The sequence below is a fragment of the Monodelphis domestica genome, chromosome 2 (genome assembly GCF_027887165.1).
Source record: "Monodelphis domestica isolate mMonDom1 chromosome 2, mMonDom1.pri, whole genome shotgun sequence".
NCBI classification, from domain to species: Eukaryota; Metazoa; Chordata; class Mammalia; order Didelphimorphia; family Didelphidae; genus Monodelphis; species Monodelphis domestica.
Genome location: NC_077228.1, coordinates 211,342,978 through 211,414,075, shown reverse-complemented (window position 1 = coordinate 211,414,075; position 71,098 = coordinate 211,342,978). Strand labels below are relative to the sequence as shown.

Genomic DNA, 71,098 nt, shown 5'->3' with positions numbered 1-71,098 from the left:
CAAAATGAGCTGGGGAACAAAATGGAAAACCCCAAATGGGATCATGAAGAGTGAGATGTGATTGAAAATGAATGAATAGCAACAGAAAATTTAGTTCAAACTAAATGGTCTATAAAATCCACTTAACTAAGCATGTGGAATGTTTATATCTCCATTTAATAAAAGCAGACATATGAGCGAGGGTGCCATGGTCAACTCCTTCATTTGGAGGAAATTTGGCTTCCTACAAAGGACATCCCACTCTCTGTCCATAGTGAGTGAGGCACCCAGAGTCTTGATATTTTCTTCCCACTTCCCAGTCGATTGGTCTTTGTACTCCCGACCCACATGGGATACTGCTGGCCTATGGAATAAAATACAAACTCCTCAACTTTTTTCCAGGACCCACCCCTCAATTCTTGTTTCCCATCACCCCACTTCACCTGTTTCAGGCATAATGAACCACCAGTTGTTTCCCAGTTGTGTCCTGCTGCCTTCTTCTTCCTTTGTATAAAATATTCCCCCTTCATATCTCCTATGGAGAATCTTCAATCAAGGTCCATCTCAAATGCCCCATCCTTGAGGCAGTCTTTCTTGATCACTCCATCTGAAAAATATTTGTCCTCTCTGAAATTTTCTTTTGGCATTTTATCTGGAGAATATATCCTTTGTCTTATCATTGCCTATGTTGTGCCATATTTGTGTGTATTGTGACCTTTCACCCTTATTAGATTACAGATTTTGAGGGTGAGAGCTGTTTCATCTTTTTCTTTCTAGTACTTAGTGTATAATGATCACTTCATAAACATTGTTAAATTGAGTGAATGGTTCAAACCACTCTTGTTTTATTTTTAACTCTTGCCTTCTGCCTTAAAATGGATACTAATTAACCATTCCCAGGCAGAAGAATGATATGGACTAGTCAGTGGAGGTTAAGTGACTTGCCCAGAGTCACACAGCTATATGATAATTAAAAACTATGAGGCTGATTGTCTGGAGATAGAGGAATTCACTTCAGACATCCAGGAAGTATCTGAGACAAGATTTGAACCTAGGTCCTCCTGACTCCAGGCTGGTATTCTCTCCACTGTGCTACCTATCTGCTCCTAAATCATTGGTTCTTAAAGTGTAGACTGGTGACCTCTAGGGGTCCCTGAGACCCTTATAGTCAAAATTTTTTCATAATGCTAATACACTTAATGTTTTTAATGTGATAAATATTGAATGAGTTAGCCCACATAATCAAAAGTTGTTTTTTTTTGTGGGAGGGAATGAAAGAGAATAGTGAGTGGACAAATTAAGATAATTGTAGATTAATATAAAGTTAAGCCAAGTGGCTCAGTAGATAAGAGTGTTGGGTCTGGAGCCAGGAAAGACTTATCTACCTGAGTTCAGAAGCTGGCTTCAGACCCTTTTTAGCTGTGTGATCTTGGGCAAGTCACTTCACCCTGGGTGTCTGGTTTTCCTCATCTGTCAAATTAACTGGAAAAGGAAATAGCAAACCGCTCCTGTATCTCTGCCAAGAAAACTCCAAATGGGGGTCATGAAAGTTGGACATGATTGAAAGGACTCAAGAACAATCAAATATTAATATGAAATATGTAAATATAGAACCTTCTGTTATTTCTTCTGTTTCTCAGAATGTCAGAGCAGGAAGGGATCGTGTAGTCCAAGTCCCTTCTTATTGCAGAAAACTGAAGCCCCCAAGTGGAGGGAATAAGGAAATAAACATGTGCCAGGCTCTGTGCTAAGCACTTCACAAATGTTATCTCATTTGAGCCTCCCAACAGCTCGAGGAGTTGGTGGTGGTATCTGGTACTCTATTTTACAGTTAAAGAAAGTGAGGGTTAAGTGACTTGCCCAGGGTCACATAGAGCTAGTAAGTATCTGAGGCCAGGTTTGAACTCACACTGATGGGTGAATCTAACTAACTCTAGGCGCAGTGCTCTCGGCATGCCTTGTGGTGCCAGCCTGTAGTAGGGCTAGAGTAGGTGGCCCACTGATGGAATGACTAAGTGCACAGACTTAATTGTGCACATTGTGCAGCAGTGGAGAAGAGCTTTGTAAGAAAGCTTTAAGCCATATTCTCTGTGAAGAAGCCAGGCTAGGACCACTTGGTTGAACTGAGAGTTCCCTGACCCATTCCTCCTCATAGTCATTATTTCTTGCTTGAGGTGAAAGGGGTCCTTGCAAGTTGATGCATGGAGGAGGGGAGAGAAAGGGACTGGGCTGGGAAGATCAATAATGTGCCCTTATATGGATAGGGGCTACGAGTGGGGGTGACATGTAATCCCCTTGGTGAGTGTTCTTCAGATCATCGATTTTGAGTTGGAAGGGACCTTGGAGATCTTTGACTACTGGCTCTCCTCATTTATACAGTTGAGGAAATTGAGGCCCAGGGAGGTTTAGTGACTTGCCCATTAAACAAGGTGGTAAGTAGTGAGGTTAGCTTTCAAACTCAGATCTTTTCCCTCCAAATCCAACTTTTTTCAGACAGAGTACCACCTTGGGACTGTCCCTGGAAAGGAATGGGGGGAGTTGTTCTCCAGCCAGGCCTCATTCCCCCTTAGGCCCAGCTAGAGGTTAACTGGAAAACTTAAAAGCTATATTAGGAGGAATAGATTCCTAGAACTAGACATGCCTTCTTCCCCTCCCCTTCCCTGGGATATGTGCTGCTGGGGCTAAAATTAGGAGACATTCAGAGAATGATACATGACTTCAGGAGAAAAGGAAGAAACTGCTATGGTGCCCAAATTTCATTTTCCCAGCCTGGTTTCTCCTCTTTGCTCCCTCTTTGCTTTTGTGGGACCTCTTGTGACCCCCCCCCCCCAAAAGGAATGAGGAAACCAAGGGGAATGAGAGGCAGCTCATTTATACTATTTAATGTCTCAAATACATAGAAAGAACCCTTGAGCAGGGAACCATCTATATTGGGCTGAACTTGACTATCTTCCCTGGATCACGTAGATTGGAGGTAGAAGGAGAGGGACCTTTTAGGGGGAGGGATCATCCAATTCTATCTCCTGAGATGGACAGAGGTTAAATGACTTGTCCAAGGTCCCAGGTCATAAGTGGCAAAACCAAGTCCAAAGCATTCTCACTACTATACCCTATTGGATTCCCAGTAGTAGAGGAATCAAAAGGCTCATGTCCACTCCCTGTTGCTCAGCATTGAAGTAGTTGTGACACTGGGTAAAGTCACTCAACTCCCTCAGGTTTTGTGTGTGTGTGTGTGTGTGTGTGTGTGTGTGTGTGTGTGTGTGTGTGTTTTCCCCTGTAAAATGGGAGTTATAATTTCTATACCAAACAGGGTCATTATGTGGACCTCACAAGGTAATGGTTGTGAAAGTCCCTTCCTGGAAATGGAAAAATGGCCTTATTCCTTGACTGGGTGTTGCCAGTCCTTCCAGTGGAAGTATCTGTGCTATCTGATGATAAGACCAAGGTCCAGAAAGCCTCACACCTCATGAGCTAGCAAGTAACAGAGCCTGGGCTTGAACCCAGGCCCTACGTCTCCACATGTGGCTGCCCTTTTGTGCATCTGACAAAAGCATGTTCTTAGTTTTACCAGAATCAGTCACTTCAGGGATCCCTCCAAAGCAGCAGGAGCAAAGGCAGGGATTCAGCAAAGGGGAAGAGGAGACACTGAGATGGTGTGGTGTGGCCACCCTTGGAGTCATATGAGACCCTGGGCAGTCTCTGAACCTCTTGAGTCTCCATTTTTTCACCTGTGAAATGGGCATCAGAATATTCATAGGTTCTCATTTTGTGAGCATTAGGTGAAAAGAATTCCCTCTAGAGCATTGCCCATGGTATTCTGGAAGAACCTAGAAGTCAGGAAGTTGATCCAAGGTAAGGGAGGACCCTGGGTAGGTCACAGCTAGAAAATGTCCGAGACTGGATTTGAACCCAGGACCTCCCATCTCTAGGCCTGGCTCTCAATCCACTGAACTACCCAACTGCCTGAGCTCTTTAAAATCAGAGCCACAGATCTTTATTTAGAAGGGGAGAGGTATGTGGTGGGGGGATGGGGGGTGTGCAAAGCCTCTGAGGGTGCTCCAGGATCTGACAGGAGTCCTGACTCTGGGTTGGGATTGGCCTAGACACTTTTTCTCTCTACAGATGTGCACACCTAGCAACACGCCTGCCACACCACCCAATTTCCCAGATGCCTTGGCCATGTTCTCCAAGCTGCGGGCCTCGGAAACCCTGCAGAGCAGTAACAGTCCCATGACAGCGATGGCGTGCTCCCCTCCTGCAAACTTCAGCCCCTTTTGGGCCTCGTCTCCACCCAGCCACCAGGCCGCCTGGATCCCGCCCTCCTCTCCCACAGCTCACAGCCTCCACCACCTCCACCACCCTCAGCCCACGTGGCCCCCTGGGGCACAACAGGGGGCTTCCCAGCAGAAAGCTGTGGCTGCCATGGATGGTCAGAGATAAGACTTTGTGCTGCTGGGGCCCGGGCTGGGGATGCAGGGGCTAGAAGTGCTTGGGTAGGGGTGGGAGCAGAGGACAGGTTAGGGAAGGGTGGGGTGGGATGGGGTGGGGTGTTTCCTGAAGATTGCACTGGAAAATTTTATAATTTTTTTTTAACTTCCTGAGCCACCGAGGCCTTGGGGGGGGTGGGGGGGAAGTCTCTTCAGGAAAGTCAATAATTGGTCTTTTCTCTTTTTAATATATAACTATAATATATATAAATATACAGATATATCTAATGTATAGGAGACTGGGGCCAGCCTTGGAGAGAGAAGGGAGAAGACAGAAAACTTCTCTGCCCCTCTCCACCTGAGTGCTTGACTAATAACAGATCTCTGGGTAACAAATTGTTCTGGTCACTGGGGGGGGGGGGTGCCAACCTCTAGAGCAACTGTGACGGTGGAGGAGAGGGGAGGGGAGCAACCCCATTCTCATGCTGAGGCTGTGAATCTGGATGGTGGCTGCAGCAGCAGCCAGTGAAGAAACCAGACTCTCTTTGGGACTCTGTAGGAATAGTGGCAACAGAAAAATGGATTTGAGGGGCTGTGAGGACTTCTGTGTACCCTCCAATCTGAAGTGCTGATCCCAGCTACCACTGTTCCAGATTATCTTCTCTTCCACCCCCAATCACTGCTGCTTAGACCCTGGAGGCAGTACGGATCTCTCAGGGGCTCCACCCTGGTGGGGTGGAGATGGGTGGGGTGGCCCACCCCCAGATAAGATTTATTGCCTCCCCCTTCCAGGGCTGGGGCCCCCGAACTGTGTTGTACTGGAGGGATGGGGGTGGGGAGGACCTGAGCCTCTCCTACCAGAGCCACAAGTTGGTGGGAGGTGGCTGGCTTGGATGGGACAAGTTTGCAACCAAGGACTTGTGGTTTAGTTCCCAAATCAGAATCTTGCTCATGCCAGGTTGAAAGTTTTTTTTTTTATTAATTTAAAATTTTTTTAAAAAAATGAATTTTCTAACCTCTTGTGTCTGTGGTTGCTATTCTTTCCTAACTTAGAAACAAACCCAGCAGAAACAAACCCAGGGGGCAGCTGGGTAGCTCAGTGGATTGAGAGTCTGTCCTAGAGATGGGAGGTCCTGGGTTCAAATTTGACCGCAGACACTTCCCAGCTGTGTGACCCTGGGCAAGTCACTTAACCCCCATTGCCTAGCCCTGACCCACTCTTCTGCATTGGAACCAATATACAGTATTGATTTCAAGATGGAAGGTGAGGGTTTAAAAAAATAAAATAAACCCGTCCTGTTTCAACACCCTAAACTGGGCCTTGAATCATGGATTTGTATTGCTAATTTTTAAGGGCAGCTAGGTGACACAATGAATGGAGGGCCAGGCCTGGAGTCGGGAAGACCTGAGGCCAAACTTAGTTTCACTAGCTGTGTGATCCTGGTCAAGCCTTATTTGTCTGTTTCACATATTTAAAAATGAGCTGAAGATGGGAACGGCAAACCACTCCAATATCTGCCAAGAAATTGAGTCAGGAAGAGTTGAACATAACTGAAGAATAGAGCTGAAAAGGACCTTGGAAACCAGTTTTGCTTAGAAGGAAGTGACTTGTCCAGAGTCACACAGTTAATTCATCTAACTGGCTTTAATGAATTTCCTCTTAGAAGTGCCCCCCCCCCCCCCCCCCGGAGGGAGGGAAAGGGGATGGAATAGTAAGGTTGAGGCCTGAGCTGTTTATCTTAACCCTTCCCTCCCATCTTGCTCTTTGTCCCTGTCCTTAGACTGGAGGGAGGAGAAGTTGCTGATGATCAAGGGTTGGGGTGTAGAAATACCTTGAAGCCATTTGATCCTTGATTAGGTTCCCCTCCTTATACCTGCTCAAAATCCCCATCCCCAATCCCCACTCTTCAGCCTTCCCTACCATCTAGCTTTGGCATTAGCCAAGCTCTGAGGCAGCACTTTTCCCCTAGAAAACAGACTTAATTCCTTTTTTAAACCCTTATCTTCTGTCTTAAAACCAATTTTATGTATTGCTTTTAAGGCAGAACTGAAAGCTTGGCAGAGGGGATTGACTTACTCAGGGTCACAGGAAGGGTCAGTTTAGATTCGAACCCAGGACCTCACATCTCTAAGCCTGGCCCTATTTAGCTACCTTATGTCTCCCTGCCCAGTTTCTGAGAGTTGTCAATAAAATCAAAGCTCTTTTTTCATCCTCCTGGCCCTTGTCCCAGGAATGGCACGTGCACATTATGGGATAAGACATGGGGTCCTTAAGGGAGGGGGCTGTATGTATCCGGCGTACTGTTAATGGTGTTAAGGACATCTTAGAATGAGTTACAGCCACTCTCACCAAATTCGAGTACTCCGGTTGTCCCCAGGGTTGCTGAGTCCTAACCTATATTTCCTAGAGAAGAGGAAATCTTGATTAGTTGATAAGGTGGATAAGGAGGAACTTAATGAACATTTATTAGGCACCTCCTATATGCCAGGCACTAATAGATGCTATATGTATGTGTGTGGGGACAGCTAGGTGTCTCAGTGGATCGAGACAGGAGGTCCTGGGGAGATACTTTCTAGCTGTGTGTGACCTTGGGCAAGTCACTTTATCTTTTTGGCCTCCATTTCCTCACCTGTAAAATGAGCTGGAGAAAGAAATGGCCAACCTACACCACTATTTTTGGCAAGAAAATCCTAAATGGGGTCATGAACAATTGGACATGACCAAAGTGACAACAGAAAGAAACAAAGGGCCTTGAGAACTAAGGAGTTGCTGCTGTGGACTAAAATATTGACTTCTCTGTAATGCCTGTTCTACCTTCTTTGGAGTCTGTGATCATTATAGCTTTGAGCCTTTTCTCCTATTCAAACCTTGTGAAGCATCGTACTAAGTGGTTGTTTAACTTGGTGTTTTTAAGAGTCCATCAGAAGCTAAAATAGGTGGAACAATGATATTTGTATAATGCTTTCAAGTTTGTAGGGTGCTTTGCAAATTTCATTTTATCAAAAAGTAACCCTGTGAGGCAAGAGCTAGTCTCATTTTACAGATGAGGAAACTGAGGCAGACAATGGGACAACCGATGGTTACATAGCTATGAAGAGACTTGAACTCACTTGGGTCTTACCAACAGGTACCACCTAATCTGCCACTAAAATGAATTCCAGCCCTGAAGCAAAATTCTGGGCAAGGAGAAACTTGCTGGAAAATGAACGAGGGGCCCAGGGAAGGACTGATGGGAAAAAGCTGTCAGGTGGGTGAAGTCATTAGTTTTTTCCCACTGCCACCATAGCTTTCTCACCTGCCATGATTCTTCAGAGGAGGGGCAACCCCTCTGTAACTGGAATAGAAAGCGGAGGCCTCCTCCCACACACTTGTCACAAACTATACTCCCCTTTCAGTTTTGTTTGCTAAGATGTCCCAGCATGGCCAGACACTACTGAGCAGGTACCTTCATACAGTTTGGAAGCTTTTTGACTCGAGTTCAAATCCTTCCAAGATTTACAGCCTGAATGACCAGAGTTAAATCACTTAACCTCTGACTTATCTTTGAAATGAAGGATTGGGCCTCTAAGACTAGATCTAAGTAACCGAACCCTGGGCCTCTTCCCACACAGGCAACTTCTCTCTTCCCCCATTGGAAGGGGGAGTCCCTTTTGGGTGAGAAAGTTGTGTCCTCTCTGGGAGGACTAACCAGGTCAGATGTGGATAGCTGAACCATCTCCAGAGAAGGGTACTTTGGGGTTAAGCAAGGTAGAAGGCTGTGGCCTGAATCCCTAAGATTCTAGTGACTTACGAATCTGCTGAGGCTTGGGAGTGGCTATCACTCCAAGTGAGTGGTGGTGTGGGAGAAACTGTCTCCTGCTTCCCCCGTAGAACTTCAGTTTGGGCTTCAGAAAGGAGAGCCCGATCTGGCTCCATCCTTGGGAGAAACTGAGGGAAATGAAAATGGACTGAGTGCTTGCTTGTATCCCTCATGCCACTCACTGAGAACAAACCCAGCCTGTTAAGCAAGACCTTCCCAGGGCCATCAGGGAGGAAGGATCCGGACACCCCTCGCAGCAGAGCCCACTTCCCAGAAGATCCAGCAATATCAGTGTAACTAGATACTTCCCCTCCATGTTGGCACCCATTGTGGAGCACCCCTCATTTCTTTCCAACACCCACACTGGGTGGTAGAGGGGAGGGAAGACTTCTAGTAACCATCACCATCTTTTCTTTTAGAGAACACTGATGTCCCCTGACCTTGCACCCCAAGTGGGAGGTCAAGTAGGCCCACCAGCATGGGTGGGGGAGCCCCTGAATTGGGCACCTGTCTCAGCAGAGAACTGCAAGGAGATCAGAAAACCCCTTTCACTGCTGCTTCTCTTCCCTGAATAAAGGTCACTGAGGCAGTGGGCCCAGTCTCCAGAGGGTCAGATCACTTGACTGCCATTCAGCTCTTCCTTACTGCTCCCTGGTCCTCCACCCTTGGCTGTCTTGTCCAATGCTCCATCCAGGATTACCCCACTACGGCTTGCCATTACACCTAGTTTGCTAAGTGGATATTTTAATTTTTTTTTAAAGTGCTCACTTAGGCAGCACATATACTGAAATATCTTAATTTCTTTATTACATTTAAATTCCCAGGTATCTCCCTCCTCCCCCTCCCCCCAATAACCAAGGCATCATTTTGGGGAAAAGTCAGATAACCATGTAGATTACATCCCTTTTGAGTTTTTGTTATTATTCTTGTCACTTGACTCTAACCTATTATCCTAAAGAGATTATTCCAAATCTCTTTTTTTGTTTTAAACCCTTGCCTTTTATGTTAGAGTCAATACTAACTATTACTTCCAAAATAGAAGAACCTGAAGGGCTTGGTCATTAGAGTTAAGTGACTTGTCCAGGGTCACGCAGCTTGGAAGTATCCAAGGTCAAATTTGAACCCAGATCCTCCCAACCCTAGGCCTGGTTCTCTATCTACTGACCCACCTAGTTGACTCACAAACTTCTTCTCAAGTCCACAAGGCTATTCTCACTCACTACACAGATAATGATAATGTTAACAAGCACTTCTAAGTGCTTTTTATATATACATACATACATATATATATATCACTTTGAAGTTTGTAAAGTACTTTACATCCATTAGGGTAGCTAGGTGGCACAGTGGATTGAGAGCCAGGCCTAGAGTTGGGAGGATCTGAGTTCAAATCTCTAGTCTCAAATATTTTTCTAGCTGTGTGACCCTGGACAAGTCACTTAATTTTACTGTTTGCCTCTGATTCCTCATCTGTAAAACAAGCCAGAGAAGGAAACAACAAAGCATTCCAGTATCTTTGCCAAAACAAAAACATGAGGTCACGAAGAGTCCAACATAACTGAAAACTTACCGAAACAATAAATTACATATATTAGATCATTTTGCAAAAATCCCAGGAAGTACTATTTTATAGATAAGGAAACAGGTTCAGTGACCTTTCCAGAGTCGCACAACTAGTGTCTGCATCAAAATTTGAACTCAGATCTTCCTGACCACAAGACAAGAACTTTCTTACATCCCTTATTGTACCTCAGAAGCCCATATCTTGGGCAGCTAGATAGTACCAGACCTGGAGTCAGGAGGACCTGGGTTTAAATCTGGCCTCACACTTTCTAGCTGTGTTACCCTGGGCAAGTCAATTTGCCTAGCCCTTGCCCTTCTGTTACTGAGACAGAAAGCAAGAGGTTTTTTTTTAAGTTCATGCCTTCTACACCACCATGACAATGCCATGTTGTAGGATTTAAATTAATATCTAATACTTCAAGTATTTTTATAAAGTTTATTATCTGACAAAATAGAACCATGTGACTAAGTTTTCTACTTGCTCAAAAATCCCTGATCCACCAAAGCTGCCACAGGAAGGAAAAGCGACTGAGAGATGGACCTCCACCCAATTTATATCCTGTCTACATCAGCATGTAACAACAGGAAGTGAGTGGGGTTCTGGGAATTGTAGTTTTGCTGGAAATCGTAAATTTTTTTTGCCTAGGAATCTTAGTTTTTAGGGTAACAGATTCTAATTACACAACATGTTCTCAACTGCCATCTGTCTCGACCCCTATCTCAACACCTCTCATTTCTAACTTTATCTTCTCTGATGAAGGAAAGGTCCTTCTTCCTCCCAAAGGCCAGCCTCTCTATTTATTCTCCCAACCCTCTCCTCAGAGCTCTTGTCTGGGATCATCTCCTCCCTCCTCTAGGATCTTGTCCTTTGTTGACTTAAGTCAGGTGGTGGAAGGAGCCTTGTTGGATGCAGCATCTGAGAATCTGGGTTTGGATTCTGGTTCTGTTTACCTTCTCGTAAGATCCTAGTCAAGTTAAATATCTTTACTGGCCTCAGTTTTCTCATCTGCAAAATGAAGAGGTTTGGACTAATTGCCCTCTTAGATTCCTTCCAGCTCTAAATGAGTAATTATAGGCTCAGATCTACTCCCATCCTTAAAACCAACCAGAAAACCTCTCTGTTCTGCTACTGACCTCTATCTTTCCCTTTCACTATCAGACATTTAGAAATCAACAGATGAATAAGCATTTATTAAGTTTTTACTATGTTCCAGGCAAAGGCCTGGATATATAGACTAAACCAACAGAATAGATATAAGCAGAATAAAAGCAAAATAAATGGTATTTAAATATAAATAAATATGAGGTAGGGTCAGCTAGGTGGCCTAGTGGATAAAGGGTCCTGGAGTCAGGAGAACAGGAGTTCAAATCTGGCCTCAGACACATATTTACTGTGTGAACCTGGGCAAGTCACTTGACCCTGTTTGCCAGTTTCCTCATCTGTAAATGGGCTGAGAAGGAAATAGCAAATCATTTCAATATCTTTTTTCTTAACTCTCTGTCTTAGTAACAATTCTAAGACAGAAGGGCAAGGACTAGGCCAGTGATGGCAAACCTTTTAGAGACAGAGTGCTGAGCATGCCCTGCCCCCTCCCCCTTACTGCACACAAGGGAGGGAGAAAGCACTCCCACCATTGGGCTGCTGAGCAGATGGGTGGGTCATATGAAGCATGTCCTCAATGAGTGTAGAGAAGGGGAAGGGAGTGGCTTGGGCACTCTGCTCCCCTTCAGCTCTGTTGCCTATGAGCTACCCACAGTACCCTCTGTGTGCTCCCATTGGCTGCTGGGAAAGGAGTGGGGATGGGAAAAAATTTCATCAGGCACAATGGAGAGGGGGAGGGGAGCAGCTCTGCCTGAGTCCCTCTGCCTTTCTACTAACAAACTAGGGGTTGGCGGGGGTGGGGGGGTGGCTGTGTGCCCACAAAGAGCGCTCTATGTGCCATCTTTGGCACCTGTGCCATAGGTTCACCATCACTGGGCTAGGCAAACAGGATTAAAAAGTGACTTGCCCAGGGTCACACTGCTAGGAAGTGTCTGAAGCCATGTTTGAACCCAGGTCTTCCTGACTCCAGGTCTGGTGCTCTATCCACTGAGCCACCTAGCTGCCCTCCAGTATTTTTTCTAAGAAAACCCCAAATGGTATCAGGAAGAGTCAGAAATGACTAAATGACTGAATAGTAACAACAACAAATTAAATGAATAAATAAAATAAAGTAGTTAGGGAAGACCAAGTCTTTGGAAGGATAAACAAGAAAGGCTTCCTGTAATAGGTGGTACTTGAGCTGCCTCTTATAGGGAGGGATTTTGCCAATCAGAGGTGAGAAGGGAGTATATGGGGGACAGCTAGTGAAAAGGCCCTGAGGGAAGTTGGAATGTCCTATTTGAGGAATAGGAGTAGGTCAGTTTATCTGAGCCATACCTAGAGGATCCAAAGGGAAGTAACCTATGAGTCTTCTGGAAAGCTAGGTTGGGTTCAGGTTGTGAAAAGCTTTAAAAACCAAAATGAGATAAAAACAAAAAAAGAAGAGGGCTGATCTCAGGGGTAACTTGGAGCCACTGAAGTTTACTGAATGGGTTGTGGAGAGGGAAGGGCTGTTCTATGACCAGACTTTAGGAGAATCACTTTGGCAACTGTGTGAAGGATAGATTGGAGTGGGGAAAGAATTAAGACATGGAGACTGTCTAAGAGTCTGTGGCAATAGTCCAGATGAGCGATGCTGGAGACCTGGTGTGGTAGCTGAGTAGTGAGGACGCCTGAGATGCTGTGGAGGTAAAAACAAAAAGATTTGACAACTGATTGGCCAAGTGAGCTGGTGAGAAGGCAAGGATTACACCAAGGTTATGAACTTGAGACACTAAGGTGATTATGGGACTCTGCAGAAATTTTGTTGTTTGGTTATTTTAGTCCTGTCTGACTATCACTTCATTTAGGGTTTTCTTGGCAGAGATACCAGAGTGATTGTTTGCCATTTCCTTCTCCAGCTCATTTGACAATTGAGGCCAACAAGATGAAGTGACTTGCCCAGGGTCACAAAGCTAGGAAGTGTCTGAGGCCAGATTTGAACTCAAGATGAGTCTTCCCAACTCTAGGCCCAGTGCCCTATCCACTGCACCACCTAGCTGAAATAGCAAAGTCCAAAAGAGAGATGGGTATGAGGGAAAAGGTAATGAGTTTTGTTTTCAACGTATTGAGATTGAGATTTCTATATGGGAATTCTAGTTTGAAAAATCTAAGTGACATTTGGTAATGTGAGATTGGAGCACAGGAGAAAGACTAGCAATAAATATATAGACGTAGAAATTATCTACATAGATAACCCCCATTGCCTAGCCATTACCCTACTTCTGCCTTGGAACCAATATACAATATTCATTCTATGATGGAACACAAGGGTTTAAAAAAAAAATCAGACAGAATCTTCTAGGCTCCCCAGATCAATTTCAAAATCCACTCACTTCTCAATCTTTTAAAATTAAATTAAATTTTTGATTTTTTAATTAAAATTAAAAAAAAAATTTTAAATTATATTCTATATATAGTACTTTAAAAATTTCCATTTTAAAATTAAAAACCCTTACCTTCTGCCTTGGAACCAATACTGTGTATTGGTTCCAAGGCAGAAGAGTGGTAAGGGCTAGGCAATGGGGGTTAAGTGACTTGTCTAGGTTCACACAGCTACAAAATGTCTGAGTTCAAATTCAAACCCAGGACCTCCTGTCTCTAGGCCTGGTGCTCTATCCACTGAACCACCTAGCTGCTTCTACCATGTTGAATTTTTAAAAAACCCTTACCCTTTGTCTTAGAATCAATATAGTATATTGGTTCCAAGACAGAAGAGTGTGCTGTAAGGGGGGGCAGCTGGATGACTCAGTGGATTGAGAGCCAGGCCTAGAGATGAGAGGTTCTGGTTTGAAATCTAGCCTCAAATACTTCCTACCTGTGTGACCTTGGGCAAGTCACTTAACCCCCATTGCCTAACCCTTACTGCTCTTCTGCTTTAGAACCAATATGTAGTATTGATTCTAAGACCGAAAGTAAGGGTTAAAAAAAAAAAGCTATAAGGACTGGGTGCACAGGGTCACACAGCTGGGAAGTATCTGAAACCAAATTTGAACCCAAGATCTTCCATCTCTAGACTGGGCACTCAATCGACTGAGCTGCCTAGCTGCTCCCTCCTTATTTCTTTTGTGGTTTTATCACCCTCCCATTCACCCACGTTGATAAACTGAGTCATTCTTCCTTCTTCTGCACTTTTTCCACCCTTAGTCAGTAGTCAAGCCTTGCTGATAACACTTCCATGTTTCCCATATCTGTCCCCTTCTCTTGGTTTACAGGGTTATTCCCTTAATTTAGATGCTCATGTCTCACCTAAAATATTGCCAGAGTCTTGGAGTGGATCTTCCTGTATTCCATGTCTCCCCTTTCTAATCTAGCCCCAAATAGCTGCCAAAATTCTCTTCCTAAGGAATTAGTCTGACAGTGTCGTTATCCTGTTCCAAGACCTTCCATGGCTCCTCAATGTCTCTAGGAAAAAATATAAACTCCTCAGCTTGGAATTTGAGGCCTTTTGATACCTGTCTTCTAACTAACCATCACAAATTATGCCAACCAAACAATTGAGCTCCAAGAAGTTTCCTAGCGTCCACATCCAGCCTCCTATTGTCAAGTGTCATCATTTTATTGGCGTAGGACATCCCTGTGACCAGAATTAGTCTGTCTCTGCAGTCGTTGTGTTCCCTTAATGCTTAATTCAGGAACCACTTTAGTTGAAAAGAAAGACAATAGCTAGAATTAATGTAGTGTTTTATTAAGGCTTACTTATTTTTAAGTACTTTTATTTATTTTATTTTATTATTATATTATATATATATAATATATATTATAAAATAAAATAATATTTTATTATTTAACTTACTTTTATTAAGGTTTATTAAGGCTTGATTTTCAAACCAACCTTGGGATGTGCTTCCACTTTACAGATGAGAAAAATGAGGCAAGAGATTAAGTGATTTACCCACAGTCACACAGCTATTGTCTTGAGATTAGGTGTGAACTCAGTTTTCCCTGATTCCAAACCTCTCCATTTCCTCTATGCATGAATAAAGAAATAAATGAATGGGTGAAAAAGCACTCATTAAATACTTTCTGGAGCTAGTAGGTGGTGTAGTATTGAGCCTGGAAGCCAGCCCTACCTGAGTGCAAATTCAATCTCAGACACTTCTTATGTGACCCTGAACAAGTCATTTTACTCTGTTTGCTTCAGTTTTCTCATCTGCAAAATAAGCTGCAGAAGGGGGTGGCAAACCACTCCAGTATCTTTGCCAAAAAAACTCCAAAAGGAGTCATGAAGAGATAGATACAACTACCAGCAACTGAATCTACTCTGTGCTTAAGCACCTATAACTAAGCACTGGGGATACAAACACAAAATGAGACCATCTGCCCTCAGGAAGCTTACTTTCTAACCGGGAGAGACAATATAGAGTGGTGGCCAGGGGTTGGTGTTTTGGCTGGGGAGTCCCAGGGATGGTGAGTGGAGCCATTGGGAACCTCCTTGCCTCATTGGCATGATCTCTGCAAAGACAAGGGTAGTGTTGATTTGATTACACCTTAGAGCAAGAGAGGGCAACTAGGTGGTATAGTAGATACAGCACTGGGCTTGGAATCAGGAACACACAGCTTTCTTAGTTAAAATCTGGCCTCAGATTCTTATTGTTTGACCCTGGGCAAGTCACTTCACCTTTACCTATGTTTCCTCATCAAATGAGCTGGAGAAGGAAATGGCCAACCACTCCAGGATCTCTACTAAGAAAATCCCAAGAGGGGTCATGAAGAACTGGAGAAGACTAACAAGGAAGCAAGAGCTAGATAAGGTAGGTTATCCTCTATAGGTGGCAGAGCAGGAGAGAACTGGTATAAAAAGGGTCTACTAAGCCTTCCCTGATGTTCCCAGTCGGTGGTTTCCTTTCCTTCCCCAAATTATCTTGTATTGCACATGGATGCAGTCTCCCTATGGTAAATTCCTTGAGGGCCTTTTGCTTAGTCTTGGATATCCCCATCCCATCACCTAACAGGGTACCTTGGGCATTTAATAGTTTGTCACACCCTATATACTCTCAGCCCCTGCCATGGGAATAACTCTTCTGGGAATTCCCTCTCCATTCAGTCTAATAGAACTCAAGTTGACCCTTCATCATCATCCCCTACCTCACCCAGGCACTTCTTCAATCCTGGTAGGGAAGGTCTGTTAAGTCTAGAGAAGACCCAAGAGAGTCAAGGGATGTGCATGTGAGACCGGTTCTGTGCACCCCTGCTCACTGCCGTCCTAGTGGAGGTGCTTCCAGGAGGAGTTAAAGTTGAAGGGAAGGAGTGTCTGGACAGGAATATTGACATCCCTAGTGTTCCTTTCAGACCCAGCACTCATTTTCTAGGTCAAGGGAACAAACAGTGAGGAGTGCAAGGATCTGCAAATTTGTGCCACTCCAGAGGAATTTGAGATGAGTGGTTCGGAATGCCAGGCCTTCTAATTCTCTGAATTTCCTCATTCTGGACATAACTCTGCTCTGCTCAGGAGGAAAGCCAGCTTATGCCTCAGGGAGAAGAGAAGGAGAAGATAAACACAGGAAGGGCAGGCTAAATGCTTAGCCTAAGGCACCCCCACTGACAGAGATCTAGGTATCAGTGAGATACCTAGGAGCAGAGTATTTATGAATAAAGAGTGGGAGCAGCCTCCTAAGGGGCAGGGCAGCTTTTGGAATTTGGAAATGGATGCATGCCACAAGAGACCCCATGTTGTTGTTGTTCAGTTGTTTCCATTGTCCAACTTTGGGACTCCATTTAGAGTTTTCTTGGCAAAGTTGCATTTCCTTCTCCAGCTCATTTTTAAAAATGAGTAAACTGAGGCAAACAGTTAAATGTCTTGACTTGCCTAGGGTCACCCAGCTAAAATAAGTTTCTGAGGCCAGATTTGAGCTCATGAAGATGAATCTTCCTGATTCCAAGCTGAGCACTTTATTCACTTTGCCACCTAGCTGTCTAAACAACTCCATGCTGATGGTCAAGAAAGTAGCCGGTAGGGGGCAACTACGTGGCTCAGTAGGATGAGAGCCGGGCCCAGAGACATGAGGTCCTAGATTCAAATCTGGCCTGAGACATCTCCCAGCTGTCTGACGCTGGGCAAGTCACTTAACCCCAGTTGCCTAGCCCTTCCTCCCCTCCCCCCACTTCTGCCTTGGAATTAATACATACTATTGGTTCTAAGACAGAAGGTAAGGGTTTAAAAAAGAAAAAGAAAGCCAACATCTGGTAGTGCCCTCTTTCTCCTTTCACTCAGAGCAGCATCCCACCCACAGGTAGTGCAACATTGGGACTTCCCTGGTCTCCCCACCCCAATCCCCAACTCATCTTGGCTTCCCCCTCATCTAAGAGAAAGCTCGTACTTACCCTGGACATGGAGGGTTAGAACCAGAGCAGACAGTTTATTTACCAGGGATGAGATGATCTCGAAGGTCTTTTCCAACTCTAAAACTGCAACTATGGTCCATAGATTTCCAGATGAGGAATCCTGAGCACATTGGAAGAACTTTCACACCACAAACCAGGCAAATTCCAATCATGTGAGGTCATTATACAGCATGATTTAGGCCACTATAATCTAGAAAGGTGCAAATTGGGTCAGGCCTGTACCCGTACCTCATCCTCACCTTTCAGAGGAGCCTCACCCCACATTTGGCTGGGGATGATCTCAGGGTTGGAGAGTCTCAGAAAAAGACTCTCCATTCAGAACCATGAGACAAGGAGAACAGCAAGGAACTACCATCTTGCCCTTTGTTCTGTGCACACCCACTCCCTCCCCTCCCACTCCCCCAGTGGGTGAACACAAACTCTCAGCCTTCTTCTTTGCAAACATTTATTGGCAAGTTCTACGCATGAAGGTATATTTTCCCGAGGTCCAGGGTATCCCTGTTTGGTCTTCAGCCAGGATAAAGTGGAGGACATCCATGTACACCTCAATAGACATCCTCTAGTCTATTAGGGGAGGTTATTGGGGTTAATAGTTGTGGGGCTTGGTGGGTGGGTGGCATTAAGTTGTGTGAGGCGACCCTGAGAAGAAACAGGTCTGCCCTTCGTTTGCTGGGCTAGAGAGAAAAGAAAAAAAACGGGTTAAGACTGCTGGCACCTTCCCTATGGTACCTAGTTAATTTCTGAGAGGGGACATAGTCCAGAAGAATTATACTAGAAACACATGCTAAGGAATTTTTCCCTGCTTGGTAGGGCCAAAGGGGCAGGAACTTGGGTTTGCTTCATCTCACCAGGATCATAATGGCCACAGAAATAAGTGCAGGGTTGGTTGTAGGGCAAACTTCAAGTTTAGGGTACAGAGTGGCTATAGTGGTGCAAGTTTTAAGTTCTGAGCTCCTACTCCTAAATTAAGCAAAAAAAAAAAAAGTTCAAAGGGCCCCTTTATATCTTTTGAAATGCAAAATAAATGGGCCTCCCAACACTTCTTGTAAGGATTCCTTTTGGGACATAACTTACACTGGTTGGTACAGGAATTCACATACTACTGTTGTTTAAAACTCTAGTGGAAGTGAAGATGACAGGGCTAAGGTTAAGATTCCTCCTTAGATATACATTCCCTAGGGCAGGGGTCCCCAAACTTTTTACACAGGGGGCCAGTTCACTGTCCCTCATACTGTTGGAGGGCTGAACTATAAAAAAAAACAAACTATGAACAAATCTGCATATGGCTGTCTGGGATAGTGGAGGCTGCAGCACTGGCTGTGATGGGTCTGTCACACTTGCACAGGCCCATCACTGCCACCACTATACTGGGCAGCAGTATACACAGTGCGGAATCCCCTCCTCCAGATCTCTGCTCACCATGCTGACGTCTTCCATTGTGCAGCCACATAATCCTTTGTGCAGTGCCTTGTTCTCATTCAGTTACTCTCAGAACAAGCCGCCAAGCAAAGGATTATGTCACAGTAAGGTAGTACTGTACGGGAGCGAAGCCATGCTTTGCCATGCTGCCACACACAGTGCTCCTCTCACTGATCACCAATGAAAGAGGTGCCACTTCCGGAAGTGTGGTGGGGGCAGAATGAATGGCCATAGGGGGGCCACATGTGGCCCACAGGCCATAGTTTGGGGACCCCTGCCCTAGGGTTTTAGGCAAGGTCTGAACAACCTAAAACTATATTAGAGGCTCTATAAATAGGAGGATGACTGACCACTGGCCTTTTCCAAGGGCATCAGGCAGTGCCACAGAGCAGGCCTGCTCAGCCCCTAAATTCTAGCCACAGGGCATCTTCCCTTCTCTAGCCCCAAATTTTCAATTTATCTAGAAGGGAATTAACCTACCCTAGGGCACACAGCTAACTGGTATCAAAGTAGGCATAGGGAGCCTATTTCCCAGTCCAGTATTCTTTTCACTATACCCCATATTTCTGGTAGAGCTTCCTTTAAGATATACCTGGGCCCCTTCCCACCTTCAGTCTTGAAGTCCCAGGAGATATATATCAATTCCATAATCCTAGAACTTTAGAAAGGGACCTCGGGAACCATCTTTTTTTTCTATTTTTTATTCAAAGATATTTCATTTTCCCAATTACATGTAATAACAATTTTCAACATACATCTTCTGAAATGACTATAAGATCTAAATTGTCTCATAAAAAATATAAGTGAATAAAAATAAAATGTATAATCCAGTGGAATTGCATGTCAACTCTGGGAGGGGGAAGGGAGGAAGAGAAGGAGACAACAAGAATCATGTAACCATGTGAAAAAACAATTTAAATTAAATAAATAAATTGTCTCTCTCCCTTCCCTCCTTTGTCCCAGAGATGGGAGGCAATTTGATCTGGGTTATACATGTATTATCATGCAAAACATGATTCCATATTGGTCATTGTTGTAAAAGAATACTCATAGAAAACCCAGCCCCCAGAATAAAACTGTAAATAAACTAATGTGAAAAATCACATGCTTTGATCTGCATCTGACTCCAACAGCTCTTTGGAGGTGGATAGCATTCTTTGTCATAAATAATCTCAGGAACGATCTTAAGCAGTCATAACTGAGTGAGAATTTCCCTTTAAAATACAACTGAATAATTATCTTTTTGTTAATGCTTACAGCCAGAGGAGCCCATCACCTTGCAAGCCATCTCATTCCACTTTGGTATGGCCCCTTAGGAAGTTTTTCCTTCCCCTTAGGAAGTTTTTCCTTCCATCAAGCCTCCTTTTGCCCCTTCCCATTACTCTTAGTTCTGCTCTCTGGACAGTACTGTTCTTGAAAGCTCTTGGGAAACATGGGGAGGAAACCACTCTATGGATAGGGAGATTTGTCTGCCTGTTTTGAGACCTGTGGAAGAGATTGTGACCACCCTCCCCCTATGATCACACTGGCCACCACAGCTTAAAGAAGTACCAACCAGCCTCCCAGAAAAAATGTAGGCAAAACCCTACATCAACCACAGAATCCAGGACTAGGGGATACCTCAGCCCAATCTTGACCTTCTATCCCATTCTTCCCAGACCTTGAACTCTTTCTTTCTCCAGGGTCCATAGCCCTTTCTCCCTCCCTGAAGTGTCAGAGTCCATGGACCTCTGACACTTCCTTGCTGTGTGACCCTGGGCAAGTGGCTTAACCCCCATTGCCTAGCCTTTTCCACTCTTCTCTGCCTTGGAACCAATGTACAGTATTGATTTTTGGAAATGGGAGAGAGAAGGAATCCAGGAGAAGCAGCCAAATAATTACCTGCCAAGGAAGGCACCAACTGAGCACTCTGTGGTCTTGAAGGGGATTGCCTATTGTGCCCAACTGGACAGATGGACTTTGGTTTGTTCTTTAAAGGACCTAGATACGACAAAAGGGTATGAGGAAGAAGAGCAGTAGGTAAAAAGGGTAAGTTCCAAGCAGAAAGATGGGCATGGTTATCTTCAGGGATCATGGGGCAAAGGGACCCACTGCCTTGTTTCTTGTTAGATAGAAAGCCCAAGAGCAAAGAATGTGGCTCTTAGGATCACCAGTTTAGAGCTGAAAGGAATCTTAGAGATCTAGTCCAATTACTTCCTCTTGTTTAGTCATCTGTTGGTCATATCAGACTTATTGTGACCCCATTTGGAGTTTTTATTGGCAAAGACACTGGAGTGTTTTGCCATTTCCTTTTCCAGCTCATTTTGCAGATGAGGAAATTGAGGCAAAACAAGATTAAGTGACTTACACACAGGCCAGATTTTAACTCCTATCTTCCAGCACTCTATGCATCATATCACCTAGCTGCCCATCCTTGTATATAGCTCATTTATATAGCCTATATTTATTTTCTTGTCTCTTCCATTAGATTGTAATCTCCTTAAGGGCAGGGACTATCTTTTGCTTCCTTGGTGCTTAACATAGTGCCTGGCACACAGTAGGTGCTTTATAAAAGTGTATTGATTGATTGCCCAGAGATCTAATGCCCTGCAGTACTAACAAACTTGCCTAGTAAAAGTCATCCTAGAACCAGTTATTCTTCACTCTACAATATAGGGATACAGGGGATTCTGCACATACTCACCCTCCTTGCTTGGGATTCCAGGCAGCTTTGTCTCTAACCGTCCCTTGTAGATGTGTCCATCCAGGCCTAAGATGTCCACCTCATGCTGCAAGGATATACCTCTGTCACTATGGTGGCACCCAAGACCTTTCACCTTCAAACTACCAACTTGCATCAGTTACCCATATGTACATCAGGAGTTCTTAATTTTTTGTTTTATGGACAAAAAAGCCTGTAGACTCCTGTTCAGAATGTTTTCAAACAAAACAAAATATACAGGACTACAAAAGAAATCTGTTTTCTTGATATATAATTATATTTTTAAAGCATTTTTAATCCTTATCTTCTGTCTTACAACCCATATAGAAGAGTGGTAAAGGCTAGGGAATTAGGGTTAAATAATTTGCCCAGGGTTACACAGATAGGAAGTGTTTTAGGCCAAATCTGAACTCGGGACCTCCTATTTTCAGGTCTGGCTCTCTACCCACTAAGATACTTGGCTGTCCCCCACCCAATTTTTAAAAGTAAATTCATGGACTCCATGTTAAGAACTCCTTGCCTGGAAGAAGGGTGGGGGGACTTTAGAGGCCTCCCTTTAACTCTCTCCCAGCCCTTCCCACCTACTGCCTGAATGCATTGCTTTTCAATGAGAAGTGAGAACTTCCTATGAGTGACAGCTGGGAAACACAGGTGCAAGGTGTGGAAAAAATGAAAGAGAAAAAACATTTTCCCACACCTTAAGATCTATGGTTCTAAAGCAGTGAGTCCTGCCTTCTTTGCCCCCGATCTTGGGCAGTTCTGCCCAGCCAATGCCCCCATACCTTCAAGGAGGTCTGTAAGTCTTCTGTTGGATAGATACACTGAGCCAGGTGCTGTAGTCGGGTGTAGCGGCGGTAGGGGAAGGTAAGTGTATGGCTGCCACCGCATCGACGTGGCACTGACATGAAGGAGTAATCCGGTATGTCTTGAATCCTACGAGAGACAATAGCCATGGGGGACCCAAGGGAACCATGACCAAGGTGATGAAGCAGGATGGTAGAAGATGAGCTGAACTGATCTCTTTGAAGAGTCAGAGGCTGATGGATACTCTATGCCCCCTCCCCAGGTAGAAAGGAGAAGGGGGAGGCTCATGGGTTGGCAGAAGATACAAAAAAGTATAGCATAAAAAGGGCCAAGTCCTAGACCGGAAAACTGGTAAAGAGGCATTGGGAACTGAGGACAGACACACAGTGTTGGTTTTTTTTGCCTTTGTGTATCTCCAGCACTTAGCACAATTGTCTAGCACATAGTAGGTGCTTCATGTTAAGTGACTCATATGTATATTCCCAAACAAAAAGTGTAGATCGACATTAGTCCAGTGCGTGTGTGTATACACACATACATACATACACACAAACACACACACAGAATATGAGAAAAATGAGCAAAGAAAGCTGACTGCATTCCATCCATTTCATCTTCTCTGTTATCTTGGATAAATACACAGATTTTAACCTTTTCTCTTTCATTCCCGGCCCCCCCCCCCCAGCCTTGGGGTAGGGAATAGAACCCTATGGGATCAGAGGTCAAGAAAGAACCTTGAGGTAATCAGAATGGCAAGAGTTGCCCCAGGACTTTGTCTCGTATCTTACGAAGGACCCTCCTCCTGAACCCAGCACCTTACATTGCAGGGCTGGGGGTGAGGTGGGACCCCGCCTTTCCATCCTACCGTTTATAGTATGAGGAGCTCAGGCACTGAGCCTGGATCAGCTCCCTGATCATCTGGCTGCTGGCCTTGGCTGAGCCTCCAAAATGAATCTGCACCTTCTCTATGTCCATCAGCATCTTGGAGTGCATAGAATGCAGGCGGCCTACACTCCTTTCCAGTTGTCCCAGCTCCATTCGTTGGAAGGCAGTGCCCAGCTTCATGCTGGAGGGGTGGGAGAGTAGAAGGAGGGTTTGTTAGCCTTTGTCCTAAAGCAAACTAGGCTTGGTAGTTCAATCCCTTCCCCCTATCCCTACCCCTAACTTGGAATCTGACCGGCTGTTCTGAGCCCACAGTAGGTTTGTGTTCTTGCATGCACTTCTTCCTTGGGTCAGCTCCCTATAATTTCACCAAGACCCCACCCCTATTCTAAATAATGCAGGGTTTCCTTAGAAGCCCTCTATTAAAATCTATTGAATTCTTTTCTTGATTGGAAACCTACTGTATGCCTGGCACTGTGCTTGACAGTATGGGGGGGAGACAAAATACAAGTAGCATCCACCTTCAAAATCAACATGGTAGGGGCAACTAGGTGGCTAGAAATCCAGGCCTGAAGTTGGGAAGTCCTTGATTCAGGCCTCAGACACTTTCTAGCTGGCTGTGTGACCCTGAGCAAGTCACTTAACCCCCATTGCCTAGCCTTTACCACTTGGAAGGAATACACAGGATTGATTCTAAGACAGAAGGTAAGGGATTAAAAAAATCGGAAAGGCAAAAGATTTTAGTCCCAGTTGCATGATCCTGGGCAAAGCTTTTGAACATTCATACTTCTTCATCTGTAAAGGGAGGAGAATGGTTCACTTTTCTCCACTACTTTAAAAAAAAAAAGCTTTAGTCTTAGAGTCAATATTGTGTATTTTGTATGATCAAAGAAAGCTGACTGCATTCCATCCATTTCATCTTCCCTTTTATTTTGGATAAATTCACAGATTTCTTTCTATGTATTCTTTCTGAAAGAATGCTTTCTCCCTTCTCACCTGGTGGTCTTCAAGATTTGGCTCAAATTCCATCTTCAAGACAGGCCTGTTCTAAGAGGTGTTTCCTGGTCTCTTAAGCTGAAAGGGCCTTCTCTATAGATTACTTTGTATTTATACCCTGTATCTTGTGTATGTGTGTGTGTGTGTAGTCACTTGTATGTTGTCTTCCCTATTAGAATATAAGCTTCTTGAGTGGAGGGACCATGCTTTGGATTTCTTTGTACCCCTACTTGCTTAGCACAGTGCCTGACCCATATTAAGAGAAATGCTTATTAATCAATTAATTTCTTTCAATAAATGCTTATTGACTTGCCCTCTAACCTCTCCAATACCCAACTCAAGATAACTCTTATCCTCCCAGATGACGGGTTTTATTCCATGCTCTGTAATTCAAGGTGAGTTGTCCAAAGGTTTAGATGAGTAGGAGAATCCTCAGGTAGGACTCAGCAGTAGCAGAGAATAGACCATAAAAAGGGAGATCAGGGCTAGGACCTGTAGCTGGAACCCTAGGGAGGCCCTGGATTAGGGGAGCTTTTATGTTCCTTAATGATTCAATCATTTCTGGTGCTCCAAGCCTTCTCCCCACAAAGCCAGGAATCCTTGACTTAACTCAAATACTTCACCCTCTAGAAATGACTCTACGTCTGACATCCCCATCCAAAGCCCTTTCCCCAGCCAGAGCCATTCCATACGTGCGGCTTTGCTGCCGGACTTGCTCCAATTCATAGATGGTGTACGGACGGTTAGAACGATGTGCTGGCAGTCCTGGGCCACTAGGCACTGAGGGGATGAGTCTATCCAGAGGGAGGGAAGCAACGTGAAAAATCCTAATTACCCAAAGTTTCTGCCATTGGTTCCCACACACAATCCTTACAGACTACTGCTAACCACTAGATCAGTCAGAGATGGAGTGCCAGGCCCCACCCCCACCCAACCTCCTAGACTTAGTGCTGTGCTGCCCTCCCCCCCACTGAGTGCCACACCTATCCCCCCTTACCCCACATAGGGGAGGGAGAAAGCATTCCCATTGGGTTGCTGGGAGGAGTGGGGGGTGAAGCGAGGTATGTCCTCAGCCAGTGTAGAGAGGGGGAGGGGAGTGGCCTGAGCGTTCTCTTCCCCTCCAGCTCTGAGGCCTGTGAGCCTCACACCTTACCCACTGTGTGTTCCCATTGGCTGCTGGGCAGAGGGGCGGGGGATGGGAAAAAATGTCATCATACATGATCGAAAGGGGGAGGGGAGCAGCTCTGTCTGAGGCCCTCTGCCTTTCTAGTAACAAACTCTGTGAGGATTAGTGGGGAGAGTGGCTGAGTGCCCACAGAGACCATTCTGCGTGCCATCTTTTGGCACCCATGCCATAGATGTACCACCATTGCCCTAGACCTTTCCTTCCCTACACCCCTTATTCACCCATTTAATGCACCTCTCTAGACCCAGGGAAGGAGGCAGTCTTTGTGTTAGGTATAAATGGGTAAATAATCATAATGATAATTTATGTAGTGCTTTAACGTCTATAAAGGACGTTAAAAACAACAACCTCTTACTAGGGAAGGGAGAGAACATGAATCGTGTAACCATGGAAAAGTATTTTAAAATAAATAAATAAATTTTTAAAAAATCAAACCTTTTCACAATTCTAAGACAGAAGAATAGGAAGGGAGAGGCAATGGGGGTTAAATGATTGCCCAGGGTCATAGAGCTAGAAAGTGTGAGGCCAGGCCTGAACCCAAGACGTCCTTATTCCAGACCTGTGCCATCTATAAAGCACTTTACAAATTTTTAGCTCAATATGGGAGAGCCAGGAGAGAGACAAGTGGGAAGAAAGGTAGGGGAGAATTAAGAAATTAGGAAGATACCGCCTCCTTCCCACAAATGAGGTCTCTGAGGGGACAGCTTGGGAGTATATGGGTACTCACGGTCCAGGTACAGCTGTTTCTAAGGGCCGGTCACATGAAAGACAATGGAAGTGTGCCAAAAGCTGCCTGTTCGGAGAGAAGCCAAGGGCAAATCACCTGCACATCACGTTGTAGCAAAGTAAAAACAAAACAAACAAAAACTACCAGAAAGTTTTCCCATTCTCCCTCCTGGAACAGTGCTGAACTCTGGCACGAGAAAGAAGGGGGTAGACACGATGGAAACAAAGGTTATCTGAGAATACCCCCCCCCCTCCAGCCCTGGAGAACTCACTAGGGATTCAAGGTAGGTGGCATATGCTTATGCACGAGATGGTCACATACACAAATACATACACACTTCCATAAAGTACTACACATGCCAGTCATTTTTTTTAACCCTTACCTTCTGCCTTAGAGTTAATAATAAACATTAGAGTCTAATAAATTTATTAGAATTAATAAGAAGTATTATTAAAGTCTAATAAAATTATTACAGTTAATAATAAGTAAGCAGAGGCAGAAGAGAGATAAGGCCTAGGCAGTTGAGGATAAGGGACATGCCCAGGATTGTCACACAGCTAAGAAGTGTCTGAGGCTAGATTTAGATGAAAGTCCTCCTGACTCTAGACTTGGTGCTCTAACCACCTAGCAGCCCCAGCCACACACATACACCAGTAAATTAATGTCCATATATTTAAACATGTCAGTCAGATTTCTCTCTTTAGGTACTACAGCTTCTCTCATTTGGGGATCTTTTTCAGTTGGTGATAAATGTATTCTTTCTTAAAAAATTTTTTTTTAAATTTAACTATAAAAATGCTTATGTTCTATCTTAGAATTGAGACAAATATTGGTTCCAAGGCAGAAGAGCAGTAAAGGTTAGCCATTTGGTGTTAAGTGACTCGTCCAGGGTTGCAGAGCTAGGAAGTATCTGAGGTCAGATTTGAAACCAGGTCTTCCCAACTCCAAACCTGGCTCTTTCCACTGAGCCACCCAGCTGCCCTCTGGTGAATTCTTTCAACTTTATTTTACCTTCTTGTTCTAAGATAATGATGATGAACCTTTTGGAGACTGAGTGGCCAAACTGCAACTCAAACCACATGGGTCCTCACCTTACCCCAGATAGGGGAGGGAGGAAGCATTCCCTTTGGACTGCTGGGCAGAGAGGTGGGTCATGAGAGAAATGTCCTCAGGTGCATGCAGACAGGGGGAGAGGAGCAGCCCCCTCTGGCATGCCTGCCAAAGGTTTGCCAACATGGTTCTAGGGCATTTGGGGTAGTTTTCCTTTTTTCTTAAAATATGATATCTAGGCTCTTTAATTTTATCATAGCTTTTAAGTAGTCCACTCTCTCTCCTTGATATATCTCCTCTCCCAGGAGAAAAAATGGACTGGTAAAGGAGAGGTCTGGCGCTCTCAGCTCATCTCAGCTCCGTGTGGGTGTGCCCTAGAGATATTTGGGAATGGTGGGTAGTTGAAGAATCTGTAACTTCCCAGGTAGCCTGCCAGGGCCCTCTAGTGGCCAATCAGAAAGGCGAGGACCTAAACTTTGCATCCTTGCAGGTTGGCCAGGCCATGTTGATGATTTCAAGGGATAATGATCCTCAGGGTGGGATAATTCCGTTGGCCCCACTCACTCTGAGAGGTAGAGCTATGCTCCCTGTAATATACCAGGCCTTGGGTGGTTCTGGCTTACTTAACTCTCCTCCGATTATAGAACAGATGGGGACAGAGACAGCCTCCGGAGGAGAACCTTGCCTTCTCCAGCCCTCTCCCAGGCCCTTACTCCCCAGGGTGGCACAGTGGAAGGCTTCAGGGAGGCAGGAATGAATATTGAATTGCTTCCCCTCCTACTTCCCCAAAGCCAGGGAAGTCACTGACCGCTTAGAGGTTGTTGGTTCATTGTGGGGTCTTGCCACTCCCAGGGTGTTCTCTAGGGGCCTCTTTGCCTTCATTTGTGCCAGACCATTCTGGCTCTCCCCCACCCCAACCCCACCCAAGTGTGATATCACAGTGTCTGCCCACCCAGTTCACCTCCTCATGGTGGCAGCATCGTCAGACTGATAGAGTGGGGACTGTTCCTTCAGCTGTTTGCGTATGGCCTTCCACCTATCCTCAAGCAGCTTCTTCACAGGATCTAACTCCAGGCGATTCAGCTTCCCCAGGAGAGAAACAAGGATTAGGATTTAGGAGAGTGTGGGGATCTGAGGAAGCAGAGAACAGGCCAGGGTCTAGCCCTAAAGGAAAAGGGAATGGAAGGGGGAACAGTGATCCCAACCCAGGTGGCACATCAGGAGAAGTCGGAGACTAAGCAGACCTAGCTCAGCACGGAGCTGAAGACTCTGCAGGATATCTATCCGGGCACAGAAATGTCCATTCTTTGGCTCTCTCCTCAAGCCTTCTGAAGGGGCCTGGCCCTCAGGGAATAAGGGACCCAAGGGTGCCAGCTCCTTACCTTGGTATCCATTTCTCCCACAAGCTTGTCCAGGACTTTCTTCCAGTCCTTCTCTTGGCCAGTCATCTTTGCCAGCAGATCCTGCATCATTTTATTCAACTGCTCTGTGGTAGCATCGAACTGGATTCGGCTCACCTTGGCAGCGAGGGCAGACTTATCTGCTTTCTGTCTCAGGAGAGATGAGGGAGGTGCCCGCATTGGGTAAGGGCAATGGAGGCTCCCTTCATTGAAGCTGTCTCTGAGGACATCCTCTTTCCCAGCTGCTTGCCTGATAGCGGCCTCAGATATCCACCAACATCTTTATATCTCTCCCATGTGTATTCCTGCCCCCCTCCCCCAAATTTTAATGTGTTTCATAGAATTAGCTGGTACAATGGCCTGTTACACAAATGTGTCTCATGTGTGCATGACCTCTCACCACATCGATCTCCAACTCCAGGTGTTCCCTGTTCGCTTTCTCCTTTTCTAGCTTCTCTAGGGACTGGTACAGCACCTGGGTAGGAGGTTAGGAGAATGGAAGAGGCCGAAATTTTAAAAAGCATTGAATGGAGCAAAGGACGGCTAAGTGTCTCAGTAGATAGAGAGCATGGCCTAGAGATAGAAGGACCTGGATTCAAATGTGACTTCAGACACTTCCCAGCTGTGTGACCCTGGGCAAGTCACTCAACCCCCATTGCCCAGATCTTACAACTCTTCTGCCTTGGAACCACTATAAAGTATTGATTCTAATAAAGAATATTAAGTGTTTTTAAAAAAAGCATTGGAAGTAGTGGAATGGTTTGGAGAGGAGAGGATATGTCAAGAGTAGGGATAAGTTTGAGCCCAGGCAAAGACCTCCATTCCTATAAGTAAAGACTTGCTTCTGTCTGACTCTGAAGCAGGGGGATGAGTGGAGGTGGGGCACCTAGGTTGCCACTTTGAAGATGGTTAGGAGGATACCTCCTCTCACCTTACCAGAAATCAGATGGGCCAAAGGTGGGCTATGCAGACATCCTGAGCTTCTAGCTTCTTTCCCATCTCCTCCCTGCCCCTTTCCCCAAGCACAATGCAGCTCAGCCCAAAGCTCACATCAATATCCTTCTGCTTTTGCCTGTGATCTTCAATGAGATTGCCAGTGGTGATGTTAAGTTTCTCACAGTCACCTTGCACCTGAAGGATAGTGGCCTGGATATGACCTAGGAGCTCTTCATCCTGAGAGATGGGAGGAAGCGGAAGAGGGAGAAGAAAGGAAGGACAAAAGAGTCGTTTTTAGGTTGGTTAGCATAACCTTTCCCCTCCCCACAAACTCATGGGCCTTTCTTCCAGGGCATATCAAAGTCCCAAGCCAAGTCATACAAATGGACAATAGTCCGTAAGAAGATGAGTTACGCCAGAAAATGCACCGAAGAAACACTGGGTGATTGTACTTTCCCAGTGTGTGTTTGGAAGATGGCTCTTGCTTTTCCTTAGCACCCTCTCCTCTTGCCCCCAGGCAGGTAGACTCTCTACCTAATGACCTAGAACTATGGAAATGTGTTCCACAGGTGAGAGGGTAGGTCCCCACCAGTCCCGTTTCTTTGTTGCATGGTGTCTCAGGTCCTGAATAATCAATGCAGATGTGACAGGGAAGGTGGGAAGTGCCTATTCATTCATTCATCCATTCATTTGGTCAACATTTATTCATTTAACAAACTTTTATGAAAGTATCCATGCTCTCAAGATAACTTACATTATACTGTAAGTGGAAACGATATGTTAAGTATATATAACATAATTACAGAGTAAATATCAAAACATATGGGGAGGACAGAGGGCAGCTAGGTGGCCCAGTGTATAGAGCACTGGATTTGGAATCAAGAAGATTCCTCTTCCTGAGTTCAAATTTGGCCTCATACATTAGCTGTGTGACCCTGGGGAAATCACAACTCCGTTGGCCTCAGTTTCATCATCCATAAAATGAGCTGGAGAAGGAAATGGCAAACCACTCCCATATCTTTGCCAAGAAAACCCCAAATGGGGTCATTCAAAGTTAGACACAAATGAAATAACTGAACAAGAAGAAGATGGGGGAGAGGGTTTCCTAACAACTGAGGGGATTGAGATGGCTCTTCTAGGATCCTTGAAGTAAGACAATATGGAAAAATCAATAGCTTTTGAGGTAGAGGACCTGGGTTCAAGTCCTAACTCTAATGGTTGTTGTTTGTGTGTGACCTTATGCAAGTCACTGAACCTCAATGGGTCTCAGTTTCCAGATCTATAAAATGAGAAGGTTAGACTAGGTGGACTAGGTGACATATGAGGTCCCTTCCAGTTCTATCATCCTGTGTTTTTGGAAGCAGTGATTCTAAGAGGCATAAATGAAAAACTGCCCAAAGGCATGGAGATAGGAAGAGATGACATGTGTGAGAACCAGTGAGAGGGTCAGTTTAGCTGGGCTATAGAATGTATAAAATGAAGGATGTGTAAGATGCCTGGAAATAGTCTAGAACCAGATTTTTAAAGGAATTTACGTGCCAAGCAGAGAAATTGGTATTTTTATCTTAAGAGGCAATAGGGTACCCTTGGGGCTTCTTGAGCACAGTAGTGAAATGATTAGATCTGTGCTTTAAAAAATATCAATTTGGCATTTGTATTGAGGATACATCTTCAGAGGAAAGACAAAATACAGGGGAGCTATGGCAGTAGTCATGAGGCTCTGAACAAGGTGGTGGCCATGTGAATGAAGAGAGGGGCAGGGATGTAAGAAATGTGGAGGCAGAAGTGAGAGTAAAGAGCTGTGACTATATTCCAGATTTGAACAGAATATAGGGAATCTATGAAGAGGATGTTTCTATAGAGTTTGAGATGCCTACTTCCATTGAATGGTGTTGTCCAATAAGGCAGTTGGTGATATAGGGCTTAAGGCCCCTTTCCAAACCCTTTGCTAACCTTCTATTCTTTTCAGGCAGGGAGAAATATTAATATCATCTATACTTGAAGGGTCTAGGAAGGTTGGCACAAAAGCTATGCCAACATCCTTCCGAGTCCATAGCAAAGAATATCCATGTCAGCTCCCTACCACCATCTGGGTGCATGCATGGCTTTTTGACATGGGAAATTAAAAGTTTGGTACTACCATGGCTCCATTTCTTTCTCCAGCTTGGGACCTCACCTCATTTCTATCCAATTCAATTTCAGGGCTCCTTGTACCTCTTACCTTGATCATTCCCTTGGTAAGGCCTAGCTCTTGGAAAAGAGCCTTGCTACTATGTTCAATTTAATTCAAGTTGATAATCTTTTATTGATTAATTTTTTTATACCGTCATCTTCCTTCTTGAAATCAAACTGTGTATTGGTTCCAAGGCAGAAGAGTGGTAAGGGCTAGGCAATGGGGGTCAAGTGACTTGCCCAGGGTCACACAGCTGGGAAGTGTTTGAGATCAGATTTGAACCTAGGACCTCCCATCTCTAAGACCTGGTTTTCTATCCATTGAGCCACCTAGCTACTTCTCGATAATCCTTTATTACCTACTGTATTCAAAGTACCATGTAGAAACAACAAAATAAGAAGTCCCTGTCCTCTAGGGTATAAGGAGGAAGAAAAGTGGTTGGTATCCAGGTATGATTTCTCTCAGGTGACACCTGCTTCTTGAATCTCATTAGGATATAAGGTAGAGGTTTGGGGAGTTTAAACTAGGGGACTGAAATCTGAGTCCCTGGAACATCACTCCCTATCCTATCTGGGTACAGCAGAAGGCCCAGCCAGACTTACCTGGTTCTGTTGCTGATGCTTCCTAGAGGGCTTACTGATCATCAGGTTGTTGACCATATCCTGGAGCTGCTCATAGCGCTGTACTAGCCTGCTGACTTGCTGACCCAGATCTAGGCTACAAGCTGGACAGGTGGTGTGTGAGTCAACTTGGCTTGGGTCCACTGTGGTTGGAGCCTTAGGTGGCGCAATGCTCATGGTCAGCAGCGTGGATGAAGAGGACAGCATGTTTTCTATGATCATCCTGAGCTTATCTAACTAGAAAGCAAAGCAAAGCAAGTTGGGGAAAGTTCAGGGTGAGTTGGAGGGGTCCCAGTTACTATTCAATGTGGCACAAAACAAATAAATCAGCAGAGCTCTGCATGGAGGTGGCCATTAGTCCTTACCTGCTAGCTTATAGTTCCTATACAAGGCTTTACTTCCTTCAGTTAGGTTTAGGTAGTGATACTCAGACCTTGGCTCTCCTGCTACATGGCACCATTTTGTGCCCAGTCTGTGCCTCTGAAAGATCTCTAAATTCTGAATTAGAGTATGAGATTTCACCAAATTCTTTAGGTCTTAGAAGTATCCAGTGATTCTATAGGCTAATGGTAATTGCAGACTGAGCTCCAATGTCATGTTGCCCAGGGAATTTGGAACAGACCTGAGGGTCTGGGCTATTAGCCTCAGTGGGATTGGGAGGTACTGACAGGTAATAAAAATGGGACTGACTTGGGGCAGCTGGGTGGCTCAGTGGTTCAAGAGCTAGGCCTAAAGATGGGAAGTCCTAGGTTCAAATCTGGATTGAGACATTTCTTAGCTTTGTGACCCTGGGCAAGTCACTTGACCCCCATTGCCTAGCCCTTACCACTCTTCTGCCTTAGAACCAGTAATACAGTATTGACTCTAATACAGAAGGTAAAGGTTTTTTTTTTTAAAAAGACAGCATATGATCAGATATGGGTCTGTGCTCTGATCATCTAGCTGGAAGCCAAAGGACTCTTGGATGTAGCTTCCCTAGGAAGGATAGCAGAAAAAGTGAGGTTTGGTCTCTGGTACTTAGCAGGAGAGAAGTCTGTTCCCTCCCTCTCTGATCAACTTGTGGGACCAAGACCCAAGACCCTCACCTGTTCCTGTAGATAAAGTGATGCTTCTGCCACTGATTGTTCTACAAGGGCCTTGCCCTGCTCTTGCCGTTCCCTCAGCAGTGCCAGCTCCTTCTCTATGTCGTGCACATTCACTCTAGGCCACAAGAACCAAGAGACTGGTCACTTACTGACCAGCAGCCCCCAAGTCACTTGGGCTCCAGGTATTAATTTAGTTCAGCTTTCCTCAAGGGGTGAGAAACCAGGTAAGTGGAACTGAGGGCTGGGTGAGTTGGGTCTTCATTTTCTTTCCCTTATTAAAGAATTCCAGCTTCTAGTTCTGGGATACATGTAAAAAACACAAGTTTTTGCCTCAATCATTCTGATGACTGGGACAGATGCCCATTCAGCCAATACCTAAAACTTTTAGCCTCTTAGGAGTGATAACTGAAGAAACAAAAATGGTGGAGTCACGGACACCACCTGGCTTCTTTAAGTTTCAATCTGAGAGGCTTTCCTTTCTTTTTACTCCAGGCACTGGCTTCTAGAAGATCTTGATGATTTTATGTGAAGCTGCTCAGCCTTCTGGGCTAGCCATAGCAACCCCCCAGAGCATGAGACAGATACCACAACCCATTTTAAGAAGGGGAAGGCAAGGAAAGGCCAAGAATGGCCTCACTCATCATTAACAGTTCCTTGGCTTAATGGGAAGCTAGGTAGCTCAGGGCATTGAGAGCAAGGCTGGGATGTCCTGGATTCAAATTTGGCCACATTTTGTAGTTGTGTGACCCGTAGCAAATCACTTATCCCCCCACCCCTTTGCCTAGCCTTCATTGCTCTTCTGGCCTTGGAAAAGGCAATTTGTTATTGTTCAACTGTTTCAGTCATGTTCAACTCTTCATGACACCATTTGGGGTTTTCTTGGCAAAAATACTAGAGTGGTTTGCCCTTTCCCTTTCCATCTCATTTGACAGATGAGGAAACTGAGGCAAACAGGGTTAAGTGACTCACCCAAGGTTACATATCCAGTAAGTGTCTGAGGACAGATTTAAACTCAAGAACATGAGTCTTCCTGACTCCAGGTCCAATACTCTATCCACTGTGCCATCTATCTACTCCTTTTTCCTATATACCCAACACCAAATGGTTTTGAGCTCCAGGAAGGCCTAGCATTTACCTGAGGATATTTAGCTGCAGACTTAGCTGGCCAGTTCTTCTTCCATCATCTTCTTGTTCTTCCTCCTCTCCTTCCAGAATCCTTTGCATAAACCTCATCTGTAATACCAATGGTTCTGTAGTTTCAGGCTTTAGTCTTCCCCTTTCCCATTAGATGATAACAATAGCCAACATTTATATGGTGCCTTTGGGGAGGTAGGTTTTCCAGATGGAGAAACAGAGACTAAGTGAATTGACCACAGTCACTTAGACATTCAATTAGCTAGTGAATGTCTCAGGCAGGATGGCTCTATCCACTGGATCTCCTAGCTGTCTATCTCTTCTTCCTCAGGTCTTCAGAGGCAAGGCAGAGATCTTGGCTCTCTTAATGGGAGGGCACCAAGGGATTTAGTGAACTAAAAAAAGCCATCCCCAGTCCATTTGTAGTCTCTCTCCCTGGGAGGAACCTCACTCAAGGAGTTTGTTCTGAAATGCTTTTGACTGTACCCTTAGCGTGGTGATTTTTCTATGGATTTCAGGTACCCCTTTAACCACTCACTTTTTCCCTCTCCTCTTGAATTTCTTTGGTTAAGGCTTTAAGACCTTGTAGCTGTTCCATCATGTCATCAGGGATGCTTTTAGAGGCTATGGAAGAAGGAAAGTCAGAATTGTAAAGTTCCAAACTTCTCTTCCTTCTCCTGCTGGTGAGTTCCTTCCTGATCCTCCATTTCAGGAGGAGTCTAGGCTAGCCATCCTTCGTTTCCCTGTAGATTTTGCTTCTGATTCTCCAAACTTCCCCAACTATGTGTGGCATCCTTCCTTTCCACTCCACCCCCTTTTCATTCCCTTCCCTTTTATGTGTTATTTTCCCCATTAGTATGTAAGCTTCTTGAGACTATCTTTTTTGTTTATATTACTATCCTGGTCCTTAGCACAATGGGTAAGCTGGCCAAAGCTTCATAAATTCTTCTTACTCTCCTGATTCCACACTCCCCTCTCTTAACCGTTGTGAAGAAGTCTTTATTTTGCCTGGTGATGAGTATGAAATGTCATTGTTCTAAGTCTCCAGAAACTCTACCTACATAAGCTTCCCACCCACTCCAAATCTTAGGACCCAATGCACTAAACCATGGGTGAAGGAAGACTGAATTTAATCCTTTTGCTCTCCCCCATACCACCCCATTTCATACTATCTTCTTTTTCTTTTCAGTTTCCTTACCAAAGTCCTTAACCCCGGGTGGGGGTGGTGGGGGGTGGGGGCTTGATAATGGCAATAAACTTCTCACTCCCTTCCTGGGATCACTGGCCCCAACTCTGAGATCAGATGCGAATCTTGCGGATTCTCACTGTCTCCATCCACCTAATCACTCAACAGAGTCCTATAGTGCTATATAATAGCTCTATGTCACAGTGGACAGAGCTGGAAGTGTGGAGTCAGGGAGACTCATCTTCCCGAGTTAAAACCTAGCAATAATGCATGTCTAACCCAGTGGAATTTCTTGTCAGTTCTGGAAGGGGGGGGTAGGGAAGAAGGGAGTGAGAGAACATGAATCATGTAACCATGGAAAAAATATTCTAAAAAAATTTAATTATTTAAAAAGTCTAGCCACAGACACTTATTAGCAGTGTAACCCTGGGTAAGTCACTTAACCCTGTTTACCTCTATTCTTTGGGTGTTGAATGAGCTGGAGAAGAAAATGGCAAACTACTACAGTATCTTTGCCAAGAAAACCCCAAATGGGATCATAAAGTCAGACATAACTAAACAACAATGCAAAAGAGCTATAACTAGGGTAGAGTGATTGGAGCTATATTCCAGGATGCTAAAATTTAGATGGCACTAAAAGCTTTTCCATTTTCTTATCAGGTAGAAAGTGAGATTAGCACCAAGTTAGCAAGAATTGTTAAAACAGGAAACTACCAAAACAAATTTTAAAATATATTGGAAACTACTAAAAGACAGGCCAGCTCCTCTCTCTGCCTAGATCCTGTGATTTTCCCTGGTGACTGCCTCTCCAACCTTTCATGGCCTACTCTATGTCCCAGACAGGGAAGAAAATACCTACTTAATTTTCCTAACACGCTCTTTAGCTTGTCCAGCTCAGATTTGCCAGGGTCTTCTTCCAGTTCCCCCATCTGCTCCTTCAGAATCAGGTAGTAGTTGGTAAGCTCCCCCATCAAACGCAGGGTCTCCAAGGCAAAGGGGAAGCTAAAACTCTGTCTGTCCTGTGATGAGCTTTTATCTCTTTGGCCTGGGAGTCTTTCTCGAGAGGTCTGGAGTCCAACTCCAGGCTGCTGGGGCAACCATGGAGGTGGTGGTGGTATAGGATGCTGGTGTCCCCCAGGGAGCGGCTGGGATGGCATGTAGAATTGCTGGGATGGCATGTAGGGTTGCTGGGATGGCATGTAGGGTTGCTGGGGCGGCATGTAGGGTTGCTGGGATGGCATGTAGGGTGGCATATAGGCTGTCGGGGATGGCATGTAGGTTCCTTGAGATAGCACATAGGATGGCTGGGATTCCATGTAGGGAAATTGGCCATCAGAAGGAATCTCGGTTGGAGGGAAACTCTGGTCTGTGACTGTGGGTTGCTCCCAACTTGGGGGGGTGCCTGTGGCAGCAACACCAGGCTGATCAGCACTGGAAACTGCAGGAGCACGTTGCCCTGGTGTAACACCAGGACGCCCTGTTGCAGACTTTGGCTGAGTAGCTCCAGGACGCCCTGTTGCAGACTTTGGCTGAGTAGCTCCAGGATGCCCTGTTGTGGACCTTGGCTGTGACACTCCAGGCAGTCCAGTTGAGGATCTTTGTGGTGACACTCCAGGCAGTCCTGTTGAGGATCTTTGTGGTGACACTCCAGGCAGTCCAGTTGAAGATCTTTGCTGTGACACTCCAGGCAGTCCAGTTGAGGATCTTTGCTGTGACACTCCAGGCAGTCCAGTTGAGGATCTTTGTGGCGACACTCCAGGCAGTCCAGTTGAGGATCTTTGTGGTGACACTCCAGGCACTCCTGTTGGAGGCCTTTGCTGTGTGCCTCCAGGCTGCGATGCTGGTCTTTGCTGCCCTCGGCCAGGAGCACCAGTTGGGGTTACAGAACTTGTTTCTGGGGCTCCAGGATATGGAAGGGGGCCTGCATACCCAGGTGGGGCTCCAGGGCCTGGCTGATACCCAGGTGGGGCTCCAGGGCCTGGCTGATACCCAGGTGGGGCTCCAGGGCCTGGCTGATACCCAGGTGGGGCTCCAGGGCCTGGCTGATACCCAGGTGGGGCTCCAGGGCCTGGCTGATACCCAGGTGGGGCTCCAGGGCCTGGCTGATACCCAGGTGGGGCTCCAGGACCTGGCTGATACCCAGGTGGGGCTCCAGGGCCTGGCTGATATCCATATGGGGCTCCAGGACCTGGCTGATACCCAGGTGGGGCTCCAGGGCCTGGCTGATATCCATATGGGGCTCCAGGACCTGGCTGATACCCAGGTGGGGCTCCAGGGCCTGGCTGATATCCATATGGGGCTCCAGGACCTGGCTGATACCCAGGTGGGGCTCCAGGGCCTGGCTGATATCCATATGGGGCTCCAGGACCTGGCTGATACCCAGATGGGGCTCCAGGGCCTGGCTGATGAGGTGAGACACCAGTAACAGGCTGGTAGGTGCCTGGGGCTCCTGGCCCAGGTGGCTGGGTGGCTCGGGCTCCAGGTCCAGTGGCTCGGGCTCCAGGTCCAGTGGCTCGGGCTCCAGGTCCAGGCTGCTGGGTGGCTCGGGCTCCAGGTCCAGTGGCTCGGGCTCCAGGTCCAGGCTGCTGGGTGCCTGGAGCTCCTGGCCCTGGCTGGTAGGGTCCGGGGGCTCCTTGACCCGGCTGGTATGGCCCGGGGGCTCCGGGTCCAGGCTGCTGGGTGCCTGGAGCTCCAGCCCCAGGCTGGTAGGGTCCTGGAGCTCCCTGCCAAGGCTGGTAGGGTCCTGGGGCTCCCTGCCCAGGCTGGTAGGGTCCTGGAGCTCCCTGCCAAGGCTGGTATGGTCCTGGGGCTCCAGGTCCAGCCTGGTAGGGTCCTGGGGCTCCCTGGCCAGGTGGGTAGGCTCCTGGGGCTCCCTGCCAAGACGGATAGGGGCCTGGGGCTCCAGGCCCAGGCTGGTAGGTGCCTGGGGCTCCAGGCCCAGGCTGGTAGGTGCCTGGGGCTCCTGGTCCAGGCTGCTGGGTGCCTGGGGCTCCTGGTCCAGGCTGCTGGGTGCCTGGGGCTCCGGGTCCAAGCTGCTGGGTGCCTGGGGCTCCTGGTCCAGGGGGCTGGGTGCCTGGGGCTCCGGGTCCAAATTGCTGGGTGCCTGGGGCTCCAGGTCCAAGCGGCTGGGTGCCTGGGGCTCCAGGTCCAAATTGCTGGGTGCCTGGGGCTCCGGGTCCAAGAGGCTGGGTGCCTGGGGCTCCGGGTCCAAATTGCTGGGTTCCTGGGGCTCCAGGTCCAAGCTGCTGAGTGCCTGGGGCTCCGGGTCCAAATTGCTGGGTTCCTGGGGCTCCAGGTCCAAGAGGCTGGGTGCCTGGGGCTCCGGGTCCAAATTGCTGGGCACCTGGGGCTCCAGGTCCAAGTGGCTGGGTGCCTGAGGCTCCTGGTCCAAATTGCTGGGTGCCTGGGGCTCCAGGTCCAAGAGGCTGGGTGCCTGGGGCTCCGGGTCCAAATTGCTGGGTGCCTGGGGCTCCAGGTCCAAGTGGCTGGGTGCCTGGGGCTCCAGGTCCAAGTGGCTGGGTGCCTGGGGCTCCTGGTCCAAATTGCTGGGTGCCTGGGGCTCCAGGTCCAAGTGGCTGAGTGCCTGGGGCTCCAGCCCCAGGCTGGTAGGTGCCTGGGGCTCCGGGTCCAGGTGCCTGGGTGCCTGGGGCTCCTGGTCCAAATTGCTGGGTGCCTGGGGCTCCAGGTCCAAGTGGCTGGGTGCCTGGGGCTCCAGGTCCAAGTGGCTGGGTGCCTGGGGCTCCAGGTCCAAGTGGCTGGGTGCCTGGGGCTCCTGGTCCAAATTGCTGGGTGCCTGGGGCTCCAGGTCCAAGTGGCTGAGTGCCTGGGGCTCCAGCCCCAGGCTGGTAGGTGCCTGGGGCTCCGGGTCCAGGTGCCTGGGTGCCTGGGGCTCCTGGTCCAAATTGCTGGGTGCCTGGGGCTCCAGGTCCAAGTGGCTGGGTGCCTGGGGCTCCAGGTCCAAGTGGCTGGGTGCCTGGGGCTCCTGGTCCAAGCTGCTGGGTGCCTGGGGCTCCAGGTCCAAGTGGCTGGGTGCCTGGGGCTCCTGGTCCAAGCTGCTGGGTGCCTGGGGCTCCAGCCCCAGGTGGATAGGTGCCTGGGGCTCCAGGTCCAAGTGGTTGGGTGCCTGGGGCTCCAGCCCCAGGCTGGTAAGTGCCTGGGGCTCCCTGGCCAGGTGGGTAAGTGCCTGGGACCCCAGGTCCAAACTGCTGGGTGCCTGGGGCTCCCGGTCCAGGTTGTGCCCCAGGCTGGTAGGTGCCCAGGGGTCCCTGTCCAGGTGGGTAGGTGCCTGGGGCTCCAGGTCCAAGCTGCTGGGTGCCTGGGGCTCCAACCCCAGGCTGTACCCCAGGCTGATAGGTGCCTGGGGCTCCTGGTCCAGGCTGCTGGGTGCCTGGAGCTCCAGGTCCAAGCTGCTGAGTGCCTGGGGCTCCTGGTCCAGGCTGGTAGGTGCCTGGGGCTCCTGGTCCAGGCTGGTAGGTGCCTGGGGCTCCTGGTCCAAACTGTTGGGTGCCTGGGGCTCCAATCCCAGGCTGCTGGGTGCCTGGAGCTCCTGGTCCAAACTGCTGGGTTCCTGGGGCTCCAGGTCCAAACTGCTGGGTTCCTGGGGCTCCAACCCCAGGCTGCTGGGTGCCTGGGGCTCCTGGTCCAAATTGCTGAGTGCCTGGGGCTCCAGGTCCAGGCTGGTAGGTGCCTGGGGCTCCAGGTCCAAGTGGCTGGGTGCCTGGGGCTCCAGGTCCAAGCTGCTGGGTTCCTGGGGCTCCTGGTCCAAGCTGCTGGGTTCCTGGGGCTCCTGGTCCAAGCTGCTGGGTTCCTGGGGCTCCTGGTCCAAGCTGCTGGGTGCCTGGGGCTCCTGGTCCAAGTGGCTGGGTGCCTGGGGCTCCTGGTCCAAGCTGCTGGGTTCCTGGAGCTCCGGGTCCAAGTGGCTGGGTGCCTGGGGCTCCTGGTCCAAGCTGCTGGGTGCCTGGGGCTCCTGGTCCAAGCTGCTGGGTGCCTGGGGCCCCTGGTCCAAGTGGTTGGGTGCCTGGGGCTCCAGGTCCAAGCTGCTGGGTGCCTGGGGCTCCTGGTCCAAGTGGTTGGGTGCCTGGGGCTCCAGGTCCAAGCTGCTGGGTGCCTGGGGCTCCGGGGCCTGGCTGGTAGGTACCTGGGGCTCCCTCCCCTGGCTGGTAGGTGCCTGGGGGTCCCTGGCCTGGTGGGTAGGTGCCCGGGGGTCCCTGGCCAGGCAGGTAGGTGCCCGGGGGTCCCTGGCCAGGTGGGTAGGTGCCTGGTGGTGCTTGGCCAGGTGGGTAGGTGCCTGGGGGTCCCTGGCCAGGGGGGTAGGTGCCCGCGGGTCCCTGTCCAGGTGGGTAGGTGCCCGGGGGTCCCTGTTCAGGCGGGTAAGTGCCTGGGGGTCCTTGGCCAGGTGCATAGGTGCCTGGGGGTCCCTGACCAGGCGGATAGGTCCCTGGTGGTCCTTGGCCAGGTGCGTAGGTGCCCGGGGGTCCCTGTCCAGGCGGGTAGGTCCCTGGTGGTGCTTGGCCAGGTGCATAGGTGCCTGGGGGTCCCTGACCAGGCGGATAGGTCCCTGGTGGTGCTTGGCCAGGTGCGTAGGTGCCTGGGGGTCCCTGACCAGGCGGATAGGTCCCTGGTGGTGCTTGGCCAGGTGCGTAGGTGCCTGGGGGTCCCTGACCAGGCGGATAGGTCCCTGGTGGTGCTTGGCCAGGTGCGTAGGTGCCTGGGGGTCCCTGACCAGGCGGATAGGTCCCTGGTGGTGCTTGGCCAGGTGCGTAGGTGCCTGGGGGTCCCTGGCCAGGCGGATAGGTGCCTGGTGGTCCTTGGCCAGGTGCGTAGGTGCCTGGGGGTCCCTGGCCAGGCGGATAGGTGCCTGGTGGTCCTTGGCCAGGTGCGTAGGTGCCTGGGGGTCCCTGGCCAGGCGGATAGGTGCCTGGTGGTCCTTGGCCAGGTGCGTAGGTGCCTGGGGGTCCTTGGCCAGGTGGGTAGGTGCCTGGTGGTCCTTGGCCAGGTGCGTAGGTGCCTGGTGGTGCTTGGCCAGGTGGGTAGGTGCCTGGTGGTGCTTGGCCAGGTGCGTAGGTGCCAGGGGGTCCTTGGCCAGGTGGGTAGGTGCCTGGTGGTGCTTGGCCAGGTGCGTAGGTACCTGGGGGTCCTTGGCCAGGTGGGTAGGTGCCTGGTGGTGCTTGGCCAGGTGCGTAGGTGCCAGGGGGTCCTTGGCCAGGCGGGTAGGTGCCTGGTGGTGCTTGGCCAGGTGCGTAGGTGCCCGGGGGTCCCTGGCCAGGTGGGTAGGGGCCTTCGGCTCCCTGGCCAGGCTGGTAAGTACCTGGGGCTCCAGGTCCAGGCTGCTGGGTGCCTGGGGCTCCGGGTCCAGGCTGCTGGGTCCCTGGGGCTCTGGTTCCTGGCTGCTGGGTTCCTGGTGCTCTGGTTCCAGGCTGCTGGGTCCCTGGGGCTCTGGTTCCTGGCTGCTGGGTGCCTGGGGCTCGGGTTCCAGGCTGCTGGGTGTCTGGGGCTCCTGGCCCTGCCTGAGAGGTAACTGGGACTCCTGGTCCAGGCTGTTGGGTGCCCGGGGGTCCCTGACCAGGCGGGTAGGTGCCCGGGGGTCCTTGTCCAGGTGGGTAGGTGCCCGGGGGTCCCTGTCCAGGCGGGTAGGTGCCAGGGGGTCCCTGTCCGGGTGGGTAGGTGCCCGGGGGTCCCTGTCCGGGCGGGTAGGTGCCTGGGGGTCCCTGCCCAGGCTGGTAGGGGCCCTGTCCAGGCGGGTAGGTCCCTGGTGGTGCTTGGCCAGGTGCATAGGTGCCTGGGGGTCCCTGTCCAGGTGGGTAGGTGCCTGGGGGTCCTTGGCCTGGCTGGTAGGTGCCTGGGGGTCCCTGTCCAGGCTGGTAGGTGCCTGGGGGTCCCTGTCCAGGCTGGTAGGTGCCTGGGGGTCCCTGACCAGGCTGGTAGGGGCCCTGTCCAGGTGGGTAGGTGCCTGGGGGTCCCTGGCCAGGGGGGTAGGTGCCTGCGGGTCCCTGTCCAGGTGGGTAAGTGCCCGGGGGTCCCTGGCCAGGTGGGTAGGTGCCTGGAGGTCCCTGGCCAGGTGGGTAGGTGCCCGGGGGTCCCTGTCCAGGCAGGTAGGTGCCCGGGGGTCCCTGGCCAGGCTGATAGGGGCCCTGTCCTGGCTGGTAGGTGCCTGGGGGTCCCTGGCCAGGCTGGTAGGGGCCTGGGGGTACCTGGCCAGGTGGGTAGGTGCCTGGTGGTGCTTGGCCAGGCTGGTAGGGGCCTGGGGCGCCAGTAAATGGTGGGTAGGTGCCTGGGGCTCCAGGAACTGGTGGGTAGGTGCCTGGGGCTCCAGGGACTTGTGGGTAGGTTCCTGGGGCTCCAAGAACTGGTTGACCTGGACCTCGAGCTCCAGAGACTGGCTGACCTGCCCTAGGGCCTCGAGGAACCTGGGAAGTGCTTGAGGCTGTGCGAGGGGGTGTGCCAGCAGCTGAGCCTAGTGGACCATGTTCTGTGATACTCCGCCTTGGTCCAAGAGATGGACCCTCTGTGCCAGGCATTGCGGACTTTGATGAAGTTTTCTTGAGAGGTTGAGGGCGCTTTTCAGTGGACCGCTCAAAACGCTTTTCAGGGGACCGTTCTCCAGGGCTTTGAGGTATTTCTCTAGTTGGAGAAATGATTCCAGTGACATCTCCAAGTGACTAGAGGAAGGGAAGAAGACAGAAATGACTTGGCTTGTGTGTTGGGGGAGGTCTGATCAGGTCAAGGTAGGCCATTAGTCAAGAGAGAATTTTTGGGACCAAACCTCAGTGGGTCCCTGTGGTAGGAATTATAGAAATGTTTAGGGGGGGATATAACATCTAATAAAACAGCAGGTAAACCCCTTTCATATCAGGCCACTAGGAAAATTATCCAGGGACTTTGAATAATACTGTTGCTATACTTGGATGGATCCTGTCAGAAATGGGCCAGAAAGGAAGGAAAACCCCCTGAAATCACACATGGCATTATTAGCTTTGAGGGGAGCCCACCCTCAGTCCTTTCCCAGCCTTCCCTAATTACTGGTGTGCTTTTTCGACCAGAAGATATGGCCTGCTCCAGGTCCTCCCAGGTAACTACGGTATTGTCTTCAGGGTAAGCACTCATCATCTTCTGCTCTACGTTTGCCTGGTGGGGAAATGGTCACATCCAAGTAGGTCTGGAAATCTTGTCTTCCTACAAACCATTCTTGCCTGATCCTTCTCCCCTCCCCCTCCCCACCCAAGTGTCCAACTAGTGACTGGCAGCTCCCTTCTTCATTCTGTTACAATCCAGACTTGGAGCAAGTGCATACCTTAATCTCCCACCTAGAATCAGAAGCAGGCAGTGGGGAGTAAGGGGTGACATTTTAGAAAATATTCCTTTGGGTGCAAGAATAAAGCTCCAGAAGGCAGAGGGCACTCCCAGTGTCCTCTTCGGCTGAGTTAGAGGCTTGCAGAGAGGAGTCTGAGTAGAGGACTAGAGGAAAGGCTAGGCTATGGATAATCCTCTTGACCACTTCAAGGGTCCCCTTTTCCTGCACTGGGAAGAATGTTACCAGTTCCCTTTCTTGATTATTGACTATGTTCTCCAGTGCTCCAATTCTGTCTTCCATATTTTCGATCCTTTCTTTGTATTTGTCCACCTGCAAAAAGTGAATAGAAGCACACCCTGAGTCAAGCTCTCACTCTCCTCTCCCACAGGGACAAACAAATGAAGAAGGGAATCTGTTAAGATACCTATAAAGGTGGGGTGGGGGTGGCTGGGTGGTTCAGTGGATGGAGAGCCAGGTCTGGAGCCAGAAAGTTTGGGGTTAAAATCTGGCCTCAGACACTTCCTGGGCAAGTCTATTAATCCCCATTGCCTAGTCCTTACCACTCTTCTGCCTTGGAGCGAATACACAGAATTCTGTGATTCTAAGATGGAAGATAAGGGCTTAAATTTTTTTTGCTCTTTTTTTGTGTGTGGTTGTACACTGATTGTTTTTTTAAGGAGTAGCCTTTGTTGAACAACAGAAAAATGGTTCTCCACACCTGTTGTAATCCAGTCCTTGCCCTCTACCATCCCCATGTTTCCCCAAAGGAGATGTGTTTATGGGAATGGGGCTGGGCAGAATGGGCCAAATGTCTCTGCCTCAGTCATTTCAGATTTTTTTTTAATGTTGCCAACCCCTCTTCCCTCCAAAATGTACTTATGCCTGGAATTTTTTTTTAAACCCTTATCTTCCCATCTTAGAATCAATACTGTGTACTAGTTCTAAGGCAAAAGAGTGGTAAGGGCTAGGCAATGGGGGTTAAGTGATTTGCCCAGGGTCACACAGCTAGGGAGTATCTGAGGCCAGATTTCAACCTAGGCTCTCAATCCACTGAGCCACCCAACTGCCCTCTGGAATTTTATTTTAAAAGTTAAATTTAATCTTGGGGATACTTGGCGAATTTCTCTATATCCCCTCCCTAGTAGTATGGAGTCTTCAAAATCAGGGTAAATCTTAAAGGGCTGAACTGTGTGTCTCTGTAGCCAAGGGACCTCAGGAGACCCCTGGAGCTGAATACTAAGCAGCATGGAAGAGGACAGGAAGAGGGCAGAGTTCTCAAGGTCTAGAAATTCGTTTGCTCCTGGGAGTAAGGGCCCAAATAGTCCCCTGGTTTTCAAGAAGCAGCTCAAACCTGACTTCTCACTGAGAAAGATTGATTTGGAGATCTGCCTCAAACTCAGCTAGGGACCCTGGGGACATCTGGCCTGTTTGGGAACTGGGAGATGGCTGAGAAGACTTCCTCTCACCTGGGGCTGCGGAAACTTATCCTGATCTTCCTTCAAGGTGTTGACTTCATTCATGACATCTTGGATCAGTCCCATGGCCTGACGAAGGAACAGATGGAAGCTAGCATGAAGATACTGACCTGGCTAGGGATATGCCAGAGCCAATTTGAACCATCTAGAGCTGACTATTAAATAATGTTGATTAAACTTAAAAGTTTTTCAAAAGTGTATCATGAGTACATTTTTTTTCCTGGAGAACCTGTTAGACATTTACCAGAACCCTACTACCTGGGACTCAGGCTGAATATGGGTCCTCTTAGCCATCTTTGTCCAGAAGCATGAATTGGCTGTATGACCAACGAGGAGTGTGTAAGTCCTAGCTAGCATCGCCTCTCCCTTGGGATCCTTCAGTCATCCAGGAGGGAAGCTCCCAACCTAGGGCTGCCACCTGGGACCTGAAAGTGCTCTGAGATCTTAGCTGCCAGTCTGATGTTCCATTTATTGGGTGTGTGGATGTGGGTATGTGTTCAGGCTAGAGACTTCATCTGTGCAGCTTGCTTAAAAAGATACCAGACTTTTAAAAACTATTGGAATAGTCAAAAGTTAATATTTGCCACAATGTCCTAAAAGTTCTTTTGAGATCTTGTGGCCATTATTGCTTTTTTGAATGAAGTTGAAAGATACTATAATACCAATAATCAAAAAGGAAACAACACTAGAAATTTCTCTGGCAAGATTATGGCTCAGTATTGGAAGGAGCATTGGCCTAAGAATTAGGAGATGAGGTTCCTATTCCAGCTATGCAGTAACTTTAGCAATGTGATTTTGGTAAGTGGTTTTAACTTTCTTGAGTCTCCGTTTCCCTATCTGTAAAATGAGGTGGTTTGACTAAATGATCTCTAAAGTACTCTTCCAAAGTCTCCTAGATAAGGACTGGAGGTATGTGAAGCTTTTGAGCCAGAAAATTTGTTCCTAAACCATGGAACCAACAATAGCCCCCTGGCCACCCAGGATCCTTTCCTTCCATTAATTTTTTGGGGGTAGTTGCACCATCTGCTTTTTCCTGGAACCTTAAGTTTCTTATGGCTCCCAGGGGGAGTAAAAAGTTCAGCCATGATGCCTGGGTTAGAGCTAAGGGATTACAATTCTACTGAAGGTTGGCTCTTTTCTCTTTCTCTGCAAACTCATAATGTCTGTCTGTTAAGGACAGGAAAGACCCAGCTTGACCATATCTGAGTGACCACTCCCTGGGGAAAGGGAACTCAAAATGCTGGAGAACACAACCAGTCCTTCGCCCCTAGTGAAGCTGACTCACCTTGGAAATGCCATCCTCGTTGGCTTCCACTTTCTTTTTCAACTGCATCATTTGCCACATGTCTGACACTCGGGAGCCACTCGGGGCTTTTTCTAGCAGGTCAGTACCCGATGGTAGCTTGTCCAAGGCGGCTATTTGCTCCCCAAACACATCAACCTGAGAGCCGATTGACTGTACGTGGTCCTCAATTCCGTGCACTTGGCTCCCAATGGCTTGGACTTGTTTGCCTAAATCCTGTAACTGTCCCCCTAAGTCCTTCACCTGAGCCTCTAAAACTGTGGAGGAGAGTCGCCCTGAAGGCTGCCTAGAGACGCTGGCTTTTCTCTTGTCCTTGACAGGGGCCCCGCTTACAGTGGGACCCCGGGTAGCCTCTGTGCTCCGGGTCGGCTCTGTGACCTGGGAAGGCACCTCAATTTTGAAATCCTGCAGGTTCAACTGCTTGAGCATGGCAAGCAGCAGGCTGTGGAGGGCATTGAAGTTGACAGCCCCCACTTCCGGCGTGCCAATCGAAAGGTCCACCAGTTCCCCCAGGGTGACTTTGGTAGGCATGGTTCATCCACTTAGGTCGGCTCAACATTCAAACGGATCAGGCTCGGGATGGGTTCCCTCACTTGAAAGAACCGGAGGCCAGTTCTCCGCCCACTTCCGGCGTCCAAAGGGAGGCTTGGGGCGAACCTCGGGGGGCCAATTGCTACCAGATGTCTCGGTGCCCTTGTCCAGCCCTGCCAGGTGCCAACTGTTTGGCAGATGTCCCAGCTGCTCGGACGTCGGTATCAGGTCAGGGTCCTAAGAATTCAGTCCGGTAATGGACGTGCCCAGGGAGAAAGCGGTTCAAGCCACTGCCCACTCGAGCTCCTCTCTCTCGGAGGTCCCGCCCCAAGCCCTCCACCCCACCCACCCCCTCCCTCCCTCCCACCCAACTCCCACCTCCCACAGTTCACAGTAGATTTAATGAATCCCAAAGCTTGTGCTGAAGTTGCCTGCCGCACCACTGCGCACTTCCAAGTCTGATCTCCACGTTGCCCAGTCCGGCCACCCTCTCCCTCTCATTGGTTCTCCGTCAATTCGGCTCCTGCTCTCCGACATTCGAAATGCCCCTGCGTACCACTTGTTTTCTTGGAAGCGGGATTTTATTGCTTTGGTATTTGTGGTTGCTTGGTAACAGTCACAAAAGCAGCACCACACCTTGCTATGAGTTCCAAGGGAAGAATGTATCATTCAGAGTGAACTCCAGGAACTCTCTCCAGCCTAAATGTCCAAAGGTTGAGTAAGGATGGTGAGGCCCATTAAGGGAGCAAGATGCTCGCTCCCAGGGGCTGGCCCCTCAGGGGAAAGCATCTTCGTCTTAAAAAAAAAAAGTATATTTCCCCCCAATTACATGTAAAAACAGTTTAACATTATTTTTTAAATTATTATTGAGTTCCAAATTCTCTCCCTTGCCCCACTCTCCCTCCCTCACACCCTTCCCCCTCTCTGAAACAGTAAGAAATCTGATAGATATTTTACGTGTGTAATCATGTAAAATGTTTTTCTCCTAGTCATATTGTGGACAAGATCTCAAACAAAAACAAAAAAATTAAAAAAAAAAAAGATGAAAGTGAAATATACTATGCTTCAGCCTGTAGCCAAATCCCATCAATTCTTTCTCTGAGGGTAGAAGGTATTTTTTATCATTAGTCTCTGAGATTGTCTAGAAGCACTGTATTGCTATAAGCATACAGGGATATAAATTTTCCCTAAATAGTGCTTTGTCTGTATCCCATAAGTTTTGTTATATTGTCATTCTCTTCAATGAAATCAGTGATTGTTTCTATGATTTGTTCTTTGACCCACTGGTTTTGAATTAAATTATTTAGTTTTCAATAAATTTTTCTGCCCTAGTACCCTTTTGGGGAACCTATGGCACCTAAGCAGGAGGCTGTGGGAGGGAGCTGCTCCCTTCCCCCTCTCCAGGTATACATTTCTATATGACCTCTGCCCAAGTAGCTCAATGCCAGCATTCTCTCCCCTCTTTGGGGTAAGAAGGGGGTAACAGGGAAGAGGGGAGAGGGGCAGGACTCACATGACAGTTATAATTTGGGTACTTGGTCTCTAAAAGGTTCACCATCACTCCCTTGGTACTTGGTCAATTGTGCATGTACCAAATGTGCTGCTGAAAAGAAGGTATATTACTTTTTATCCCTATTCAATTGTCTGTAGATATCTATTAAATCTAACTTTCCCAAAATTTCACTTACTTCTTTTACTTCTTTCTTATTTATGTTTTGGTGTGTATTTATCCATTCCCCCATCAGAGTCTTTGACTTCCTACCTGTCTGACCCAGCTTGTCCCACCCAGCTCATCCCAGCAATGTGACTGGATGTCACATAAACACACAGGTGATGTGTGTTGGCACTAAGAGAGGATAAAGGAAGGGTGACAAGAGGACAGTCTCTCTCTATTTCCTTGGAGGCAGTGGAGAAGGACCATGGCTGAGAGACAGCCATGTGGAGAAACACATGGTCAGAGTTAGGTTAGATTAGGTAGCTCAGGGAGGAGTAGTATCTCTGGTATGGAGGGCTTGTCATGCTCTCCTAGGCCAGCTCTCCAGCCTCTGACCCCCACTTGACACTCAGCTCTCACTTGTGGCTCCCAGTAGCTGCTAGCATGTGGCAGCGGCCACACCCCAGGCAACGGCTTCGACAGGCCGGCTAAACCTTGTGAAGGTAGCCATCGGGTCGTTGACCCCTAGTGAACTAGGGCTTTGCTCACCCAGCATGTGAAGACTGTTTCGGCAGAACAGGCAGAAAAAACCAACAAGAAGGTTCAATGGCTGAGATGGCGATTACAGCAAGGCACTGTGGAGTGCTTAGGGTGTGTTGGAGCACAAAGGACAACACAGCCATCCAATGCAGCTGAGGAAGTCTCCAGGTGTAACGACTTTTCGTGCCACTGGACCCAGGCTTCCAACGCTGAGAGAGTGGGACTGTCTCTGTGCATCGACTTTTCCACTTAAATCTTCATGCACAAGTGTCTTTGTGCACAAAAACACACAAAGACAATTGTCATCCTCGGTTACCAAGAGACTACTACTACTAAATCTCTATATATCTGCTTTTTCTATTTCAAGTGATTATTAATAAGCTCTATGAAAATAAGAACCTGGAGTTATTAATTTAAATCTAATAGTTTGGTGACCAGAAGTCTAGAGTTTAGAATCCTTAATTCTCCTCTCTAAGTTTGTAGGGTAGTTTTTTTTTTTTGTTTTCTTGTTAGACAAAAGGGCAGATTAGCCTCACAGCCACAGCCATTGGTCTGTTACTACAAAGCTGCTTTTTGTTGTTTTTCGGCCAGCTGCCCTCCACAGGACCATTTGCTAACACTGCCTGGGGTGCTAAGCCTGTTGCTTGAAGGGTGAGATTGATCCCCTTTTCCCTTAAACTAACTCAGGGCTGAGGGGTGACTGAGAACAGCTGAGTAGCAGGCATCACCTTGCTGTTGCCTGGTGAACCAGGCCCGCTCAGGGCTCCACCTGGCTCAATGGCTCCCTGCCTCCTGGTGTAGCTACACCCCCTCTCCCCCCAGAGCTACAACCTCGTGGCACAGAACTCTGGATTGGCCCTTTCTGAGCTCCCATATGCCTACAACATTAGCTTGGGTGGGAGGTGGGGCATTGTGGAGAGCATCAGCAGGATCCCTAAAGCTGCCTCACTACAGGAGTCCCAGGCCCCTGCCACCTCAATTTCTGCTCCCTTGACCATGACAAGCGTTGCAGGACCTAATAAGCAGGGGACCCTGCCTTCAGCCTGTGCTCTTCACCTGAGCTTTTTGCACCTCTAGATCAGTTTTTTTCTCTGCCTTTTGTCCTCCCAGGCTAGCTCAGTGAAGCAGCTCCCTTTCCCAAATAAAGTACCAGGGTCCAGACTTCCTTCAGCCCAGTAGGCCCACTGGAAGCATGTGGCCACTGGCTTTTTACCACTGGTATGGGGCGGGGAAGGTGCAAGGGAATTTCTCCCAAACCTTCCTTAAAGATTTTTCTTGCCCTCCATTCAAATGAGCCTAGTCACTTCTGGGCTAAGATGGCTATAGAGTAGGAGGAACTTCACGACTCTTCCGACTACTGGTCATAATAAAATCTTGCAAAAAGACAAAAATCAAAATCAGATGAGGGAAGGGGCTCTGCCAAGGGGCACAGCCTTGAAGGTAGGCAGGGTTTGGGTGTTTCCGTGGTATAAGGAGGTAAAATTATACCTACCAAAACGTGAGCTGATCACCCCTCCCCAACACCACCTACCATGCCAGAGTCAGAGCAAGGGCCAGGGCAATCTTTAGATTCTCCGGGGCTGACTGAGGGCAACACAACCTTACCCCAGAGGGCAGCACAGGGCCTTGGCAGCTAGACTTGAGACCCAAGGCTGAGGAGCACAGAGCACAGGCACAGAGACAGGGCAGACCCAGGCTGGCTGTGCAGACCTGGGCTGGCCCTGGCAGACTCAGCAGAAACTGGAAAAATAGCCTCAGGGCAAGACTCTTTAAACCTCACTATACTAAGAACTACCTTCCTACCTCACTAGCCAAGATAATTCATAGAAAAAAGATGAGCAGAACAATGGCTACCAACACGAAGAAACTGCAATCCACAAGTACCAAAAGAAATAAAAAGCCGTTGGCCTTGGACAACTTTGGAGAAAAGGATCAGAGTACAGAGGCAACATCAGAAAGAGACAAAAAAAAACCATCCAAACTTTCAAAAAAAATGGAAATTGATTACAAACTCTTGAGGAACTTAAAATGGAGTTCAATAACCAAGTAAGAAAGAAAGAACAGGGGGCAGCTGGGTAGCTCAGTGGATTGAGAGCTAGCCCTAGAGATGGGAGGTCCTAGGTTCAAATCTGGCCTCAGACACTTCCCAGCTGTGTGACCCTGGGCAAGTCACTTGACCCCCATTGCCTAGCCCTTACCACTCTTCTGCCTTGGAGCCAATACACAGCATTGACCCCAAGACGGAAGGTAAGGGTTTTTATTAAAAAAGAAAGAAAGAAAGAAAGATAGAACAAAAATGGGCATAAAAGTGGGAAATAGAATTTCAAGTAATTAAAAAATAAACTAACAGTTTAAAAGACAGAATCTCCCACTTGGAAAAAGAAACACAGAAATCACATGAAGTAATAAGCAAACTGGAGACCAGAATTGACCTGCTGGAAGCCACAAAAAGCAGGATGGTCTAAACCAAAAAGGAAAATCGAAAGATCATAGCTAAAAACCAGTCTTTAAAGACTAGAATTAGGCAAGTAGAAGCTAATGATCTTATTAAGTCCCTTTTCCCACTTCTCTTAGTAGTATCCTCTTTTTTTTAACCTCTAGTTATATATATATATACATATATATATATGTATATATATATATATTACATTTAATCCTATACAGTTTGTATTTGTGCCCTCTAAGTATACTTCTTCTAGCTACCCTGATGATAACAGTTTTTAAGAGTTATCAATATCATTTTTTCTTATAGAAATACAAATCATTTGGAATTATTGGGTCCCTTTAAAAAAGTTTTGATTTTTTTTCACCCTTTCTTAATTACCTTTTGGTGATTCTTTTGAGTTCTATGTTTGGGCATCAACTTTTCTGTTTAAATCCAGTCTTTTTTTTATGAACACTTGGAAGTCTTCTATTTTATTAAATGACCATACTTTCCCCTGCAAGAATATAACCAATTTGTTGGGTAGTTGATTCTTGGTTGTAGACCCAGTTCCCTTGCTTTCTGGAATATCATATTCCATGCCTTTTGGTCCTTCAGTGTAGATGCAGCCAAATCCTGAGTTATCCTCACTGTGATTCCATAGTATCTGAATGACTTCTTCTTAGCAGCTTGTAATATTTTTTCCTTGGCGTAGTAGTTCTTGGATTTGGCTGTAACATTCCTGGGCATTGTCAATTGGGAATTAAATGCAGGAGGTGATCTGTGGATTCTTTCAATCTCCACTTTTTCCTCTTGTTTGAGAATGTTGAGGCAGTTTTCTTGGATAATTTCCTGTAGAATGATGTCCAGGATTTTTCCAGGACTATATATTTCCAGAATTATTGATGTCCAATAATTCTTAAATTGTCTCTCCTGGATCTATTTTCCAAGTCTGTAGTTTTTTCAATGAGATGTTTCATTTTTTCCTCAAAAGTTTTCCATGATTTTGATTTTGTTTTATACTCTTGCTACCTTGTGAAGTCACTTGCTTCTAGTTGTTGGATTCTAATTTTTAAAGACTAAATTTCACCCCTGGATTTTTGGTCATCCTTCTCCTTCTGGTCTGATTTTCTTTGTAGGTCATCTTTCATCTTCTTTGCCTCATTTTCAAGCTGGTCAATTCTGGCTTTCAAGACACTATTTTTTTGTTTTAGTTCATGTGTCTGTTTCCAGATGACTTATTTTGCTTTTTAAGTTCTTTTCCCAATTGTCTTCAGCCTCTCTTAATTGTTTTTTGAATTGTGTTTTGAGTTTGTCCAAAGCCTGCGTCCAATTCACTGGAGTTTCTGTGCTTTTGCTTGGTGTTCCTTGGTCCTCTTCTGTTCCATTTTCTTTTTGCTCATTACCTGGACAGAAACTATCAATTGCAATTTCTTTTTTCTTTTTCTGTTGTTTACTCATATCTTTTCCTTCTTTCCCCCCTCTAATTGGCTGTGATCTTGCTCCTCTGATTATTTGCTGGATCTGTGGGTTTGGGCTCTTTTGTCCTGAAGGGGCTTCTTCTCTGCTCTGCTGATTGATTAGGTTAGACTGATGATATGAATGAAACCTGAGGTCAGATCTTCCCCAGCTGGCAGCAGAAGCTGAAGGTGTATGTGAAGGTGTGGAGGCTGAAGGGAGCTGGGATTCCCATCCTGTTTTCAAGGTGTCCTCTAGTGGTTGCAGCCTTCACCCTCAGAGCTTAGTCAGTAAGGCTCTCAGTGGAGTCACTATGGTAGGAGTGTTGGAGATTGAGCTTCTCTGCCCTCTGAAGGCTTCTTATCTACCCTATTGATAAGATTAATCCAGGGTGGAGTTGATCTGTGGAGCTGGATGTGCCCTGAGGCCAAAACCTCGAGAAAGGGGGTAGATGGAGGTAGGCTGCCCTCTTTGCCCTTCTCCTCCACCTGTTTCCCTGCTGTCTGTGTTCAATGCCCCAAACCTAGCACAGGTGTGCCAGCAAGGCACTCCCTATGGACTAGAGCCCTTGCCCACCCAGAGATTGCAGGGACCACAGGAGATTTAGCACAGTAGATGGGGGAGGGGTCCTGGGACCTTTCTTCTTCCTTTCCCTTAAACCTGAGAGTTCAAGAATTTAGGCTTTTTTGGGCATACCTTTTAAGTTGAATCCAGCAGGAGGGTCCCCCAGCTCTGTCCTGTTGTTAGATTTGGTTTTCTGTCCCCTTGAAGCACTTTGTTTTTGATTGGTGTGGAAGGGTTTTCAGAGAGGTCTGGACTTTTGCTGCATCTAAGTGGCTGTCTTGACTCCACCTCCTCTGACCTCACAAGTAAAATGAGTCTAAAGACAAGCCATTATGGGAAATAAACAGAATAAAACTAGTAAAGTTCCTGAGGATTCTCCTTTATATAAGATACTATGTAGTTGGAAAGAACAAAGTTTTCCTAAGGAGACTTGGATGACAAAGAAGGAAGTTTAGAAATTTTGCAAAGCCTGGACTGATACGTCCTTTATCTGGCTAAAGTATGGTTCCTTTGAATTCAAGGTTTTGAAAGATTTGAAACTGGCCATTAATAACAAGAATTCCAAAGAATATAGATACTGGCTCCTGTGGACATATAAATCAGCCATGCAAAGTCCCTTGTTGCCCTCCAGTGAGAAGGCCTTTCTTTCTTTGGATCCAGACCATTATGGCTTAACTCCTTCAGTGCTTCCTCCTAAATTCTTGATTAGATCTAGCAGGAGCACCCTATCATCCTCCCACCTGGACTGGGAGGAAGATTTTTATCCTGGTGACCCAAACCAGGACTTGACCCCTTTGGCCCCTCCCCTTATCAAACCCCACTACTCTCACCTCATACAGCTTCTCTCTCCTTGTTACCCAGTCCCCACCCACTTTACTTACCCCTATGCCATTCCATCTCCCAACCATCCTTCTTTTCCTCCTCTCTGCTATTCCTTTCCTTATATCTCCTTTCTTTGTCCAACCCCATCCATCTGATCATGTCTTCTCCTCTCCTCCCCACCCTCCTCAGTCCTTCCTCAACCTGACCAGGTCTTCTCCTCTCCTCCACAACCCTTCCCCTGCTCCTTTCATCTGGCCTCCCCACCTCCTGACCAGCCCCTCCCTCCCCACTCACCCACTCCTCCCCCTTCCCCCACCCACTCCACTGTAACCCAAACAACAAGCCAAGCAGCAGTAAATAGACACTTCAAGTGAATGTCTATTCCCTCTAAGGGATGTTTTCACTAGTCATCATACACCTTTCTCTCCACAAGACATTGAGAGATTTAAAGGAAAAAAAAAACCCTTCTTTTGAAGATGATCCCATTGTAGTCACAAATAAATTTGAAAGCATTTACAGGAGTTATAAGCTGATGGCCCTGCTAACAGAAACCTCTACTGGAAAGTGTATCACAGATGCAGAGTGCTTTCTGATTTCCAGCTACCTGAAGCTCTAGCTATGTTTCATTGCTTTGCCTAGGTCCTGACCCTGTCTCTAGAGCCATGATGGAGAACCTATGACATGTGTGTCAGCACTGACTTGAATAGCCATTTTCAATGACAGATGGCCACATGTGGGCTCAACATGCTTCAAGGCCTAGGAACAGCCTGGAAGTCACCTGAGGAGCTGTATGTTCACAGATATAGCCATGGCCATATCCCAGCCCAGCCTGGGGGGGGGGGAGGAGGGCTGTTCCACACACTGGCCATAGGGGCGTAGGGAAAGCAGTGGGTGGCATGCACCAGGTGGCTGGGGCATGTGGGACTCCCTCAGGAGCACGGAGGAGGAGCACATGCATGAAAGGAGTGTGCACAGGAAGTCAGGCTAGCGGGCAGAAGTTGCTGCTCTCACAGCACCCCCAGGGCCAACCAGCTGGGGAGGGACAGGACCAGGCCACACCAGTGGAAGACAGTGGGCTCTGGCCCACATACAATGGAGGAATGCCTGGAACCGATTACCAGATTCTTTTAGCACCCTGAAAAATATAGCAATGGTGTTAGTCACAATTTTCCCTCTACGTACTTTTGTGAGACCTTATTCTCAGAGTTAAATAATATCAAAACCAACAAAAGAAATAGATTGACAGATAAAATTAGTAGTACTTGCGTAGGCTTGAAGTGTATAAAATACCAACCTTCAATTGAAAACTTAGCCAATGAAATTCAGCAACAAAAAAGTGACTAATAGGCAGGTTAATTAAAGAATTCCCTCTCCCCCTTACTTATCCTAGTTCACAGTGTAATTTGGGGGGACTCTCACTCCTTAGATGAAGAAAATAGGGGTTGAAGGCAGTGAGGAAAGGGTTTATGAAAATGGCTTCCCTCACTACTCCCTTCTGGAGTCCCTGAATTACTTGAGGGAGAGAAAATGGAGATCTCCCTTCAGTAAAGGCTTGCCCCTTGATAGCCATTCTGGTCCTCAAGTGGGTGGGGAAGTCTTCTCTACAAAGAGAGGTATGTGGGACCTCAATCCAGATATGTACTGCTTTGAGGTGCTCACAAGCCTCCCCCTTGTGTCTTCTTGAAAACTAGCAACAAGATGGAATCTGCCAATGGGCTTACTCTCTAGTTGTAAATAAATGAGATTGAATTCACCATCTGACTATTTATTTTATTTAATTGTTGATTTGGGCAAAGGGTAAAGGTTAGAGGAGTTGTAGGTCACCCTAAATCTCTTTCTAAATAAATCTAATTACTAAAGTACAAGGTTTTCTCATAGCCAGGGGAGAGGTAGAGTAGGGGAGAGAACACTACTCACTGATTAGAGTCCTAAAGAAAGCCGTCCAGCAGTCTCTCTGAGGGTCCAAGGTTTCTCCATCTAAGTGTGACTATCTGATCGAGTAATGGAGATGAGAGACACTATGTGCTCAGACCTATGTTCATAGGCATCAAACAGTGTTCTGCCATAGCACAGAGGTCCGTTTATTATATAGGGTTTCAAGTACCTAATTCTTTGGCACGCAATCAATTTTTTACATATATGTTTCCATGGAACTTAACGACAAGATGTGTAGCCTAAAGAGATAGTCAAGAAAACATTGTTACTATAGATGAATGACATAAACAGGGTGATCTAGAGATTAGTTCTCCCTGACCTAGGAAAATCATTGTTACTTTTGGTCAACTTTCACAATCAATCAATCACAATTACTTAGGAGATGGATAACAAAACATTTCATTGCTAGGTACAAGGTTAGAAGGTAATTTGAGACAGATCAGATTTGGGGTTTTACTCAATTTACAAGTTCTATTTTTCCTGTGTTACTTTAAAGCACCTGGCAATGTTGCCTGGTTTCTGTCTGCAATGGAGTATATCTTGAAGGTGATTGATGTTCTTGGCTTGCCTGGCTTATAATGGGAGTGAATGTAGCTCTGTGAAGAGGGAAAGGAGGTGGGTAATAGGCAATAATCTTTGGGATTTAATTCTGTAAATGCAATCTTTTGAGGTAATAACCTAGGGGGATTAAAGTAGGATATGTATATATATATATACTATAAGTATTTGCTCTCATATTATTTTTCCTATATTGGGGAGGAAATAATAATCATAACAAGTCCATTAGTAAGGAAAGTTGGAGAGAGAGAAGTCACAGAAAGGAGTAAGTGGGGAACTTTGTTTTCGGGGGGCTGCCTTGCAGTTCCCGACTTCCAACTGTGATGGTGTCAACCAGTGGGAGGGTCTGTTGGCTCCCTGCAGAGTCGAATATCTTAATAGTTCATGGAATGAAAGTCTTTGAAGAAATTAAGTTTCTTGACAGGAACCAGTGATGTTTTAAACAGGAACCTGAGATGATAAGATTTCTGTCAGTGTCAGAAATCTCCACAGGAGTCTTGAAATGGCCCAGAGAAACAGCTCCTCCTTCCACTCCCTAATTCTCAACACCCAAGACCATGAACCTCAGGAGAATGTCCCAGAAGTCTTTGTTCAGTTTTCAAATGCTGTTCCTGCTTTATGCCACTGTAGATCCTCAACATCCCATTCACCCCCAACAATCCTCTTTCCTACTCCCCATCATTACAATATCCCAGTTTTGATTTTCGTGAGTCTTTTGCTAAAAGCTCATGCTGCTTGTGCAGTGTCTTTTCCTATTCTTATCCTATGTTCTGTCCCATCAAAATAATAAATTCCCATCTTACTATTTTACTCTATTTAGGATTCTATCTACCTATGCTAAGAAAGGTATATAGAAAAGTTTTGGGTAGGAAAGGATAATACAATTTGCATTACAATGTTGCAATGGGTGAACAATTTTTGTAACAGCAAACAGGTTTTTCTCAAATCCAAAGAGTAAATTCAATGTAACAATACAACAGTTTTCTTATTAATCATTCATTATCTTATGCTAAGCTATATACTTTTCTGTTCTAAATGTTAATCTACTCATGTTTGCAAAATAATATTGTTATGCTATTTTTTTATTCGGTTATCCATCTTATTTTTGTTAGTATCACTATCCAAAATATAACAATATACTACAGTCTTATCCTTATGCTGTCCCTAAGCTGTCTAGCTAAAAAACATAACTTTTCCTAGTCCCTATGTGCTTCTTTCTCTATGCTATTATTTTAATGTGGTTAGTCGCTACACTATTCTATAGGTTAGAATTTTGTTAGTAAGTTTTATCTATTATGACAAGATCTTACTTAAACCCTTTGTCATTTGTCATGCATATGTAATCAAGTTGTAAACTCTCAAAAGGAGTATATGCCAATGGTCAACCTCCCAAACCCTTGGTTCTGGACACTCCTTGGTTGTTTTGACCCTGTTCCTCAGGAGAATTTCCCAAAAGTCTTTGTTCAATTTTCAAATGCTGTTCCTGCTTCATGCCACTGTAGATCCTCAACATTCCATTCACCCCCAACAGTCCTCTTTCCTACTCCCCATCATTACAATGGCAACCCACATCAGTTAAATAATATCAAGACCAACAAAAGAAACCAAGTGAAAGATGAACAAAGAAGTCACTAAACAGGTAAGTTAAATAATTGGTTTTTGGTTTTTAAATACAGGTATATATTACAATTATACATTTTTGTTATTTAAACTTTAAATATTGGAAAATTATGGATTTTTCTTGAAGTGACACACCACCTGAGTTATGCTTGTTTTTTTGGGTAAATTTTGACACATCAAGCTCAAAAGGTTGCCCATCACTGCTCTAGAGGGAACCACCAGGCAGATACTGCAGCAAAAGTCAATGTCTTAAAAAGACCTGAATTGATTTTAGCTTTGACAACTAGTAGCAACTCAAATTTATTTCTCTCTTATAATGAACAGGAAGTGGAAAATGGGAAAAAAAAGTTTAAAGTAAAACAGATAAATAGGGTATGGATGTCATCTAAAAGAAAACTCTAGAAACTTTTATCACCAAATATGCCTATCCATTCACAAGAACAGTAACTTTGACACTCAGGGTATTGAAGACTCTGTTAAAAAGGTATGGATAGTTTCTAATATAACCACCATAGCCTCTAGAGTGTGTGCAGCCTGTCCCACTCAATATGCTTTTCATGACAAAGCTTTTGGTGGATGTCCTCTGGCTTACACACCTTTTGAGCATTTACAAATTGACTTTATCACCATGCCTAAAACTGGACAGTATAAAGTTTGTTTGGACACGGCAGCTTTTATTACTAAGGTGCTCTTAAGGGAGATTGTTCCTTGCTTTGGTCCACCAGCACAAATTGATTCAGACAGGGGAACCCATTTTACTGAGTCTTGATTGGGAATCACTCCCCAATTCTATATACCATATCACCCCCCAGAACTCGGACCAAGTTGAGAGAATGAATAGAAATCTTTAAAATATAATTAAAAAATTCTGCACTGAAACTCACTTGAAATAGCCTGAGGTTCTCCCTTTAGCCCTGTTTTATCTTCGTGGCAGACCCAAGGGATATCTACACATCTCACCATCTAAGATGCTTTTTGGACATCCCCTCATACAGGCTAAACCTTTTCTCCTACATATATATCATTATGGGGGGAGGGGGAACACTTCTATTGCTTCCTATATATAGGATTTACAGTTCAAATTGCCAGAACTCCACAAATCTGGAGCTGCAGTAAAGCAGGACCTCTAGACTTCTCACTCCATGACCTACACTTAGGAGACAAGTTGTATATAAAGAACTTCCAGTGCACTGGAGGAACTCAGCATGCCTGAAAAGTCTATTTCAAGTACTGTTAACCACTCCAACAGCTATCAAAATTGAAGAAAAGGACTCTTGGATTCATTGGTCACATGTAAAATGGGTACCTTCTATTGACACTGATAGATTGTATCCTGTCACATATATTGTATTTTCTGATTATTTGTTTTAAGATTTAATTTTGTTTTTAAGTTCACATATTGATCTAATCTAAAATACTCTGTTACACTATGTTACTTTTAATTACTATGTTTTGGCTATTAGCTATATGTTCTGTTACATTGTCTTTATTTGTACCTCCCTCCTATGACTGGACTGGAGATAATACCATTCTAAAAGTCCATAGATACGTTGAACAAACTCTTTTCCAAGGTACATTACTACAGCATGCAACACAAGAAGGGCACAAGTTGCCTAAATGGCCTTTTACTCCTTTTACCTTTGTTGATTATCACATAGATGATAATGGATGGACTCCATCAAAATGGTTACAACCTATATCAGTAACCCTTGGCTAAAAATCTCAATTAATTTTAAAAGGTCTTCAGAAGCGATTTTTAGATATCTAGAAGCACCATCATCTCTGATCATTTGCCTACATTTGACTTGTGTGTAACAAGAGGTAAGGGTCCATTCAGTAGTTGTAAGTACAAGGGTGACAAAATGAAGAGCAACAGTATTATTGTATTCTCCACCTCCACATTTAGAAAAATGTAATGAATGGGACATCAGACAGTCTCATCCAGGAGGAAGAAGGATTTCCCATGAGACTTGGAGACCCCTGGATGATTTTATATTTGTAACTCTTCAGCTTACACTAACCTTCCACCAAGATGGTACATTCTATACCCAAAAGGTCTTAATTAGCAGTGCAGAAATTTTTCTGGGCTCTCCTGCCAAAATTTGGAATGATGGCAGTAATAGACTCTGTTAGAAATATCTCAGCTGAGGTTGAAAGATTGATTAGATCTGGAGAAGTTATGACAAATATCTATGATCTACAAAGGTTTTTAAATGACACACAGAAAATGGCTATAGAGACTCATGTGAATCCTAATGATAGCAGGTTTGTTTGCAGTTGTCATCAAATAGGTTCTTATGATTTTGGAGATTTTGGTACTTCTTAGAATCTGCACTGGTTTTGTACCACTGTTTTTTTTTTTTAAGATGTTATCTGGTAAAAAAAAAAAATCATGTTCATTCACACCATGGATCATGACCAAGTTAAAAAAGAAATAGATCTCACTTTTGAGTGAGAGAAACTTTGTGTGGTGCCTCTGTTTGGGTGATACATTGTCATGGAACATGAACTATGCATTTTTGATGTTTAAAAATTTTTTTATTATTGTTTTTCTTTTTATTTGCAATAGGATATTTGATTTTTCTTTTTTTCTTATTTTTTTTGTACTTGAAGTACATGGAATAAGTGTTAATGTGTTTGATTTTGAAGGATAAGTTTACAATGCCTATTAGCCCTAATGCCAATGCATATACAAAAGCTTTAGACTATGGAAACATGCCATTGATTGTTAAATATTATGGAACTTTAAGGGGTGTATGGGGTGCTCAGGGAGTGGTAGTATTTCTGGTATGGAGGGCTTGTCGTGCCCTCTTAGGGCAGCTCTCCAGCCTCTGACCCCCACCTGACACCCAGCTCTCACTTGTGGCTCCCAGTAGCTGCTAGCATGTGGCAGCGGCCACACCCCAGGCAACGGCTTCGACAGGCCGGCTAAACCTTGTGAAGGTAGCCATCGGGTCGTCGACCCCTAGTGAACTAGGGCTTTGCTCACCCAGCATGTGAAGACTGTTTCGGCAGAACAGGCGGAAAAAACCAACAAGAAGGTTCAATGGCTGAGATGGCGATACAGCAAGGCACTGTGGAGTGCTTAGGGCGTGTTGGAGCACAAAGGACAACACAGCCATCCAATGCAGCTGAGGTAGTCTTCAGGTGTAACGACTTTTCGTACCACTGGACCCAGGCTTCCAATGCCGAGAGAGTGGGACTGTCTCTGTGCATCGACTTTTCCACTTAAATCTCCTTAACACACAAGTATCTTTGTGCACACTCATCTATCCTAACCCCGTCCACCGTCTTCAAGACCTGCGGCGATGGGGGAGTGACGACGCAACAGGTGGAGGTGACCACTGGCAGTTGTAGTCATGATCCTGCATGTAGGCAGCCCACAGACCAGTGGTCGCTCGGCCCTGTGGGCAGCAGGGACGTTCGGCAGCATCCTGGGCAACTGAGCAGCCCTCTTTAGGACAGCACTGCTCACCCTAATCAAGGGAGGGGACTAGAAAAGGTGTCCCAAACATTGCCTGCCCTACAAACACCCGGTAAGCACACCGCGGCTGGCGGGTCATCCTCTTTAAGCGGTCGAAATCAAAGAAAAAATACAAAGAAACTCCTACTAGGAGCATGGAACATCAGGACATTACTTGATAGAGAGAATACCCCAAGACCTGAGAGAAGAACAGCTCTAATCAGTAAAGAACTGGCGCGATATAACATCGACATCGCAGCCTTAAGTGAAACACGCTTACCAGAAGAGGGATCACTCAGTGAACCCACCACTGGATACACCTTCTTCTGGAAAGGTAGAGCCACAAATGAAGACAGAGTTCACGGTGTTGGCCTGGCCATCAAGACCAGTTTGCTCAAACAGCTGCCAGACTTGCCTGTGGGCATCAGCGAGAGGCTCATGAAGATCCATTTGCCTCTCAGCAAAGACTGGTATGCCACAATCATCAGCGCATATGCCCCTACACTGACCAGCACAGAGGGGACCATTGAGCAGTTCTACTCTGACCTTAGTGCCATCCTGCACTCAGTGCCCACAAATGACAAGCTGATACTACTGGGAGACTTCAACGCCCGCGTTGGCCAGGACCATGAAAGATGGAAAGGAGTGCTCGGCAAACACGGCGTGGGCAAAATGAACAACAACGGCCTACTGCTACTCAGCAAATGCTCAGAGTTCGAACTCACCATCACGAACACTGTGTTCAGAATGGCGAACAAATATAAAACAACATGGATGCACCCAAGATCAAAACAGTGGCATCTCATTGACTACATCATTGTACGCCAGTGAGACATCCAGGATGTAAAGATCATCAGAGCCATGAGAGGAGCTGCATGCTGGACAGACCACCGATTGGTTAGAGAGACTCTTCAAATGTGCATTGCGCCTCACCATCCAAAACGCGCCCAGACAGTTCGCGCATTTTACAACATGAGTCGTCTTAGAGATCCATCTTATCTGCAAACATTCTAGTCCTGCCTGGACAACAAGCTGTCTGCCAAGGGACCACTCACTGGAAGCTCAACCGAGAAATGGAACCAGTTCAGAGAAGCAGTGAAGGAAACATCAAAGGCAGTCCTAGGCCCAAAACAACGCAACCACCAGGACTGGTTCGACGAGAACAACACTGCTATTGAAGACCTATTGAGCAAGAAGAACAAAGCCTTTATGGAGTGGCAAAATAACCCAAACTCTGCTCCTAAAAAGGACAGATTCAAGTCTCTCCAAGCCACGGCGCAGCGTGAGATCAGGAAGATGCAAGACCGATGGTGGGAAAAAAAAGCAGAAGAAATCCAGCGGTTTGCTGATATGAAAAACTACAAACAATTTTTCAGTGCCCTCAAGACTGTCTATGGGCCATCAAAACCCACCCCCACTCCCTTGCTATCCTCTGACAGTGACACTCTCACAAAAGATAAAAAAGCATCAGCAACAGGTGGAAAGAACACTTCAGTCAGCTTCTCAACCGACCCTCTTCAGTCGACCAAAGCGCCCTTGACCAGATCCCCCAAAACCGCTCCACTGAACAACTTGATGTCTCTCCTTCAATAGAAGAAGTCCAAAAAGCCATCAAGCAAATGAGTGCAGGCAAGTCACCCGGTAAAGACAGGATCCCAACCGAGGTGTACAAGGCCTTAAATGGAAAGGTGCTCCAGGCATTCCACATAGTGCTGACCAGCATATGGGAAGAGGAAGACATGCCCCCCAGAACTCAGAGATGCCTCCATTGTAGCCCTATACAAGAACAAAGGCTCACGAGCAGCCTGTGACAACTACAGAGGCATCTCACTACTCTCCACTGCCGGAAAGATCCTCGCCCGTGTTATACTCAACAGACTCCTTTCATCTGTTTCAGAGCAGAACCTGCCTGAATCACAATGTGGCTTCCGACCAGATCGCAGCACCATTGACATGGTCTTCACAGTGAGGCAAATGCAGGAAAAATGCCTTGAGCAGAACCTGAGTCTCTACATTGTCTTCATAGACCTGACAAAGGCGTTCGACACAGTGAACAGGGATGCATTGTGGGTGATCCTTAGCAAACTCAGTTGCCCAGCAAAATTTGTCAAACTGATCCAACTCTTTCATGTCGACATGACAGGGGAAGTCCTATCTGGTGGAGAGACTTCCAATCACTTTAACATCTCCAATGGCGTGAAACAAAGCTGTGTCCTTGCTCCAGTACTATTCAACCTATTTTTCACCCAAGTATTACGACATGCTGTGATGGATCTAGACCTGGGCGTCTACATCAAATACCAACTGGATGGCTCACTCTTTGACCTTCGCCTCCTGACTGCAAAAACAAAGACAACAGAGAGACATCCTGGAAGCTCTCTTTGCAGATGAGTGTGCTCTCATGGCCCACTAAGAAAATCATCTCCAAACCATTGTGGACAGGTTCTCCACCGCAACAAAACTGTTTGGCCTGACTATCAGCCTCAGCAAAACAGAGGTGCTGTTCCAACCTGCACCAGGGAGGCCAACGAACCAGCCGTGCATTACAATCGATAGCACGCAGCTTTCTAACGTCAACACTTTCAAGTACCTGGGCAGCACCATCGCCAACAACGGGTCCCTAGACCACGAGATTAATGCCAGGATCCAAAAATCCAGCCAGGCACTTGGGCGGCTGCGCTGCAAAGTCCTCCAACACAGAGGTGTAAGCACTGCGACGAAGCTCAAAGTGTATAACGCAGTGGTCCTCAGCTCGCTCCTGTATGGTTGTGAGACATGGACACTGTACCAGAGCACATGAAACAGCTGGAGCAATTCCACCAACACTCTTTCTGGTCAATCATGAGGATCTGATGGCAGGACCAAATCACCAATCAGGAAGTCCTCGACAGAGCCAACTCCACCAGCATTGAAGTCATGGTCCTCAAAACCCACCTACGATGGTCTGGACACGTCATCCGCATGGACCCACAGCGAATACCAAGACAGATATTCTACGGTGAACTGTCAGCTGGACTCAGGAAACAAGGCCGACCAAAGAAAAGATTCAAGGATCAGCTAAAGTCAAACTTGAAGTGGGCTGGCATTACACCAAAGCAACTAGAACTCGCTACCTCTGACAGAAGCAGCTGGCGAACCCACATTAACCATGCCGCTGCCACCTTTGAAGATGAGCGATGTCGACGTCTTGCCGCTGCGCGTGAACGCCGACACCAGGCCACAACCGCACCTCCCGTAACAACTGGCGTCCCTTTCCCCATGCGCCACAAACTCTGCGCCTCAGCCTTTGGACTCCAAAGCCACACGAGGGTACACTGTAGATGAAACTGCACAAAGACAATAGTCATTCTCGATCACTGAGAGACTACTATATATATATTATGGAACTTTAATAATTATGTCTGATTTCAGAAGAAGGGATCACAAAAGAACTGCTGCACAGTGCCAAGAAGCACAAGGTCAAGGAAGCCACCAATTCCTGTAGGATTGGTGAGGATCTACACCAAGATAGAGGACTTCTTTTGAGGTTTCGAGGAAGTAGGTATTTGACAACTTCAGATGCATGATTCCTTTGTGCCAGATTTCCTACAAGTACTTTAGTTTGACTTTCATTTTAACTCCCCTATCCCTGAGATTGAAGGTAAAATCAGACCAGGAAATCACATTTCCCCTTTACCTCAGAATCTAGTCCCTTCTCTTTTATATTATGGCAATTTCCTGTAGTCCTGACTGCTGATGGGTAAGTGAAATATTACTGCAATTGTCCTGCAGGCTTGTAGGACAAAAATCACTTTAATTTGGCCTTGCTGGTGATTTAGGGACCTGTTATGGATTTCTTCTTTTTTTCTAATAATTTTATACACATAAGATTTTGAGATATATTTTATTTTTTATACAGAATTTAATTTTTTCTCTTCTGTTTTTTTTTTGTTGGTGTGTGTGTTTTATTTTCTTTTGAGAATTGATTTATATACCTCATAACTCAGTCATGTATCCTGGGGTGATTCTGATGTTGGTCAACATGCTCCTCAGGGGGAATTGTATAACTATCCTAAAACCCAAGTTTTAAAATCTTTTGTAGAAATTTTAGGAAAAGAAACTTGCCAACACCCTGAATCAAGAAAATGGATCTTTTGGAGAAGGTACTATAAGGACACTGGTGGAAACTGTGAACCTTAAAAATTCTCAAACCCTACTTCATAAGGTTAGGATTGTAAACCTTAAAAAATTCCCAGACCCTACTTCATAAGGTTGGGTTAAGACCATTCCCCATTGGGACCATTCCCCATTGGGACATTTCCCATTTGGGCAGTGAAGGTACTTAGATCAGGAATGTGAGAACTCTACTTAGATCAGGAATATGAGACCTCTATTCCACCCCTACTTAAGTCTGCCCTAGGGGAAGATAAAGTTGTAAACTCTTTGCTGAACAATGAAAAGTACTTAAACCCATACTTATAGTAAGACAAAAAGTTCTTAAGCTATGCCTATTTTTGGATATAATACAAAAGGGTACTAAGTACCTATAAAGGTCAGGCAACTTGTGAACTTACAAGGAGCAAAGAGGTGAAAAACTTACTCAGAGGTTTCCTGGTGTGAACTTAATCAAAAAATTTAAGCATTCTTAGGTGTGAACTAAGAATGGTCTGTCCTTTGAAAAACGTCTACTGTGATTGGTAGATGTGAGAACTTAGGGGAGGAGACATAGGAGAATATTCCCTTTAAATAGGAGCTCAGATTCATTCTGAGACATTCAGATTCAGGATTGAGTTGATGGAGTCAGCTGAGATGAAGCTGACCTGGTGTCACTAGAATCCTTGCTTGAACAAATCTTGTGGTGAGTGATTAAGGACTGACTGATCTCTCTCTTAAGACTCAGGTCTAGGCCATGTTGGCTAAGGCCCTTCATACTTATTCCTCTCTTATTCTCTCTCTCTTTCTTAATTTCTCATTTGTATTAATTAAAATCTCTATAAAACCCAGCTGACTTGGGTATATTGAAAAATTGGGAATTTTTCCCTGGTGACCACCTTATATATTGATTTAAAAACAAGACACTGTAGTGAAAATATATTTTCTGTGGTCACAACTTACAAATCCACTCTTATATCTACTACAATTTAAGTCATCCACTATTTTAATCACTACAGTTTATGACAACCAACTATTTTAATTATCACAAAACCACACACTGCAACAAAAGATCCAGAGTGAACTTTGGGATATAATGAACTGAATCGAAGGGGATTGAATATACTTATTCTTAATGTAAACTCTTATGTCAAAGGGCAATGCCCCCAATTGGCATTTTGTCAACGTGTTTATCAATCATATTTTTGTTGTTGGGGAGAATAGGCATGTAATTCTGGGAGATGTCAGCATGCTCATCTTCCAATAGAATCACACCGGGTATTGTGTAAATAGAAACACTCTCCCCCTCCCCCCAGAGTCTTTGACTTCCTTCCTGTCTGACTCAGCTTGTCCCAGAAGTGTGACTGGACATCACTTAAACACACAGCTGATGTGTGTGAGCACTAAGAGAGGATAAAGGAAGGGGGACAAGGAGACAGTCTCTCTTTATTCCCTTGGAGAGAGTGGAAAAGGACCATGGCTGAGAGAGACAGCCATGTGGATAAACACATGGTCAAAATTAGGTTAGATTATGCTTAAATCTCTATATATCTGATTTCTCTGTTTCAAGTGATTATTAATAAACTCTGTGGGAAATAAGAACCCAGAGCTATTAATTTAAATCTAACATTGGTTAGATTTATCTGCTTCTAATAGAGGAAGGTTGAGTTCCCACACTAGTATAGTTTCCCTATTTCCTCAAGCTCCTTTAAAAATGTAGATGCTGGGGGCAGCTGGGTAGCTCAGTGGATTGAGAGCTAGGCCTAGAGATGGGAGGTCCTAGGTTCAAATCTGGTCTCAGACACTTCCCAGTTGTGTGACCCTGGGCAAGTCACTTGACCCCCATTGCCTAGCCCTTACCACTCTTCTGCCTTGGAGCCAATACACAGTATTGACTCCAAGATGGAAGGTAAGGGTTTTAAAAAAATGTAGATGCTATACTATTTGGTACATATATATGTTAAGTACTATAGTAATTAAAATAGTTGAAGACCATAAACTGTGGCAGTTAAAATAGTTGAAGCCTTAAATTGTGACCGCAGAAAATATGTTTTCAAGACAGTGTCTTGTTTTTAAATCAAATATAAGGTGGTCGCCAGGGAAAAATTCCCAATTATTCAATATACCTAAGACAGCTGGGTTTTATAGAGATTTTAATTAATACAAATGAGGAATTAATGAAAAGGAGAGAGAAAAAGGAAATAATGAGAAAAATATAGGCCATCCCAGGCCAGCCCAGGCCCAAGCCCTAAAAGAGAGATCAGTCAGCCCTTTATCCATTCACCATAGGATTTGTCCAAGCAAGGATTCTAATATTCAGAGAGACACCAGTTCAGCTTTGGCCAGCTGCCATCTCCAGAGAGAGTTCCTGTGAGACTTCTCAAGGCAGCTTTTCCTCTCCTTTTAAAAGGAATTTTCTCCTATGTCACCTCCCCTAAGTTCTTACATCTACCAATCACAGTAGATGTTTTCCAAAGGACAGACCATTCTTAATTCACACCTAAGAAGGCTAAACTTTTAAGTAATTCATGCCTGAAAAACCTCTGAGTAAGTTTCTCACCTCTTTGCTCCTTGTAAATTCACAACTTGCCTGACCTTTATAGGTACTTAGCATTCTTTTGTATTAGATCTAAAAATAGGCACAGATTAAGAACTTTTGCCTTACTATAAGTATGGGTTTAAGTATTTTTCATTGTTCAGCAAGGAGTTTCTTACCCTAAAGCAGGCTTAAGTAGGGGTGGAGTAGAGATCTCACATTCCTGATCTAAGCCCCTTCATTGTTTAAATGGGGAATGGTCTTAACCAAACCTTATGAAGTAGGGTCTGAGAAATTTTAAGGTTCACAGTACTGATATTTCTTCTTGTTGATACTACCTTTTATCAAGATGTTATTATCTTACTTATCTCTTTTAATCAGATTTTAAAAATTTTAGCTTTGTCTGAGATCATGATTGCTACTTCTCCTTTTCCTTAGTTGAAGTCCCATAGATTCTGCTCTAGCCTCTTACCTTTTACTCTGTGTGTGTCTACTTGCCTCCAATGTGTTTCCTGTAAACAACATATGGTAGGATTCTGGTTTTTAAACTTCTCTTCTATCTGCTTCTGTTTTATGGGTGAGTTCATCCCATTTATATTCACAGTTATGATTACCATCTGTGTATTCCCCTCTATCTTGATTTCTTCTTTTAATCCTCCCCTTGCTGATTTCACTCTTTCCCTTCATACCAGTGTTTTACTTTTAATCACCCCCAACTTCTCCCTCTCTTATATTACTCCCCTCCTCACCACCCCCTATCTTATTCCCCTTCTACTTCTCTATAAGGTAAGATAGGATTATATACCCCAATGAATCTGGCTGTTTTTCTCTCTCTGAGCCAATTCCAATAAGAGTAAGGTTTAAGCACTACCCATCATCACTCTTGTTCTCCCCATAACCATAATAATATTTTCCCCCTCTGTGTCCCTTTATGTGATATAATTTACCCCCATTTTATTTCTCTCTTCATTTCTCTTAATACAATCCTCTTTTTTACCCCTAGATTTTAAAAATATCATCCTAAATAGCTTGTTACCATACTGTCTATGTATACTTCCTTTAATTAGTATGATAATAACAATTTTAAGAGTTACAGATGTCGGGACTTCAGGTCAAGATGGTGGCTTAGAAAGAGCTAAAGTTCAGAGCTCCAAAAACCCTTCCTTACCGATCTCAAACTATATGCTCCTAGGGCACCGAAATTCAAAATGAACAACTGAATAGACCCTGGGAACCCTCCTCCTGGACCTGGATCAAAAGGTATGGCCCCCCCAAAGCCAGAACCCTAGATCACTTGGATCTAAGGGGTAAGCAGAAGGAAGGTCCCAGGACCCATCCCCCCAACCCAGAGCTCTGAGTCTGAGGCAGCAGCAGGAACCTTAGGGCAGGAAAAAGGACCTCAGGGCTGGCTATTCTGAGGGCCACATCCTGAAAACAACCTGACCCAGTCGCGGGGGCACCCAACACAGACAGCAGGGAAACAGAAAGAGACTGGAGGGAGCCTGTAGCCCCCTGGCTGGATCCTTCCAATTGAGTCTCATGGAAGGTCCCTGCCTCAGGGCATACTCAGTTCAACCCAGTTGAAGTTAATCCTATCAGAAAACCTCGGAGCTCTGGGAAGCCACGGCCCCTCCCCCTCAGAGAGCAGGGTCTTCTGGCCGGCAAAGGCATTGAGATAGCTCACGGAGAGTGCCAAGCCAGGCTCAGAGCATAGAAGTAAGGCAACGGAGAAGTATCAGGAGGGAACTGAGGAGGGCAGTAACACCGAAACACTAGCAATTCCTGGCTTCCTGGGGAAGACAGAACAGCTGCGGAGAACAGACAATTTGACTGGGGCTAAAGCCTCTGAACACCAGACAGATAAAAGAAGAGTCAGCCCCCCTCACTCAGATAGAGATGGCAAACAGCACAGAAGTACAAAAGCCTCAAAACAACAAGAAAAACAAGAAGAAGGGGGCAACTTTGGACACATTTTATGGAACAAAAATACAAAATACAGAGGAGATAGAAGAGAAAACACAAGCAAATGCTCCGAAACCTTCCAAAGGAAATGGAAACTCTTCACAAACTCTTGAAGAATTTGAATCGGAAATGATCAAAAAGATGGAAGCGTTCTGGCAGGGAAAGTGGGAAATAATGTAAAAGAATTTCACACAACTACAAAACTGGTTTGACCAAACTGAAAAGGAAAACCAGGCTTTAAAGGTCAGAATTTAAAGGTCAGAAAGACAACTGGAAGACAATGACCTTGAAAAAGAGCAAG

General features: G+C 46.2%; 2 protein-coding genes across 2 annotated transcripts in view; one reads left to right on the top strand and one right to left on the bottom strand.

Annotated features, from left to right (window-relative positions):
* Positions 1-5,428, top strand: part of UBALD2 (UBA like domain containing 2) — a 13,088-nt gene extending 7,660 nt beyond the window's left edge. Inside the window, exon 3 of the mRNA XM_003340304.4 lies at positions 4,102-5,428. Coding sequence (XP_003340352.2) covers positions 4,102-4,419 — 318 coding nt within the window. The 3' untranslated portion in view covers positions 4,420-5,428. The remainder of the gene's footprint in view (positions 1-4,101) is intronic.
* A 12,234-nt stretch (positions 5,429-17,662) lies between these two features.
* Positions 17,663-47,466, bottom strand: QRICH2 (glutamine rich 2). The gene is made up of 20 exons (XM_056817098.1): positions 46,584-47,466; positions 45,290-45,367; positions 44,067-44,153; positions 43,553-43,657; positions 36,393-43,191; positions 34,886-34,971; positions 34,349-34,446; positions 33,214-33,328; positions 32,111-32,365; positions 29,450-29,572; positions 28,800-28,874; positions 28,382-28,546; positions 27,961-28,082; positions 25,950-26,015; positions 24,729-24,830; positions 23,024-23,224; positions 22,137-22,287; positions 21,337-21,421; positions 20,535-20,633; positions 17,663-17,908 (listed from the first exon to the last, which is right to left on the bottom strand). The coding sequence occupies exons 1-20, from the start codon at positions 47,130-47,132 to the stop codon at positions 17,802-17,804; spliced, it is 9,468 nt and encodes a 3,155-aa protein (XP_056673076.1). The 5' UTR covers positions 47,133-47,466; the 3' UTR covers positions 17,663-17,801.
* Between the last annotated feature and the right edge of the window lie 23,632 nt (positions 47,467-71,098).

Bases quoted from the DNA above. Each gene is read 5' to 3' on its own strand.
- QRICH2 (XM_056817098.1), bottom strand. From the start codon at position 47,132: ATGCCTACCAAAGTCACCCTGGGGGAACTGGTGGACCTTTCGATTGGC. The intron at 45,368-46,583 runs GTGAGTCAGCTT...TTCCTTCGTCAG, and splicing joins ACGAGGATGGCATTTCCAAG to GCCATGGGACTGATCCAAGA. The intron at 22,288-23,023 runs GTAGGATGGAAA...TGTCTCTCGTAG, and splicing joins AGCTCCTCATACTATAAACG to GATTCAAGACATACCGGATT.